The following is a 56,474-nucleotide window of genomic DNA, read 5'->3' as shown; positions in this document are numbered from 1 at the left end:
CATTCCCACAGCTGGGGAGCAGCCTGTGGCCAGCTCTGACAGGGGTGAAGGCAGTGAAGTAGGGTGGGTGATGCTGAGGCTCAAACTGGGGTGCTGGGCTGATTTCTGCCCATTTTGCTCCCTCCTGCTTATCCTGAGATGCTACCGGGGGACAAGGGTCCCGTTAGTGGGATTGGGCTCTTCCTGGTAAGGGTGATGGTGTCACTGATGAGGAACAACCAGGCTGAGCAGAGGCACTGGCTGCTCCACTAGTGCCCAGGGTGGTGTCCTGGGGGCTGCTGGGGGTGGCTGGTTAATGCTTCTCCGTGGAGCTAGGAGTCCTGGCTCACTGCCTCTCGGCATCCAAAGCAAAGCGGGAAAAGAAAAGTGGCATGTACCTCGTGTGTGCCAGGCCGTCCCCTGCTCCCCGCATGGCAAGCAGGGCTCTGCACCGGCCGGCAGCTTTCCTGAGCCACAGCGGGGACGGTCCCTGCACCGGTGGCACACAAGTCCTGGTGGCCCCTGAGCCCCCAGCTGCAGGTCCTGCTGGGGACGAGGGGAGCAAGGACAGATAGGGGGCTTGCAGCCCCTGCGGCAAACTCTGCGCCTACCTCAGCTCCCAGCAATCAACTGCAGGCTCTTGCAATGGAGACGTTTTTAATTTTTAACAACAGCAGAACCGCAGAAATCCACCTGCATGTCTGTGGGCAGTGCCAGGGAACGCGCTGCCACACTGTGGGGGACAACGGGCGCCCCCACACCTCCCCAGGACCCCCCGGGCTTTGCCCCGGCTCCCGCTGCTGCCTGCGCCTGGGGCTCTGCAGCACACCTATCGCAGTTTAAATAGAATAAATACAGTGAAGAAAACAGTAAAATCTTCAATAAAGAGGCAAAAGGAAAGACAACAGCAGGTCCAGGGGTCCAACCAAACTCCACGTGGTCTCTGGATTAGTTACTGAGGAAGTTCTATGAGAGCACATTAAGGTCACAGCCGGAGACTCTCTTACCAATGTCCTTATATCGAAACTTCATATTCTCTTGTTTCCTGAGAGCAAGAAAAAAACAGTTGAGGGCAGCAGCTGCATTTCAGGATAATCTCCCCATTCCCAGCTGGTAAGAGAGGCCCCAGGAGTTGTTTTGCTCCCAGGGAAATGGTGCTGACCCTGCCCAGACCCTGCAACCCCCTCTGTCCCCTCCTGTCTGCCAGAGGAAGACAGAGCCCCCGACAGGGATGGAGCTATCCCCTCGTCACTTCCCCATGGGGACAGTCCCCAGGGAGGGATGGCTGCAGCAAGACTCACCCCTGTCTCATAGATCGGGTTGTCAAACTCCGTTTCTACCGTGATCTGGCTGTAGGGGTGGGAGTACATGAGGGGCAGGCGGAGGCTGGAGTAGTACCGACACCTGTGGAGGGGGACATGGGAGTCATTGTTCTGCATAGCAGGACCCCAGAGCAAAGCACAGCCAGCCCTGTCCTCTCATGTCCCCGCATCCTGGCTCCCCCTGCCTCCCAGGGACCCTGGAGCAGACCTTGGTGCTGGGTCCCCAGACCCATTCCTGGGGTATGCGGCCAGCGAGAGCACAGCGATGCTGAGCCAGCCCTGGCCATGTCCCTATGGGGCTCTCCCAGACCGGCTGAATGTCCCACCTTGTGAGATAGATGTACGCTCCTCCCAGCAGCAGGGAAATGATCAGCACTGGGATGAATATGGCCAAGGCCATATTGCCCCCCTCGAGAGACGTCTCTGCAGCGGCTTCTGCTACTGAAAGGACAGGATCCATTATGTTGGCATTTTCAAGAACCTTGTGATCCCCCCTCTGCCTCTGCCCTCCCTCCTGCCCAGCTTCTCACAGGCTCTGGCCGAGGGCCCCACATGGGCCCCACCCAGCAGATCATCCCACTCACCTTCCAGAGCATGTTCAAAGCTGTCTTGGTTCACTGGAAGAGAAATGGAGAGTTACTGGTACGTAACGGGGTTTGACTGGGTGTTGGCAGCTGTTGGCTACACAGGAAGCCTGGGCTCAGGGTCTCCCTGCCCCATCTGGTCCCAGCCACGCTGCAGACTTTCAGATTTTAATAAGCTCTCTGTAAGCTCACGCTCAGGACTGGGCAAGTGAGACACCATCAGGACAGCTCTGCCTGGAGCCGTGGTACCCTCCAGAGAGCCTCGCTGCCCCAGAGACGAGGTCTCCATGGATTCCCACTAAGCAATAATTAAGGACAATCCATTCTTGCAGCTTAGTGGCAACAGGAAGGTCCTCCTGTGTCCAAAAAGCACAATAAACCCAGAAAAACACCCAGGTCTCAGGTGAGTTTAACTCCTGACTAGAAAATCACTGGGAGTTTGCAGCCAGATGAAGGTCCCCAGGCTGCCCCAGGTCAGGGACTGTGGCTGTCCCTGTGTACCCCAGGTCCCCCGTTACCTTTGCAGATGGGCAGGGGTCCACTCCAGTGGGATGGCTGGCCCAGGATGCATTTGATGGTGACCTCCCCCATGAGCTCAAAGCCTTCATAGCACATGAAGGTCAGGGACTCTCCTGGCAAGTAGAGGCGCTTATAAAGTATTTGGTAGCCGTTTTCTGGCAGTCCTGGGTTATCGCAGGCCAGTGACTCCTCGGCTGAAAGGGAACACATCCTGGCATGAGCCCCAGAGCTTGGGCTGCCAAGGGAGAGAAGGAGCTGAGGAAGCACCCAAGATCTCACCCCATCCCGCTTTCAAGTAGCTCAAAGCTCTGCACCACCCTGCATGGCTGGGGAAGGTCTCAGCTGCAGGGGAGAGCTTCCCAGAGCCCCCGAGAAGAGCAGCTGAGCTGCAGGAGAGCAAGAGAAACCCCCCGAACTTACAGACGCAGTGCGGGAGCCGTGAGGTCCAGATGGGTGTCCCCGTCTCGCGGCTGTAGCAGGTCAGCAGCGAGCTGCCCTCCAGCACAAAGCCGGGGTTGCACGTGTACTGGATGGTGGTCCCCACCAGCAGCACCGGGTCGGAGATGAGGCGGGTCGAGTGCTCCACCTCCCCCGGGTCTGTGCAGTACATAACTGGGGAGAAGAGGCCGCGTGAGTGGGGACCCCTGACACGGTGGCCAGGGACTGGCAGTGGTCACGAAGCTGTGTGGTCACAGGGATGCCAGGGGGACAGCAGCACGTTGCTCAGGGCACAGATGCTGCTTCCGCACTTACTCTTTTCACAGAAGGGGGGGTCGCTGCTCCAGCTGAGGTCCCACTGGCAGGTGAGGGTGTCGCTCCCCACAATGTCATAGCCCGGGTCGCACTGGTAGGTGATCTTGGCCCCTCTCACCAGCTCCGTGTGCGACGTGGTCTTCCAGCCATTCTGGATCTCAGGCAGGTCAGAGCAGGAGTCGTTGCGGGACACCTCTGCAGCCAGGACAGACGCTGGCTGTCACCCGCCGAGCGGGACCCCGCAACGCAGCCCTCCTCGGAGCCGCTGCATGGGGACATGCGGCTCTTTGCCATGCTTCTGTCCCTCCCCAACAGCTCTCTGATCCCAGGCACCACAGACAGTGGGGCCTGGTCTCCGGGTGGCATCGCCTGGGCAGAGGAAAGGGGCAGCAGCAGGTAATGGGGGCTCTTTGAAGCCTCCCCAGCCCTGACAATAAAAGCAGGTATAGTGCTGTACTGATCAGGGCAGTGTCTGTGCTGGGCTCAGGACAAAAAGAGCAGCCTGGGAGCACAAGGCTCAGTGCTGACTGCAGACGAGGAGCAGCGCAGATGCTGTGGTCACGGCACAGCAGGTTTGCTCTGGTGAGGGGTTTGTGCCCTGCTGTCTCCAACCCTGTGTGCTGCAGTGCACTGAGGAGGGGACCAGGTGATCTGCATTGCAGCTTGTTCTCTGTTTGCCATAACCAGGGCTGTCAGCAGTGGAAAGAAAGCATGCTTGGAAGAAGTCTGCCAAGGGAAGACAGGCAGGGGGAGAGGCAGGCAGCGAGACTGCAAGCAGCCGTGGGGAAGGAGCGTCCTTTCTAGTCCTTGTCCCTTCCTTGGGCACCAGCCACTCTGGTCTGACGGACACGGCTGCACCAAAGGACATGTGAACAGCCGTCTCCAGGTGTAGTCTCAGCCCCTCCAGAGCAAGGAGTTGTGAACTAGGGATGCCCATCTCCGGAGCCAGCCCAGGGATGGGGTTTAGTGACCTCTCCTGGGAGGACATGTCACTGCAGCACCTCAGTGCCATCAACCCCGTGCCTGAGTGTGTGTGTTGGGGGGATTTCCCCCCGTTTCCAGACATTTCCTTCCCTGTTTTGCTCCACAGTTGCACTGGGCTAGATTAGGGCTAACAGGGACCAAAAATGCAGCTGTCCTCCTGCAGAACCACCCCAGAACTGACTAACCCAGAGACCTGCAGTGGGGCTAGGGGTCTCTGTAGAAAGTGGGTTGTGCAGAAAAGTGCTGGTGTCACAGCAACTCTCCCTGCTTCCACACCCAGTACCTGGACAACCTGGTCTGGCTGTGTGTCACAGTCCCCACCTGCACTGCAGTGACAGTGCCAGGGACGCGCCCAGCACCCTGCTCTCCCTACCTATGTAGTTCATGATGAATCCTTGCCCCTTCCCGAAGATGAGCCCGGCAGGGTCCGAGTGGAACTGGATGGTGAGGTCGGGACTGGAGGAGTAGAGCTTCTGGGGCCCGCTGCTGCCGATGTACTGCCCCAGGATGCGGGCGGTGAGCTCATCCCCATCGTAAATGGTAAGAATGTCGCTGTTGCTGAGGTTCAGGCTGGAAAGAAGAGCTCGGTTAGCGGCTGCAAAGGAGAGCTCGGCTAGCGAGCAGCTTGGGCGGGGAGTAACGTGACGGTGTCGGGCTCAAGTGGCAGCGAGGAGACCCCTGCCCCAGCACTGCGATGCAGCCAACCTGCCTTGTGACCTGTCCCCAGACCTGTGCCATCCCCAAGTAGACTGGGCAAGCGCTGTGGGATCGGCCTGCCCCCGGTGGGGTCGCAGAGCGGGTTTTCAAACGGCGAACCTGTAGCTTCTCCGGCGTCATCCTCCGGTCCGCGCTGTCCCCGCCTGTCCCCGCGGCCAGCAGAGAGCAGTGGCGGCCCGCGGATGGGCGGCTCGGCCGGGATGCAGCCGGGAATGACCGGGATCCAGGCGGGCAGGCAGCAAACGCTGCTGCAGGGCCAGGGCCAGCCCGGGCAGCAGCCCCATTCTCCCCGTTTGCTGCAGGGATGGGGCTGTGCCTTGGGCGCAAGCAAAGGGCTTCCAAGCAAAGAGCAGACGATGGATGCTCATCCCCGTGGAAACATGGCTCCATCACCTCCCATTCCTGCAGGGGAGCTGCCAGGCTTCCTCCTGCCTCTGCAGCCCCACCGCTGGCTGCCTGCTCAGTGCTGTTAGCAGTAGTATGAGCGAACCGATCAGGTCAACCCCAAGGATGGCACAGACGGTCCTGCGTGCCGGGATACGGCCAGCACCCAGTGTTCCGTTACGGGACAGTGCAGGAGGGTCTGGGACAGGGACACCATGTCTACCCCTTTCCCGTTGGGGAGAGAAACAGAATGCTCCTGGACCTGCAGGAGGAGTCTTCATCAGGTCTGAGGCTGAAGTAACTTCCCCAGCCAGGCCTGGACTCCTGCACCCGGGCAGGATCCGTCTGGCTGTGTGTGCAAACACCCGTGAACCCAGGACATGATCGCTCATAGCGGGACCCCTGCCCTGCACACTGGCCCATCTAATTCAGCCTTGTTTGGAGATGCCTGAGCCGATCCCCAAACATTTTATTAAGAATGTTCTTGGAAGGCGCCCAGCTAATCCCCACGGCAAGCTGACATTTGTAGTAAATCTCTGCTTTCTGTCAAACATGATTTTCTCAGTGACATTTATGTTTGATGACTTCGAATCACTTGGCCTCCAGTTCTGCTCAGCCCAAGCACCCACAAAGCTGAGAGAGGTGCACTGGGAGCTCCAACTTGTGAGTTTTACAGAAAGCTTTAAAACCTTTATGACTCTAAGCCCCTACTTGAAACACACTCTCCACTTGAAAACCCAAAATAGCATTGAAGATTCCCTTTGCACTGGCAGCATTATCATGCCAAGGGTTCCCAGCCTGGCATTGGATCCCACACCCTTCTGACCCCCCTGCAGCAAGTGCTGCCGTGTCTGCCTGTGCCTGGACAGGGCAGCTGGGGCCTTGCTGGGCCTCTCTGCTCCACAGCCCCACAGCTTTCTGAGCTGTGTCACTGAATGGCAAAGCAGTGGGCTGGCGGGCAGGAGGGGAACTGGTGTGTTTTATGGTCCCAGAAGAGGCAGAAGGCAGGGCACAGGATGCAGGGCTGGGCACAGCCCCTTGTCCTCCCTCTATCACACTCAGCCCAAAGACTAAGCTGAGGTTTCCAGCTCAGGGATGTCCCCAGGCATTTCTGGCCCTGAATGAACCAGCTTGTGACAGTGCTGCTGTCACCCTGGGATGCACATGGCCACGTGCTGCTATGGCACCACTCCCTGTGGCTTTGCTCCAGAGGAGTCCAGCAGCTGTCTCAGAAGAAATTACCTACTGCAATGGATGGTTTAACAGTGCTTTGAGCTTGGGGAGCAGCACTGGTACTGCCCTGGACCTCCACCTGGGTGCTGAGGGCATCATAGAGGATTAGGAAAGCTCCAACAGGGAGAAGAAGGAAAAGACATGGGTCTGTGGCTCGGGGGGAGCAGTGACAATGCAGCCAAGTGGGCTGAGCACTGGCAGGGCAGAGACACGTGCCAAGGTCTGGACTACTTACAGCTGGATGTCCAGGAAGAGCCGCTTCTCCTCGCCAACGTGGACCCGCCAGATGCAATCCTCCCCCTCCGCATAGGGCTCCGGCCAGTTGGGGGACAGGATCACCCCAGCCACGGCAGTCAGCTCCCCCCCGCACATTGCTGTGGGAGCGAGAGGCAGGTGCAGCTCAGACAGGGCTCTGGGGGTGCTCACACCCCCCTAGCATCGCCTTGTGCGTGGGGACCGACCTCGGCACAGCGGCTCCGTGTCGTTCCAGTACGGGTCCCGCATGTTGACGCACTCGATGACAGCAGGGCCCTGCTCCAGGGAGTGCCCAGGGTCGCACGTGAACTCCACGGTGGTGCCCAGGTTGTAGGTGGGGTCGGAGGTGGTGAAGTTCCCATTCTGGATGTAGGGCTCATAGCAGTGGCCCCGCTCGAAGGCTGGAAGACAAACCTCCCATTAGCCACAGAGACACAGCACTGGGTTGGGGACGCACTGCCCACCCCCTGCTCCTCACACCTCAGCTCTGGGGCTTTGATGCAATGCCTAGCTGGAAACACATTCCTTCATTCCTGCCCTGCACGGCTGTCCTCTTCCATGGCATATTTTACAGGCAATTTGGATTAACAACAGTTTATCTGTCCTGAGCCACACAGGCTTAACCAAACTTTATTTCCATTGTGTCTCAGCATCAGTCACACACTTGCTGTGTTGCCAGTTGCTGTATTTGCTGAGCAATCTCCCCTGGGATTACCGCACCTTACTGAGCTTGCTCAAAGGCAGGAGGCTCCCACAGGAATGATCCCACCAGCAGGATGCACTTGAATGACAAGAAGAGCAAACCTGTGTGAGCTGCCCGGGGCTTGCCCAGTGCCCCGTCCCCAAAGGAGCCACTGATGGGGCTGGGGAAGGCAGAAGCCAGGACAGCCCTATCCGCACGGCTGATGTGGGCTCGGTGTCCAGCAGTGCTATGCTATGGGGACTGAGGGGACAGACTGGGTGGTGGCGGTCACCGCAGACTGTATAATTCCAATGGCACCGATGGCCTTTTCAGCCTGTGTTCAGAGGAGCCCCATCCTGGACACGGCACCTGCTGCCCCAGGGCTGCCCCACAGCAGGCACAGGAGACACATCCTGTGGACATTCAGCTCACCAACAGCATTTCGCTATTTCTTTTCTCACTTATTGCCAGGCAAATGCATTCCTCAAAGCTACACCAGCTCCAGATGAGGTTTGGGTTGCCCTGTGTGGCTGCAGTGACATGGGGACTGTGGCACAGCGGAGCACGGGCTCTGCTGGTGTCAAGGCAGCCAAGACCCTTCTGACAGATTTCTCTGTAAATTGCTCGAATGTCCCAAGGCCTGGGGGTGCTTCCTGAGGCTGGCCTGGGGTTCTCAGGGGTGCCAAAATGAGAGCACATCACCTTCAAAGCGTATGTTGAAAGCCGTGGCGGACGCCGGCTCCTCTGCTAGGAAGTCAATCCTGATGGAGGAGCCGTCGCTGATCACCCCCTCGAAGGGGACGCTGTCGGCACGCAGCGAGTCATAGAGGACGGCAGACTGGTTTGTGTCCCCGCTGTACACCACCATCCTGCAAGGGAGGACACGGCACATTACATGGGAGAAGCATTCATGTGTCCCCCCAGAGCATTGCCTAGCCCCCCCTCCCTGGTGCTCATGCTCATGGCATTTTAAAGAAATTGTGCAAACAAAAATTCACCAACCAGATAAGTCTCTTTTATGGTGTCATAAACAGGGGCTTTATTCTTCGATTTTACTACAGGTCATAAAGCTGCTTTACTGCCTGTTACCAGCCTGAATGTTAATGCTGTTTAAACACAAGCGTCAGTACCACTAGTGTGTGCTTTGTGTTATGGGTGCTGATCACGGGCGACTCGCAGCTCCCTGCACCACAGTGGTGCGTGGTGCTGGGCACTGGATATTTGGGGGAGGAGGGGACATGTGTGACACAGCCCATGCATTGCCCCACAGCTGGTGGGATCTGGAGACCTGCAGGAACCCTGACACGAAGCGCAGGGCCTCGGGACAGCAGGGGCTGGGGCTCTGCACTTTCCTCTCGCAGATCTTTTTGCTCAAAGACCCGTCGTGCCTCCTGAGTGCTTGGACACCTAAATCAGGATCCTTCTCCTTGTGCCAGGACCCTTCTCTGCCCTCATCCCCACCATCCTTTGGCTGGCAGCCTCCTCCGTGCTGCACCCCAAGCTTGGGTTGGTGCTGTCCCCTGGGACACCCGCAGCCTGGGCACCAGGAGAGGTGAGTGGAGGAGCTGAGACCAGGTGGGAGCTCCCAAGCTTTGGTCTATGTATCACCCAGCAAAGCTCCTGGCTCTGCACTTTGGGCAGAGCAAAGCTCTCTGCAGTCCTGGGGTGCAGGGAGGGGGCTCAGCGCAGACCTCACCTGTCCTTCTCGGTCAGCAGCAGCTTCTCGAAGTGCAGGTGCAGCTTCTGGCCTGGGGGAGCCCCGATTGCCCACACACAGTACATGCTGCTCGACTGGTTGCCCGCATAGCTGGGCGAGAGGACGCGGCCGATGGTGGCATTGTGGATTGTCCCGCCGCAGGGAGCTGAGACACAGAGCACAGCCACTGAGACACAGGGCAGGAACACAGGACAGGACAAAGAGCATGGGGAGGCATTTGCACCTGGAGCTTCTGCACAGCAAAGGGTTTGAAGCACTCTACTCCACTAGATGGAGAGCTCATGCCCACCCAGCTTTCCTCACCAATCTTTAGTTCATAAACCTCTTGCCCGGCTTGGCTTTGCTTTGTTTTACGTATACAGACATATACTCACACACTCCATAAAATCTGCAATTTCCTTTCCCTTACCTGCCTAATTAGGCAGATTCTGCTGCCACTGGTGTGAAAACCTGAAGTACCTCTGGCTGGAATTGCTCTCGCTCACTCCCAGGACCGTGTTCAATTCACAGTGCAAAGAAAGCAACTCTAATTCTTTTTTTCTTTGGGGATCCCAATCTTTCTTAGCCCTGAGGCTGAACACCGAGGCGCCTACCTGAGCAGATGGGCTCTGGGCTGCTCCAGTGTGGCCTGGAGGCGTTGATGCACGTGAGCACTCGGGGCCCCTGCAGCTCGTAGCCCAGGTGACAATGAAAATGAGCAATTCCACCCGAGTGCAAATCCATCACGGTGACGTCTCCGAAGTCAGGTCTCCGTGGAAAGTTGCAGCTCAGCATAAACACTGGAACAAACACACTCATTTCAGAGCATAGGGCTTGTCTTCTCCCAGCCACCCAGCAGCTGAGGGGGGACACAAGGGACGTGCTGGATGTGCTCATGCTGCCACAGACAGACCCTGTGGCTAAGGGCCAGCACCAGAGCACCGATGAACCAGCAAGTCTCTGCTTTTCTAACTGTTACTGCTTTTGCCCAGACCCAGTTTCTATTTTAAAAAATAATTTGCTTGAACTCATCTATTTTTTATAGCTCTGCAAGGGAAAAAATAGACTTGCAGGCTGGGTCTGTGCAGGAAGAGCTGCTGCATGGGGACAGAAATGGGGCAAGGTGGGTGTGAGGAGCACAGCAAACACTGGGGTCTGGGATATCAGTGCATCTTGAACCCTCTTTCCATGCCATGACAAGAGCTGATGCCTTGAGCATGGACATCCAGCGAAACAAGAGCCCAGCGCCCTTACACCCTGCAGCCTGGTGAGACTGACACCCATCCCACCCGTCCTCGTGTGCCCGCAGCGGAGAGGCACCCACCCTGGTAGTGGAGTTGGAAGGTCCCCACCACCTCGTCCTGGAAGGTGCGGAAGTAGACAGAGATGGTGTTGGTGGGGCTGCGGATCACCTGGCCCTCCACCAGCAGGCTCTGGTTAGCCAGGACCACCAGCGCGTCGCCGTCCACCCCACGGATGGAGAGCACCTCCCCGTCGGACAGGTTCACGCTCTTCACCTGGGGGGAGCACAGACCTGTGAGCTGCGGACTGAAAGTGGGGGTCCCAGTGATAGTGAGACAGAAGGGAGATGGAGTGGTCCCACGAGTCACTGGTCAGGACACTGGTGGGTCCCCAGTTCCACTGTCATCAGCCCTGGGAGCAGCGCTGCATCTCAGGGCACCACGGCACTGAGCATGGTCATGGTCAAGGCTCACCGGCCTGAGCTGCGGCTGGGCTGTTCAGCACAGATCTGCCACCAAAACAGGGCATTTTTGCTCACCATCCACCCTGTGCACCAGGGATCCTTCCCAGAATCCCTCATCCACACCAGAGAGTGATGGGGAGTCACTGCAAATGAGTAGTCCCAAAAGCCTTTAATTACTATTTGGAAATAGCTGAAAAGTAACCCCACATTTGCATTTCAGCTTAATAAATGGGCTCATATTTCAGCAGAAAGATGCTCATCAGATCATTTGTTTCCTTAAGTGGGTGAGGACCAGGGCTCTATATTTAGCACACACCACAGCCTCAGTCCGTAATTGTGAGCGCTCCCAACAGCGTTGTGACTAGAAGGATTTGTTGGTGTTGTCACAACTGTGCCTGTCCCCGGGGGCTGCTGGTACCGCACACAGAGCCACCCGCAGTGCCTGGCATCCTCTCACCTTCTGCTGGAAAAAGCGAGATTTCATCTGGATAAACAACCCCATCCTGCCTGTCCTGAAGGTCCATCAGCCCTGAACAGTGCCTGGCAAAGCCTGGTCGCCACTTTGAACTCAGGAGGAGCTGATTTTGCCTTATTTTGCAGCAGTGTGCTGGGTCCCTGCAGAGTCCTGGTCTGCACCGCAGGGAACAGCAGTCCTCGGTCCTCATGGGTGTCACACAGCATGTTGGAAACATAGGACAAGTGTGTGCCCTGGACCCTAACCTGCCCTGGGTCATTTCTTCTCCAGGTTTTGTCCTGAAAATGTGCCACCCTGACACAGTGTACACACCCACTGCAGCTGGTGGGCCAGCTCAGATCTAATTATTAATAAACAGAATGAGTTAAATGTTATTTGGGATGAATTATCTGGAGTGCGGGATCCAGGAAAGCTAAACAGTCTATGTACAATGTTAACAACTCACCCCCAGCTCCCACTGGAGAGGAGTTTTTATTGCTGAGCCAGGTCTGAATCACTGCAAAGATGCTTCCAGGGTGTTTCTAATGCATTTTGTTCTGAAGTCACTCAAAGATAAACCTTCTCCACAGCTAGCTTCCTCTGGTGATGACTAGCACCAAGCACACTATCTAGCACTGTGTCGCTCTGGCAAGAGAAACATCCAGGGGTGCTGTCCGAGTAGTTGAGCGGCCCTGCTCCCCAAAGCTCTTCCACTGGGCAGGAATTTGGAGGAGTAGCTGGAGCAGGCAGAGCCCTGCAGAGGAGCTGATGGATGCTGCAGCCCCCGGCCCCTGGCAGGTTGGGGGCACCACTCAGCCTTCCCCTCCCTCAAACCCAGCCCAGAGGAGCCTGAAGCAAGAATGTCACCGCCAAGGACCTCATGGCAGTGGGATCCTCAGGGAACTCCATCCACTGAGGTGACATTGGCGGGTACAGATGCAGTGACCTGGTGCCAGGAACCATCAGTCACCGTGAGAGGGACCATATGTGCGAGTTCCTGCTGAGGCTGGGGAGGACAAGTTCTTACTTTAATCAGACTGCACCAATGTCAGCTCCAAAAGGGTTGGGAAGCCAGAAGGGATCCTTCATTGAAGCTGCCAGCCCCACTCACCCACTAGAAAATCTCTTTAGGGAAATTCTATTTCCTGCCAAGAAGATTCAAGAATTTTAAAAATAAATATAATTTAACTAAACATTTGGAGAGCTGGCTGCTCCATGGCTCTCAGGGCTGCGATAGTGCAACCTGGCTGGTGTGGGGGCAGGCAGGCTGTGGCACAGCTCCCCCCAGGATGCTGTGGGGATGTAGGGGGCAGACCCCAGCCACAGGCAGTTTGCTGGCAGCCCTTCCTGAGATGGTGCCTGTCAGCCAGGCTTTGTGCCCGAGACCTTCCCCCGTGCTCTCCAGCACATCTTTCCTCATGTTCAGGCTCCAGTGGGACCTGCTGAGACCATACACCACTCGTGACAAGGGGAGGGCACCATCCAGGCTCCTCATAGAGCTCGGTCACCCTGGCTCCCCATGTCACAGAGCAGCACAGCACACACATAGCTCTGCTGCTCAGCCTGGCTCCCCCCAAACCAGCATCCCCCAAACCAGCATCCCCCAAACCAGCATCCCCCAAACCAGCATCTCCAGCAGGTCTGGCCCACAGAGCTCCTAGCTCAGCCCCAGCAAACCCACACAGAAAAAGGGAACCCCCGTGGGTTGCCACTGCATCACGCCATCCTGAGAGGTGAGCTCAGCCCTATTCCTCCTCCCCCAGCAAGAATCCCCCTGTTCACCTCCAGTACAGGAGCTGTGAATTAACTCCAAAACACTTAAATATTCACCAATTATCCACAGGAAGGTGAGGCAGCTGAGGAGGTTGCACCGCATTACTCCAGCACCTGCCCCATGTCGTTAGCCTTGCAGCCACCAAAGCCTGCAGAGCTTGTATGCGTGAAACAATTAAAAAGGGATGGAAGAGAGTCCGTCAGCATGAAGCACAACATGGGGAGCAGTGGGAAGGTGACGGCACACAGGGCAGTGGTACCCGCAGTGGCTGTACTCGCAGCTCTGCGCTCCTGTGTGTGCCAGCTTACAGCATTCACAGACACCTGCACGCAGAGCAGCCCTGCTCTCTGCACAGCTGGGGTTTGCTGTCAAATACCTGCTTGTCTCTGGGATTTTAACCCTTCCATTCTCAGGGATGTGGCCCTGCTTCGGTGTAGGAGCTGTCTGTCAAAACCCATCCAAAGCAAGTGCTGGTTGGAGAGGTGACTTGGGCTGCCTACCCAAACCCTTCGAGGCTGCCCACCCCCTGGCAGGCAGCGGGCAGAGGGCTGCGCTTGGCCCTGCTGCAGACACTGCTGCTGCTTCGCCCCTTCCCACAAAGGCTGAGCGCCTATTTTGCAAATTGCCTGCCAGCGTCTCGTTGTTAAATTAATTGCATGGCATTTTAATGCTTTGATCATCGCTGACATTCAGGATGTACCAGTTCCCTCGTATAGTTTATTTATTACATACCTTAAGAAAAATCTGTGTTTTGTGTTTTGTTTTTGTTTGGTTGTTTTGTTGTTGTTGTTTTTGGGGGGAGGTTTTTTGGTTGGTTTGTTTGTTCATTCGTTTGTTTTTCCCTAGGAAGGGGCATTTTTAGCAATCACTGGTACTCGAGGCAGCGATGGCCAAAATGCAGAGGCTTTGCATCCTTTGCTGTCACAGCTCGGGGGGTGGACCATGGTGATCCCCCTACTGACGCGCTTCTCACCTGGAGCTCGACGCCGTAGCCAGTGTAGACAGTGACGTTGTAGGTGCACTCCAGGTAGCTGTGCAGGGGCAGTGGGGGATAGTCCGTGGAGTCGATATAGCCCTCGGGGTCGTGGAAGCTCACGCTGCAGAGGACTGGGGAAACTTGTGTCAGCGATTGTCCTGAGGAACCAGCTCACCCAGCAGCTCCCTCCTGCACCCGGGTGCTCCCGCAGCCCTAAATCTCAGCACCCCGGTCCGTGCTCCAGCAGCCAACCCCACCAACGTGCAGAAGGTTTTGGGCAGCCTCCCAAACCCAGTGCACAGAGCTGGTCCCTGTCACCTGCTGTATCCCCCTCCCATGCCCCCCACCCTGTGCAGGCAGTGCAGCTTACCCGGGCTGGGCTCTGTGGTGGTGACGGTGGTGGTGATGATGGTGGACGTGGTGGTTTCTTGGCTCTCTTCTGACACAGAGCCATGCACCTCACTCTCTGTGCTGTTTGTCCAGTTAATGGCAGCGCTGGCAGGAGCCGTGGTGGGAGCCTCACCGGCATCGCCCGCGCCAGCGGGGAAGGGCCCAGGGACCCCCGGCGGCAGTGTGGACGGGGAGATCTGCAGCGCGGGGCGGCTGGTGGTGGCCTGTCCCCCCCAGGGCAGCTCAGGGGTGCTCTGCTCTGCTCTGGCTGCTGCCTCTGCCGGCACATGTGGCGCTTGGGAGGCACTGGGGAGCCCAGAACCCAGCGGGGTGGCCAGGGAGGGAGCCTGGGGGGGCCGTGGCAGGGTGGGCTTGGGTCTCGGGTGCTTCCTTGCCGTATTTACATGCTTTGGAGTAGGTGGCTTTTTCTTAACAGGGAAAGTTTGTTTTGCATCAGCGTTGGGGGTGGTGGTGGGTGTTGGCAAGACACGGCTCTGCACCAGCAGCATTGTCTCCTCTGCCGCCAGCTCAGTGCCACCCTCTGCCACCGGCAGGAGGTTGAGGGCAGTGGCATGCCCGAGCTCCTTGGTTCCACCAGCCAAGCCTGTGATGTGCCTGAGCTCCCCAGGTCCACCAGTCAAACCTGTGGTGTGCCCAAGCTCCCTGGCTCCACTGTTTGTGTTGTCCACCAGCTCTTCTGCAGTGAGGGGGTCCGGGCTGGCGGGAACCAGTGCTGCCCCTGATCCGCTCTCTGCAAAAAAAGGGAGAAAAGTGGGACTTGGACAATTCTGGGCATGAAATCGTAGCTGTGCCAGCGGCACGAAATCAGCCCCCTGGGGAGCTGTGGTTGATTGAATGCCTGCCGCTCTCCCAAACGGGCTCATTATGGGAAAGCGATAATGAGCCTGCACAGATTCCCTGAAAGTTGGTTTTTTGCTGAAAGTTGGTGGCCTTATCTCACCGTTTCAGAGCTGCTATTTGGTCTCTTTATCTAGAGGTCACTTGTTCAGGGAGGTTCACTCGCTCCTGATGAGTTTGTTGCTCTGGCTCGGTCTCTGTGAAAAGCCTTTATTTTTGCAATTGTCATCAGTGAATGTGGCTATTTCAAAACGCCTGATTAGGCCGTGGCTCTTTCCCATTGTCTTCCCCATGCTGCTGCCCGGCAGGGAACAGACACCGATTCACCGGCCTCCTCAGCCTCCCGCAGCAGAACAGCACCCGCTCAAAGCCTCTCCTTGGGCAGCCACAACCTTTTGTGTTGGGTGAAGCAATGCGCGGGAAAGGAAGAGTAATCAAAGCTGCACCACCACCGCTTCAGCCGAGGAGCTTAATTGCATGAAATACAGATTTAGTCACCATCTGATGGGGCTGCAGTCCACGGTGTGAAATAAGCTGTAAGCAGCACCACAGCTCTGAGAAATGCTGCAGAAAGCTCTGAGAGGCAGAGAGTCAACATTTTCCATGGAAACAGCAGTTGCCAGGGAAGGCATTTAGTGTGTGGTGCTTAAAGACGCTGATTCCAGCCCCCTCTGCTCCCCTGTGGGGGTTTAGAGCCCAGGTCCCCAAAACGTGGCACCTGGCTGGGCATGGTGGGTCTGTGAGCCCCCAGTCCTGCTGCTGGCCCAGGCACATGTTCTCCTCCAGCACTGCAAACCAAGGTACCAACCTGCTCTGAAAAGTGATTTGAGCTGCCGTGACATCCCTGTGGGGCAGTGGGGACATGTCCACCATAGCGTTGGGTCACTGGAGGATCAGAGTGGCAGCTGGGGGCTTTTCCTTCCCACACATACTCCAGCAAAGCACAATAAACCTCTGGTTCACCTTGGGCACGTCATTACAGTTAGTGTTACAGATGCTTTAAACAAAAGCACAATGCTTGCATCAAAATTAACTTGGGTTTCTTTGTGTGTTTCAAATTCTACTAATTAGGGTAGGACCAGAACAAAAAGGAAGAAAAGGAGCTTTTGGATGTGAAACCTGAAACACAGGGACTCTGCAGGGTAGTTGTTGCGGGGGAGTACCATCTCTCCGGCATCCAACCACCCTTTACACCACCCTGTGATTTTAGAGCCTTTCAACTTCTGCTGCTGATGCCTTACCATTAGTTTTGCACAGCCAGCACGGAGCTGGGCACACTATGGTACAGCCCAGCACAGCAGTGGGACAGTTCAGTGGGTTTACGCCAGCACCACTGGGTCACCTCCACATATGTTGGGGAGAAAAGGGACTCACAGTGGCAATGGGGTGTCAGGGTCCAGCCCTGAATGCCCCAGCGGTCCCTGCCAGCTCCTGTTGAAACCAAGCAGTGTTTCTTGCTGCAGCTCATGCAGGGATAAGCAATGGCCACTGCTCTGTATGGTCTGAAGCAAAAGCAGCCCACGGGAACCCTCGGGGAAGGGGACACTCCCATCTGGCAACAGCAGGGCAGAAGGGACGGGCACAGAGGGAAGCAAACAGCCTGCTGAAAGTTGAATTTGCTCCATCTTGGAAATCAAAGCAGTTTCTGACAAGAACTGAAGGGAACACAACAGGGAAAGGAAAAGGCTGGGAGAATTAGCCTGAAGGATGGAGTTCTCAAAATCTGCATGCCTGAGGCTTGAGATAATATATTTTTGCCCAGGTCTGTGCAGTGGGTGCAGTGCAGGAGCAAGGGAGCCTTCCCTCGCTGCTGGCCGGCTCCCCTCTCCTCTTGCTGAGCTGTGCCAGACCCACCCCCAAGCTGCTCTCGGACAGCCCTGGCACGGGCTGGTGGCACCAGGCTGGTCCCCAGCCCTGGCATGGGGCGGTGGCACTGCGCGAGTCCCCAGCCCCAGCTCCCCGGGACAGCCGGGGCTGTGCCCCTGCCTGCCCCATCATTGCCGCTGCTCTCAGCTGCCGAGCTGCAGACCCAGCGCAGGCAAACCAGTCCTGGGCTCCCTGGCCTCTCCTGTTGTGTCTCCCACAACTTAAAAAATTAATTCCTTAATTAGCAGTGGTTCAGCAAATTCATTAGCCGATTCCCTTAGCACATTAGGAGACATTTCACACACGTTGTCTGCAAACACCGACTTGTGTCAGCTCTGAATAATCTCCCTGGGAAGGGTGAGTGCCTTGATATCCCCATGTCTGCTACTGGTGGAGCAGCCGAGGAGCCCCCACAACCTCTGCTCATTGCTGAGCATCTCTGCCTCCCTCTGCATCCTGGCCCGGGCTGAGCCTGGCCTCCACAGGAATCACACCATGGGGCCATGGGCATCCTGCCATAGTGTGATGGGGGGAAATCAGTCCCCAAGGCAGTGACAGCACCAGCTCTCACCCCTGACAAGCTGTGTGGGGCTTTCACATGCTTTAGGCTTCCTCTCCCAGGCCAAGCCCAGGACAGACAGCTGATGGCTGCTCTCCTACTGCTGCTGGTCATCGATTTTAGTGCAAAACAGCTCCTCCATTACAGGAGAGGATGGGGCTGTCAGACAAGGAGGAGGTTTCATGGGCCCAGAAGACGAGGGGAGGGGGCTCGCTGGCTGGTGGGACGTGGTGGGACAGTGGCTCACAGTGAGATAGTCAGAGTGTTCCCACAGGAACCTGAGTCCTTACAGCTGGTGTGTTACCCAAAACAGCTAAACAGCGTCCTTGGGTTATTTGTCATGTGAACTTTAATTCTTAACGGATGTTGTCATTAAACCATATTTTATGCTTTCAGAAAGCTGACTAATTTCTTATTAGATCCTTTGCCAGGATGCATTTAAATGATTCTGTCCTTAACAAAGCATGAAATAAAACACTTGGTATAGCGGCTCCATAATGAGATACTTAACATGCTTTAGTTTGTAAAGGGCAAATGTGTATTTCAGGGAAGCATATGCAACCAGGTTGGAGTGGGGAGATGGAGGCACAGGGGGGCCCTGGCAGCCGTGATTAATAAGGGCATATTCCACGTTATCAGAAAGAGAAGTGATTAATGATCTTAACTCCAGATTGCATCGCCACCCCCAAACCGGAGCTGTGCTCCAGCATGTTCCCAAGCCGTGGCTGCCAGCCCTGCCTGCCTAGTGCTGCCAGACCCGCCGTATCTTTGGTAAGATACTTTCCATATGATCTGAATGCAAACAGTCATTCTCTCACCTCCAAGGATAATCACGGTGAGAGATGAGCTTTGCAATTGCCCAAGCATCTTTGGAGCATTGCTGCCCAGGAACCAGCCTGGGACCACGGTGGGGGTGGCAGCTGGCAGCTCTGCAGCCCCTGTCCCCTCCTAGGAGCACAGTGATACCACCTAATGCCACTAGAGTGCTAAATAAACCACCAGAGATTTATAATCAATACTGAGGATTTACTCTGAGTTGCAGTAGCAAAAATATTCTGGTAATGGCAGGAAATGTGAGCACAGAAGGGTTGCTTGCAGTGCTCTCATAGCCAGGCTCTCACTCTGCTGCCCACTCCCAGCATGGGACAAGGCTGTTTAACGTCACCCAGCGTTGCAGGATACCCATGTCCCCGCCACTGTCCCCGCCCCAAGGGATGATCAGCTGGGGTGGGGACAGGTAGAGCAGGACCCTCCCCAGTTGCCAAAATCCATCCTGCTCTGCACAAGCCATCAATCCAGAGACACTGAGCTAGTGAAAGAGAAATGATCACGTTTGACCTTGATCTAATCTGCTAAACCATCTCCAGAGGAGGTAAATGCTATCAAGAGGTACAAGGGGTTTATCTGCTGTCTTGATCAGGAGCACTCTGCAGGCGGTTCAGGGCTGGAAGGGTTTCTCTAAATCCACAAAAGCTTCTGCAAGAGCCCCCTGCAGCCCTTGCACCCACAGCACCACGCTCTGCACAGCGGTATCGGCATGGGCGACTGCTCCTGAAAGATGGGACAGAAAAGTCCGGGACAGTTTGGAGCACAAGTGGCCTTAATGCAAAACGACAACTCGTCTTCAGGTCTATTCTGGGCTCTGCCTAGATACCAGCATGTAAACACCACGGAAGGAAGCTGAGCTCCAGGGAGGACGTCTCCAACCAGCTTGCACTCCCCCGCGGTTTATACTTAGCCGCTGTCGGAAGCATTCACTCCTCGGCAGGGCACGGGTGCCCAGCGCTGTGCTGTGCGGCTGCCAGGGATGGGGGTGACAGCACTGGGGGCTAGAGAGGCAGCGGGACAGGCAGGGCAGGGGATGGGGCAGGGGCTGCCAAGGCATCTCCCCTCACTCTGAGCCAGCACCGAGCCAGGTGCTTGCGAAGAACCAGCCACCTGCCCGCCTGGGCAGCACCGTCACCTGCTCGCAGAGAGCCCCAAGCACCAAAAATGTCCTTAAATACACATAAATGAGCACAAGTGCCTCTTTGAAACTTGCCTTCAGAGCAAGAAAAATTCACCACCTCAAAGAACACCATACCCGTGGTCTGTGCTCCGTCACTCACACAATCCTGCCCAAAGAACAACTAATTTGTTCTTAATATTTTGTCAGGTGCAAACAGCCTTTTTTCTTTTTTTTTCACCATTTAGGATAATTTTCTCTTGCTCTTTTGAAGAATTTTGTTTTCCTGGTACTCAGAAATAAATCTGCTTATTGCCCCGGATTTGTGAGGATACAGCAACAGATTTGGGGTTGTGGCCTGGAATTTGCCGTGAGAGCCCAGGCGCATTAACTGAGCAAACCGTAATGGATTAAGCAAAAGAGTGAATGAGATTGCAAGGCCAGGCGAAAGCAAGAATACTAATTAAACGTGAGCTCAAGCTCTCCCCTTTGCCACAATTTCATACACTATAAGCTCTTGTTCTCCATAATAGCAAACCAGGCTTTTCACGGCTCCTTTGCAAAAAGCAGCTGCCCGTGTTTTGCACAGGGCAGGGACACAGTGTGTTCTGGCAGTTTTCTGCTGCCTGGTGGCCACAGTCCCAAAGTTTCACCCTCATAAGAGTAGGTCCCCAGGCCACCTCCCCACCCCAAGCAGGGGGACAGGACCGTGGCCGGTGATGGCAAATGTGCATGTGCTGCTCCAGAGGTGCTGTGGCTGGAGAGAGCCGGGCAAATCTGATTGCTGCCCATATCTCAGCCAGAGGGCCTTACGGGAATTAGGGAACTGCAAGTGCTTGATAAAAGGATGCTGAAATAATCATAAAGCACTCATTTTGCTGCTGTGCTCCTGAAAGAGTGAAAGTGTGAGTAGCTGTATCGCTGGGTTCCCATTACTAATGCCGATGCTATCACTGCCTGGCTGCCAGCGCATTCTTGGGCTGCTGCAGAACGGTGGCTTGATTGCTGGAGTTCAGTAGTTACCATCCTGGAGGTTCGGGTGATCTGATTATCCCCAAAACCCTGAGAAGCTTATGTGGATGCTATTAATGGTGGCGTTCAGCCCCCGTGCTCTGCTGTGTGACAGGCTTAGACAGATTGTCAGCATGCTGGGACTGGCTGATCCTGCCCAGAGCTGCTCCTGCTGTAGGCATCTCACCTGAGCCCACCGAGAGCTGGGTCTGATCCTGCACCCCCCAGAGCCTCTGCATGCCACTGGCCTTGCACCAGCTCTGGGGGTGCCCTGCTCTGGGGAACAAGCCCCCCTTTAAGGGTCCATGGCAGCAGCTGGCCCTGCTCTGCAATAAAGCCAGGCCCAGGTGAATAGGCTTGGCTTGAGTGTAGGGCTTCCTTGGGGCAGGACTGCAGGCTCAGCCTGCTCTGCAGGGAGCTGTGGATATTTCTCTGAGTCAGGAGATGCTGCTGAGATACGTGGGGCCCATGGCACTGCCCTGGTACGGAGAACCTGCGCTCAGGGATGCTTAGTGCCGGTAGAACTACTCCTCAAACCAGCTGGAGCCATGCAATAAGCTTTCCTTCAAAAAGATGCTGCCTTGATTTATTTGCAGAGTATAGTTCAATTTTTTATTGTGTTCCCTGCCTTGAATGAGGTCCTCTGAAGGGTGAGATGGATGGCGCAGCAGGGACCACGGTAGCGAGGAGAGGGGACTGCGCAGAGCATTGAACCCCAGCAGATGGTTCATCTCAGCCTTGTCTCAGGCTCCATCGGCAGGTGAAACGGGGCAATCGATGGCTGTAATGAGCAGAACCGCCGGCACCACTTGCACAGTGTGACGGATGTGCTGGGAGCACACGCTGCCTCAACTCCCAGGCTTGGGTAAGCAGGATGCTGAGATGGGTGGCTCGGGCAGGTCTCCGGAGCTGTGTCCTCTGTCGGCATCACACTGGCTGAGCCAGGGCTGCCCCGGCTGGGCTCATCTCCCCCCTGCCCCAGGGCTCCCACGTTGCAGCCGCCCACCCAAGTCGCTCCTGTTGACGAAGGAGCCTGGCAGCCTCTGCTGCAGCCACTTTGATCAGACCAAATCTGCCTTCCCAAAGACAGAGGCTCCTTCCCTTATCTCCCGGCAGCCTGCAGTGAGTGCAGGCAGAGACGTGATGGAGCAGATGAAGGAACAGGCTGAACCCACAGAATTGCCAATTACTGCCAGGAGGATGAAGGAGAACCCGCAGGTGCTGCCATTCACTGCAACAGAAGAAGCTGGATGCTCTCCCGGGACCTCCGTCCCACGCCGCTCTCCAGCATGTGCCGTATGGATTTCACCGTCAGGGAGAAAAACATAGAGGGTTTGACTGTGAACCAAGGATCTGAAAAAAAGCAGGTTGCATCCGTCAAAATACTCCGGTGTGACGGATTGGAAATGCTTTGGTTTCATTTCAGATTTTAAAAGATTTTTGCCTTGAATCCTGAAGAGCAGAAAAACCTGAATCAAAACAGTCTTTCACTTTAAAAATGTCAAAACAGACCAATAGAGCCCAGATAGCCACGTCTCCAAACAGATTTGAAACCTGCTCTTTCCTGCGGTTACAATTTCAGCAAATTAAGTTTTTTTCCGATGGAAAAGAAAAAAAAGTTTCCCTCAAGAGCATCCTGACAGTTCAACCTATAAGCAAATAAAATAGTAGCAATCTGATCATCGGTGAGTCATCCACGTGGGAGCACAGATAAACACAGCCAGAGCACTTTCGGGCGTTTCTGAGCCATTCTCCTGCGTAAAGGCTATTTTGTGCCACCTGGTGAGGCAGGAGCGGGAAGGCTTGGGGATGGCTTTCATCCAAATGTTCGTGTTGCAGTTGGAGAAAATAGAGAATATTTTTCCTGTGGTTTGGTGCCCAGCAAGGATGCAGGAGTGGTGCTTGTCCCCAGGTCCTTCTGCTCCATGGGGTGCAGGGAGCCCCAGGACTCCGGTGCTTGATCCCACTTGCCAGCAAGATGTGGACATGGTGCCTTCAAGGGCAGCGAGAGCACCCTGCAGTGATCCCATGGTTTGTGCAAATTGGGGAGCTCTTGGCAATAAGCACCGGGGTGCAGGGGGGTGTATGGGGCTCCATAGTTGCCTGCAGCAGATGGAGCCACCAGCCTGTCTTCACCACGGCTGTCCCAAAGAGCAATTAACAGGCAGATAATTCAGAAGCAGGGAGATGCCAAGGCTCTGCTCTGGAGGAGACGGCAGCAGAGGTCAAGGAGCTTCGGGACCTCTCTGCCTCCCGTTCCTGATGTCCCTCTGTTTTTATGAATTTCCTAATTCTACAGAGATTCTCGGGGCCCTGGGGAATTTCCGAACTGCTTTAAAATGCTGTTAAATTGGCCATGTGCAGGGGTTTATTTATGCTCATAGGACTGTGGTCTGAATATTTCATTTTTAAAATTTACATCTGTGTCACTAGCAACGCTCAGATAAGGTTGCCATGGAAACCCCTCATTACGGGTGAGGATGCTGGCAGCGGTGCCCAGCCCAAGGAGCCGTGGCCGAAGGACCGCGCTCTCTTCCTCACTGCCCATGGCTCCTGTGCCCAGTAGCAAACCCGCCTTTGTTGACAGAGACAAACAAGAGGAGAAGGGTTTCACCAGCACCTGCTGCCTGTGGTCAGAGCGGGGCTCGGTGCGATGCTCAGGGACCTGTTGTGTTGGCAGGAGACACTGGGCTGGAACACAGTGCAGCCATCTGTGCCCATGCTTGGTGCCAGCTCTGGGCTGGGACAGCTGGAAAGGTCCCATGGACTGGTCGTGGGCAAGGGGGTTTCTGGTCACAGATGGGAGCAGTGGATCCAGCTCTGTGGCAGGGGCTACTTGCAGGCAGGGCTGGTATTCTGACAAAGAAATGCTCTTTCAAAACCCCACTTTTTTGGCAAATCTACACTGCCTGTGCCTGACTCACTTCGCTCGGGAGCAAGGACACACCAGGAGTACGGAGCTAAACTCACAAACCTCTCCCCGCCGTGCTCTGGAGAAGCTCGTAACTGCTTTAACGATCCACAGCAGCCTGACAGATGCCTGGAAATTACACACTTCTCCTAGCTATGAGGAAAATGGATTTTCCTCCCCAGTGCTGCTTCGCAGAGCTGGAATCAATGCGACTTTGACTCTCAGGCATTTGTTCTGTCCATGCTGGCTCTGCCTGAGCACCTGCAGCTGCTGTGGCTGCAGGGAACCTGCCAATAGATGCTCCCCCTCATTCCAGGTGCCACTGCCTGTGCGTCCCCATGTCCCCATGATGCCCAAGCCCTGCTGTGCCCACAGCACCAGCATCCCTGGCAAGGAGCAGCCCTGGCAGAGGCCCCCGTCCCCAGGGATGCACCCAAAAGGGATGTGACACCCCCAGCCAGGTTGCTGCTTGGCTGCAGCAGCTAAAGAGGAAGAGGAATTAAAGAGGCTCATCTAATTATGGAGGAATCAAGAGATTTGCAGTGTGGAAGTGATACAACCTGTTGCCTGCTGACTTGTCCTGGCTGGGTTCTGCTGTCACAGCCTCCCCAGCTGATGGGTGTGATTAATTATCCCGGTATCTCCGCAGAGACAGACAAGCTGGTGAGGACCACAGAGCAGAGGACAAAAGCCATTAGAAATAGCAGCACTTTCATGCAGATGTTAATTTGAGTTCACTGTAGTTTTTTATCGTTTCCAATGTAAGAAAAAACAGTCTCTGCCTTGTTACAGGCAGATAGGCCTGTCTGAAATGAACTAGCGGGGTGGTTTCAAGCAGTAATTCCTTTTTTTGAAAGCTGAGCCTCACTAGGTGCAAATAGAAAGTTTCCTATGGAGTTTTCTAGTCTTCTTGGTAAACCCACGGTGCCAAACCTCTGATCTCAGCCAGATGCACCCCAAGATGGGTGCACCCCATCTACCACCAAGCACAGACACCCCTGGAGGACCTGCCATGGACCTGCTCCCTCCTGTCCTTGCTGCCATGTCCCCCAGGTGTCCCTGCTCTGGAGGGGGTTCATCATGAGAATGAAGGAGCAAAGGCAAACCCAACCTGTGGCTCTCCTGGGATCCGCAGATGGGGTGTTCATTCCTTGGGTCTGCCCGGAGAGAGGAAATGGAGTATTTTGGCGGCTTTTCAGGGTACAAATTTTAATGGGCGAAGAGAAGCTCCTTCTATCTCAACCAATCATCCAGCCTAGTCGTCTATATCAGGGTATAAAATTAAATGGATTCCTAAAGAGAGAGTATATTTAGACATAAAAAGCCCATTCTAGTCAGCTATCTGAGACTAAAATAATTAATCTCCCATCACTGTTAAGATGCAGTGGAGCAGATCTTGAGAAGCGAGTGCTGTGATTAACTCTTTGGGAGCAGGTCAGCCCTCTGAAACACAGTTCGTACCTCGCTTTCTGCCGTGATCATGGAATCATAGAATGGTTTGGGTTGGGAGGGACTTTCAAAGCTCATCCAGTCCAACCCCCTGCCATGAACAGGGACATCTTCACCCAGATCGGTGCAGATGGGGGGCCAGCCTGGGTTTCTCACCAGCCACACCAGAACTGCACAAGCCATCATCCACTGGGTTTAGTTAAAACTCCCAGTGTCTGGGGATGGTTGGGAAACAATTACAAGATATACAGCTATAAAACATCTGGCGAGACAAAGTTTAGTCTAATTATAATAGATGACTGTTTCTCTGCCTGGCTATAAATCATTCATGCTCTCACTTTCAGGCAGTCACATCCATGGATTATCTGAATATTCAACACCTCCTTGATGTTTTTCTACCTGTCTGGAGTGTGTTCAGAGCTTTGTTTGGTTTGATTTCCACTCCAGAATGGGAAACATGACATGACAATATCACGGTCAAAGTCCAGGTGAGCAGCCCAGGCCCATGCTCATGCTGCAGCATCACTGCCCTGCGCTCCTGGGCTGGGGCAGCCGGAGCATTTGGCTTCTGCCAGAGCCCAGGCACAGCCTCTACATTGACTGTGAGTCACGGGGCAGAGCTGAGCTGCCTTTTGCCAGATCTGTTTGCCAACGCTTTATTTTTCTTTCACAAGGTGTAGCAGGAATCCCAGTGTGGCTCTAGTCCAGAATCCCCAGAGCAGAGCAGACACAGCAGCTCCTCAGGGTCAGGTCGCTGCCTCCCCATAGCAGCACAGAGGACGCAGCACGTTCTGCTGCTGCCTGTGGCTGCTGCCCTCCCCTGGGTTCTGTCAGGGTACCCCAAAAGCATGTCTTTTTCTTATTTTGGAGTACTGCAAAAGATGCCCTGGGGCATCTCAGGGTGGAATGTGAAGCCCACCAAGTCCTGGTCATCTTCCCTGGTGCACAGGTGTCTCACTCAGGACAGTGAGGGTGGCACAGGAGAAGCCTGGCGTGGCGGTACACAGCATTTTCTGCTCTCCCTGCTGAATGAGCCGGGCTTTTCCCACCACAGCGATTCTGCACCTGGCGATTGCATGGTGCGCTGGGTAGAGGCAGGCAGAGCTGGCAGAGCTGGAGATGCTCAGGGCGAGAGAAGTGGGACCAGGCTGGAGTCGCCTTGTACCCCAGGCTCTGCCTTCATCCCCTGCATCCCCTGCATGGCCGGTTTCTCCATCCCCAGGGACACAGCAGGGTTTCAGCTCTGCCTGCTCGGTCGGTTTGTCTGGCCAGTCATGAGGGTCTGTGTGTCCCACGGATGGTCGCAGCCCACATCTCACTGAAGGGGAGAAATGTTTTTCCAGGCAACACTTTTCTTAGCATTTTCTCCCCTCATGCAGGCTGTGCAGAAACGTGTCTGCCCACTGCCTGCAACTGCATTGTGCCCTTGAAAAGACCCCTGTTGCACTGCTCTGAAATGATGTAGCTCTGGCATCTAATGATTTCTGACAGATTGTGAATAGTCCCGCTGCTAGCAATCAGGAAGGCAGGAGAAGTGTTGGGCTGCTGATGTTTGTGGTTATTACAGTTATTGGGCTCCATCGATTGCGGGGCCGGCCTGTGCCGCGGAGGTTGTCGGTAACTAGGGCAAAGCCCGGCGCTGCCCATCCTCTCGCCAGGCATACCCCAGCGAAGCAGTGCGATTGCGGCTCTAAACCGCACGTGGCCAAGGGACAGGATATGCTCTGCTCCCAAACGCCGTGTAGCAGCCCTGAACACCACCAGGAAGACGTGATGCAGGTTGTCAGCCAGTCACCTCCTCCCTCACTTAGTATTTTCCCTCCAAAGAAAGTAATAAACTGCACTTCAGCTGCCAGATCCTCATTATGTCAAAACAATTTTGGGTTTGGCAGCACGGCAGCTCCCCGTGGCAGCCAGCACAGCCGCCGCTCAGCTCCGCGCAGCAGCCGCAGCACCCGGCACGTCCTGCGCACCCAGCCTTGCCATGCCGCAGGATGCGCCGGCACACCGTGCTGGCTTGTTCTTCTAGAAATGAGCCTCTTTTTAGATAAGATTTGGCTGAAGAAATACGAAATGCGATTTTTTTTTATTATTATTTATTTTTTTCTCAGTAAAGGCAGAGTCGTTCTGCTGGGGGCAGAGCAGCAGCTCGGGGCTGGCACAAGCTTCACCACCTTGCCCTGTCCCAGCCCTCCCTAGTTTCACCACTGCAGGGCAGCCAGGCTGCTGCTGCTACTCCTCTCAGTCCTCCCTTTCATTTTTCAGTGACACTGTTTTTTGCATAATTAATTGTCAGCTCTATCAGTCATCAGTGATTTGTGTTTTAAAGATGGCCTGGCAGAACTAATTCCATTTCTGCACTATGTCGTGCTGGATGATGATAACCTACGTATGGCTTCTCCCACAGAGCCTAATGATGAGCCGCCACACTTTATTTTAATTAATACAGATAGCAAATATATTTTCATTAGCCATCAGGATGGCAGGAGAGAAGCACGGTCCTCCTGCATGGTGAGCAGCAGCAGTACCCTTGCTCCCGGTGCAACCCCGAGCCCTGCCCGGTCCCCTGCCGGGACCCAGCCACCTCCACATCCTTCTGCATCCCTCTGAATTCCTCCACACCCGTGTTCACCCACACCACACCAGCTGGGCAGGCAGGGGGCAGGGAGTTTCCTGCTAGCCCAGGATTGGTGACGTGACCCATCAGACCCTGGAAAAAGGTAATTTAGCCACGCTGTTCAGTGGCAGCAGCCCCGGAGGCTGTGGGGCCAGAGCTTGCTGTGGGGCCTGGCAATGTATGTGCTCCAGACAAAGCCTCTCTCGGGGTCCCTCCTCCCCCCATCACAGGAGGACATGCAATTAGAAGGCACGTTTGTAATTTCTGAAATTCAGAACAATTAAGCTGGCTTACTGGTATTTCTGATGAAAGCAGCCCCTTGTTCCCCAAGGAAGTAACAGCCTGCCCTGACCTCTGCTCTATTATTCCATTTGATTGATCTTAATTATATCAGAAAGGATAATGATAGTCTTTGTGGGGGCGCAAGTACATTGGGAACAAAGATGACAGGCTCTTTGTTGAGCGCACATGAGGACTGCACGGCCGCTGCGCCCAGCTAACGAGCCTGACGAGGTGCTGGGTTCTCTGTTCCCAGCGCCACTGCCCGGCCACCACCAATGCCCAGGAAACGCCCATGCTCCCCCAAAACACACGTAAAAGCACATCGTAACCAAGCAAAGAGGACTTGGTCCCCTGGCTGGACCATGTCACTGTCCCGCTGTGCCTCGCAGCGGATGCCCACTGGCAGCTGCTCCCCTGTGCCTACCCACCTCACGGCACCCTGCACTGCCTGGAGATGCCCCCACTGCCCCCACCTTCCCCCTCATCCCAGGTGAGATGTGCTGTGTCCCTCTGGGAGCTTTGCTGCCCCTCGGCCATGGGCGCAGGGACAGGGATGCTGATGAGGGGAATGGATAAACATCTCCCTGTTAGGGACTTGGCAATATCTCTGTCCTGCTCCCCCAAGAATTCCTTAAATAAAAAAAAAAAATCAGAAAGCACAGATATGTGAAAGATTGCCTGTTGTGCTCATTAAACACAGGTGGATTGAGTTAAATGAGAAAGCCCTTAAATGCCAGCGCTGAGGCTCATTTCCCCAAACAAGCCCTATCTGGCTGTTTTGGGGAGTGGGACTGGATCTGGTTGTGCTAGACCATCAGGCTCTCCTGGGGACAGCTCTTCAGTTTGCAGCTTTTCTGCTCCCATCAGAGCAGCTCTGGCAGCGTGCGACATCACAGCGGCTGGATGGCTCCGGGATCGGTGGCACTTGATGAGCCTTGATATTTGAATCAGCGTGAGTAGAGGGGGCTCTGTCAGATGTTCCTCATATTTTCTTGTAAAACATGCATGTCATATTGCTGGGTTCTGGGCGTATTTCCTAGAGATATTATTATTTTTGACACACCCTGCTGACTGTGAAATGTAGTGAGAAAGTGCCCAACTCTGTTCTTCCCAGCAGGTAACGAATCGGCAAATTATAAAAAACAGTGTGTTGTCCAGCTTGGATAAGTTTTTTTCTACTGCTGCTATTGTTTATGTTCCTACAGGGTAATCATAATTCTTAATGTACTTTTGATAGCAGTGTAGTATGATTAAAATAGGCACATCTGAGAAATAAATCCGTTTTTAAGGATTGCCTTTCTGACATGCAATATTAAACACTCAGAGAAGGACTCTGCCTGGTGCAGCGTAGCCCGGAGCAGCGTTTCTGGAGCAGCAGCTGGAGGCAGGAGCCTGTGGGTTGTGAGAAACTCAACAGCCAAGTTCATGGGAGTGGGAAGAGCAGCAGCAGGTTCAACATAAACTTGTAACATGAATTTTCCATCAGTGAATGTTCCAGACTGTAGGCAAGAATGGTGCTGGGGGTATTGCGAAGGAATTTTTCAGAGCTGAATGCCTTTTCCAGAACTGACTTGGACTCTGGGCTCATAGTCCTGGATCTAAGCAGGCTGTTGCCTTTGCTATTTGTTCAGGCTGCTTGTTTTGATCAAAGATGTAGTGCTCTGTAATTTAAGAAAGACTTTGCTTGTGAGGCCACTTTGATGCATGTGGAGCAGAAATGTGGAAAAATACAGCCCTTGCCCATGGAAGCCAGTGCAGATAATCTGAGTCACTGGAGGAGATGTTATTTGCCGTGACTCAATTCAATTTGTGCGGTTGGGTGACAATGTACCAACGAGCAATAATGAGTCGCAATCGCCCTGTGCTGCATCCGCCAGCAGAGCTGGGTGGTTGGCACTGCGGAGCATCTCCCAGTGTGTTTCAGCATGAGCTGCCCCCCCAGCAGTGCCTGGCTGACCAGAGCTGCTGCACCCCAGCATTGCCTCTTCTCATCCGTGTGCCTGTGGTTCTGCTGTCTTAGTTTTATCTCTTTAATTTGCAAGAGCTGGCTCCTCACAGACTGGATGGCCAATGTGGCGATGCTGGGGCTGCAAACAGGTGATTTTGCTGATTCCTGAGGCTGGAGGGTTTTTTCTTTTTTGTTTTTCAGATCCAGGTGTAATGCTTGAGCCTGCAGGAAACTGCTGGGCTACTGGTGAGCAGAGTGAGCTGTTGGTTGTGCTGTAGCTTGGCTCCCAGAAGCTCACTGCTGCTGAGGCCATTGGTGCAGCTGCAATGCTGTCAGTGCAGCCATCCCACCAGCTCCCAGCTCTGCCACGGTGTTGAGCTGGTGCCCTCAGCCCCTCGCCATGCTGCAACACCCTGAAATGTCTCTGCCCCTGCTCTGCTAGCAGTGCAGGATGGTGGGCATATGGAGCCTCAGAACTCTTGCACAGGGCCTGGGCACATGCCAGGGCAACAGGAGGCTGTGGAAGGTGGGTGCAGGTGGTGCCACCCAGCAGAGCCCTTGGGGCTCTGCCAGACAGGTCCCAGCCAGGACCTATGGTGGCTTATGCCCAGGGCTGGGGAGCAGAATGCTGGGTGACTGCAGTGCAGTTGTCTTTCGCTGCAGAGACTCTAGATAAACCCCAGCTAGAGGAATGGAAAATGGTTTTGAATTTAGATGCTGTAAAGGATGTTTTGTAGTGGAAAAACTAAAGATTTGCCTCTGGGGGAGCAGGCTGATCCTCCCCTGTGTCACTGTCAGGAGAGCATTAGGCTGCAGCTGCAGTTTTGCTGCACCCTTCCCTCCCACCTTTCCTCACCAGTTCCAAGAAAGGCTCAATGCATTCCTGGGTGGGAATGCAGCCGTGTCCTTCAGACTCATCTACACAATAAAGAGCCATTTCACCGCTGCCAGGCACGGGCTCCTCTGTATACCAAAAGCTGAAGAGAAGCCTTTTTTTATTATTATTATTATTAGATGGCTTGAAAAGTTTGCTCCTAATTGAAATTGCCTCACTGATTTCATCTCTGTGTCAGTGCTGAAGCCCTGACAGAGCAACTCCAGCTCCTCTGAGGCCAGGGCTGCCTGGATCCTGTGTATCTTCTCCTGGCAGATGCAGATCACAGGCCCAGGAGAAGCAGGAATTGGTGCCTTGAGGATGCTGCACTGGCTGGGAGACCAAACCCCATTTTCTCTCCTTGTGCAAGCAGTGGTGCCATTGTCCAGCAAACACCGGGAAGCTCAGCTCCCTCAAGGCAGCTGCTGCTACTGGTCTGGGGACTGTAGCCCATGGAGCATGCCTTGAGCCCTGGGAAAGCCCTCACCCTCATCCCTATCAATGTAGAAATATCCCCATACAGTGCCAGTTACTATCCCAAAGCCACAGTCACCCCCCAACACCATTCAGCCCTGGGGCACTGGCAGATGCCTCATGTCCCCCATCACACACTGGTTCTGCTCTGAGTGGTGGAGGTGTGTAAAGAAACCACACTTAATTGTGGTTTTTTCCTCATTTATGCTTTAAAAAAAAAGATTTTTGGGGGGAAATTCTGGCACAAAGACAAATTGAAGTATTTCAATGCAGGCTGGGGATGGAGCCTTGGATAAAAATAAAGCGGGAGGCGGCTGCACCTTCCCGATGACATTAGCTCCATTCATCTCCCTGATGATGCTGCAGTCGTTTTGCTGGCAGCGTACAAAGGCATTAGAAGTTACATTTTCCTTCACTATTTCTCAAATATATTTATATTGGGATATATTTGTGGAGGTACATTGTGTGCCTCGGGCAGAGGATTAATTCCAAACTGTCACCTCGCTTTTTGATGGGTTTGTAAATTCTGCTCTGTTGATTTGTACTCTCAGTAAATTGATAAAATCCTCTTTCCAAAACCTAATGCACCATTTAGAGCTCACCAAGGTTTTAGACCTCATTGGCTCACATATTTATGTAAATATAGTGTCCAACAGCAATTTAAAAACTGCTGCATGAATAATCTGGATGGATGGTAAGGGGCAAGGAGAACTGTTGTCTGACGGTGGCTGTGTGCTCTATGTGTTCTAGGAAGCAAGTTTTCCACATCTCAGGGTGCTGGGTTTGGGGGCTACTTTTTTTTTAAACATCTGAAATAGCATTTAAATCCTTATCAGAAAATGCAAGCCCAGTTCCTGCAGGTTGTCCTGCAGCCCCATGGTTGGGGGAAGAGCTGCTGAGCTGCAGGAGGGCAGCGAAGGGGACATCAGGAGTGATTCCTCTGGTATTGTCCCCCAGCCACCCATCTACCTGAGATGAAAGGCTCTCATCCACTAAATGTTGACATGCTCCATTAATCCACCCTAAAATGTCAGATGGAGATTCTCTCTTGAATTTTAAATATTTTCAGCCCTTCTGACTAGCTCTGAAAGCACCCCAAATTGACCAGTTTCTAGAATATTCCCTCACTCCTGCCTGTTCTGTGCAGCTCCCCACAGCAATTCCCTCTTTGATGGGCTGCAGCACATCACCCAAAGTCCCCTGGCAGCCCTGGGGAGCACATTTGCTGTCCCTTCTCTGGGGTGATCCCTGCTGAGCTGCCTCTCCTAGCACAGCTCCCACAGGTCCTTGCTTCAGCACATCATGCACAAGTGTGCGAGACGGTGAGATGGACACAGACATGAAAATCCTTTTTGCCAAGCAGATCACACTGCTCCGGGATCAGTCCCACAGATATTCCTTCTGTTGCACTTGAATTTTTGGATGCATTTGCATTTGGCACCAAATTTCCTCTCCAGACTAACACTTTGCATTTGGAATCGCACCTCCAGAGCTGGGTTTAGTGGCCAGGCTGTTCCCACATTCCCTCCCTGCTGCTCCTGGGAGCTTGGCTTTGAGCTTGGCTTTCAGTCGCATGAGGTTTCCTTGTATCTTCCCACTGCAGCCATCTGTCCTGGGGTGCTAATACAGTTTTCCTTTCTGTGCCCCTTGGCCCTCCCTGAGGGGATTCGAAGCCAAGCCCCTCAGCTCTCCAAGGCTGAACACCTTCTGCTGCAGGTGATGGGATCCTGGGGACAGAAAAGGGAGACGGATCTGGATAAATCTCTGCTTGTCCCTGCACAATGCAGACCTGGGGAATCCAGGCAGCACTTCCTTGCTTCGCATCTGGAAAGCTCTGGGTTCAGCCAGCACACAAGGTCCTTCTTGGTCAGTTGTTTTTATGGCTTCTCCCCAGGGAAAGAAAAAGAAGGAAAAGAAAATGTAAAAAGCTGGCTAAGTCGAGACTGTGCTGTCTGCCTGCATCAGGTGTACTTCAGCCTCAGCTGCACTATGGCCATGGATTTCAGCAAGTGAAACAAGGAACAGAGGGGAAGCAGCTTCTCAGTACCCTGGGAACACAAGCCCACCTGATCTAGGGGGACTCTGTGATGAAAAATGAGCCATTCTCCAGGAGTTTCCCAGTGTTCCCTCCTCCTCTCCAGGCTCCAGTCAGCTCCTCCAGCTGCCCAGCTCCGTGGATCTCCTCTGATTTATGAAATCCTTACAGATGAAGCCTGAGAGATAGAGCTGAGTGACAAAGGGGTTGCTGCAAGTATCAGAAGTTAATATATTCCACTTTTTTCATCTTCATGGGGTACAGTTGCTGCAGCAATTGCTGTGGGGATGGCAGTGGGTGACCAGCCTGTCCTGCCTGAGCAGCTCAGCTTTTTCTGGGGCAGAAGCTGAAAGCCTGGGCTCAGGCTCGGGTGCAGGGCAAGCATCCTTCTGTCTGGGGATTTCCTCTCCCACTGGGGCAGGGCTGCAGCGAGTGGATCTTCACCAAAGGATACAGATCAGAGCAGACCAGCCCCACTGATCTGTGCAAGAACATCTGTAAAAACTGATCTGTTAACAAGCTGTGAAACAAGACAGGGAGCTGGCAGCCTGTCCTCTGAAAGGAAGGACACCTTCCCTCACCAGAAAAGTGCTGCTTTCTGCAAAGCATTTCTCCTTATTTCATCCAGGCTCATGCAGGTAGAGTTACCCAGGTGCTGAGTTGGACTCAGGACTGCGGAGCAGCTGAGGCACTCGGATCACGCAGGTCCCCTTCATGTATCCCATCTAGCATCTCTCACGTGCAGGTCAGCATGAAAAATGATCTTGTGAAGCAGGTCCTTTTGGGAGGGGCTCAGGAATCTTATGGAAGACAGTTAATGAGCATCAGAGTGATGCCAGCCCCTCCTCATGCCACTGCAGCCCCCCAGAGCCCTCCTGTCTCTGGGCTTTGCTCTCTGTCTCCAAGGCAGCAGCATGTGGCACAGATGTGTGTCCAGGGACATTGGTCCTGTCCCAGCACAGCCAACATAAGAACTTTGAAGATATTTTTTTATTTGCAGCTCTGCCACCCTTGGCGGACCTAACCACCCCATCCAGGGACATACACATGCCCCGAGGCTGTGGCTGAAGGGGTGACAGGTCCCTGTCCCCACTGCTATGGGTGTTGGCGCTGGCTGCACACCAGGGTTTCTGTTCCCAAGTCATACTCTGCTAGGAACATGCCTTTGTCCCCACATGTGGCTCTGCTGAGCAAGGGGAACGGCTGGTTATTGCCCCGTGCACTGTGTTCCATACCAGCATTGTCCATCCTGGTGCTGGCTCTGCTGAAGCTCTAAGGGGTGGGGGCCATGTGCTTGTTGCCACCCTGCCCATCTGGCAGGTGACCCCCCCCCCCCCCCAGAGCTGCTGGGACCCTTGGGCCGAAGCAGGGACGCATTTGTGCCTCAACCAGCACCCTGTGCCTGGCAAGTCAAGCGGTTAAATACACAGAGCTCCCTCAGCCCTGTGTTCAGCAATTTCATAGCCCTGACAGGAGTGTAAATCCATCCTGATGGACTGGAAAATTGGAAAGCCAGTGCTCACACTGTATTTTCTATAGACATCTATCTGAACTCCCGAAAGATACATTTATTGGCAGGCTCCAGTTCCAGCCATGTAACTGCATGTTATGCTAATTAAAATATAGCCTGTGTTTTGTAACAGGATTTCCTTGGAGCGTATTTTACTGTTCAGTAACTGCTTTCAAATATTTGAAAAATAAAATCGCATCAAGTAAATAACTTTCGGATTGCTCGCGGAAGGTTAGTCTTTTTTTTCCCTCGAAGCCCACTGGAACTGGCTGTACTCATTGCAATGACAGAGGATGTAAAATACACATTTCTGAGGCTGCTTGTAGTCAAGATCAAAAGCTGCATGTTATTTAATCACAGAGAGCCCATTTCATTTTAAAAAGAATCTGTTTGTACAAAATGCAATAATGAAGTATCATGACCTGGAATACCCGCGAAACCACCTGCACTCTGGCAGGATGGACCATTCACCACTGGGTGTTTTTAACCCCTGCATGAGCCACCAGCAGTGCCCACTGAACCTCTGTGTGCTGCCTCATCCATGACTTACTATCTATCAATTTCTGAACCCGGCAGAAGCTGATGTACAGCTACAAGGGATGGATTATTCACCAGTATGTTCTGCACTTTTTACATGATTTGCTTTTATATGACCTCTGGGTAGCATTCTGTATGCCAAACGAGCACGTTCAGGTTCATTGGTCTACAGCTGCCTCTTCAGCCCCAAATACTTGTATCAAATTCCTCACTGAAAAAGAGGTTAAAAATGTGTAGAAGGAAACATTTGTGACACTGTAATATCCACAAAATGTGTGCTTTAAATAGCATCTTTATATATTCATAATGGCAATACTGCAGGAGAAGTAGAGAGCTAAGAGATATTAATTTCATTTTATTGCTACTGATCCAGACTTTCCTCATTCTTCCTGCCAAGAAGGAGAGAAGGAAGAGGAGACATTTCTTGTGGCCTTTGACAACTCCTCATCAGACAAGTTCCACTCCCCGTTATCTCTGGATGTGCAGCCCGCGGCAGCCTGGCTGCTGTCACCTCATCCCTCGGGGTGACACCGCTTGGCCACTGCCATCACAGCAGCACAGCCCTGCGCGCTTGTTGCAGCCCTGGCTGAGTTCTCTTTCCTGTTGGACACATCTAATTTTCTGGAACAATTCTCCCGTGGTGCTGCACTCACCACAAAGCCAGGTGAATCTGTGCGGCTTGTCATTCCGCGGTGACAACTAGTCTGGCAGTGTCCAAAGGCCTTGAAGAAAAGAATTGGGAGCACAGACGATGGGGCTCTGGTGGAGCCTGATGCTCAGCACCCCTCAGGTTGCATTTCTGCTCCCACACCACAGCCTCAGGAAGGATTTGCTGGTCCCATCACCACCTCTAGTCAGCGCAGGCAGCACCGCTGCCCTTTTCCGCCTGCAGCTGCCAGACTGGACCCAGCCTGCCTGCACCCTCGTTGTTCACATGCTGCATTCACACAGTGCTAAATAAATCTCTGCCCATGGCCATGCTCCTTGCAGGCAGCTGCCCGGAGCCTCCTGGCACCAGTCCTGGCGGAGGGACGTGCCTCTGCTGCCGGCTCTGCTGCCGTGCACTGTGCTGGTGGGTGGGTGCACGCGGATGCCGAGAGGAGAGGCTTTCACACCTCCTCCCTGTTGATCTAAATGGCTCCACAAGTGCAAAACACCGAAGAGCCACCAGCCGAGCAACTGATCGGTGCAAGTCATGTGAAATTGGTTGTTTCCTGAAAGAACAAACCAAAAGAGCAGGCAGATGGAGCACAGCAAACAATCTCTCTGCAGGGTCTGATCCTGCTCCCCCTCGCAGTTTGGGAAGAGCAGGGTTTACAGATTGGGGCAGCAGCTGTGACCTTCTGCAAACAGAACCACAAGCCTTCCCCCGGGCAGGGGTAGAGCTGCCACGTTACTACCAGCTCCTGGGCTGTGTGTGCGGGAGTTGGGGATTTTACAGCAATAATTCACTGAACCTTGTACAGGGCCAACTATTTATCAGCTCCCTCGCTGCCAAGGAAAGAGGAGTTCAGTACGCTGTGTTCTCCTACCCTGAGATTTATGACAGATCACACTTGCCATAAGGGCCAGTCCTGTTCTGAGGAGCTGCGCTCTCAGTGGGTGCTCCCAACAGCAGCAGAGCTGTGAGCCCCGTACGGGGCCCTGCACTCACTCGGTTTGTTTGCCCAGCTCCCCCAGAGCCCCCACAGTGGCACGGGGACTATCGCTGTACACATACATCTCCTTCAGCAGCTCACCCATTACTTGGACAAGAGCGTTTGTGTAACATGACAGAGAGAAGGATCATTCTGTTTGTTCCAATGCTGAAACAGGATGTGATAGTGGACAGAGACTTCAAATCTGATTCCTCCACATGTACATGCATGTCTATACACCAAAAACAACACATGCAAGTGAGAGAGAAAGTGCCATATTCTACACCCATTTCTGTTTTGTTACCCTGACAGAAGGATGGATTCTGTCATATAAACTCTCTATGGAGAGCCAGGTTTAAGACCAAAAAGCCCAAGTCTTTTAATGCAATCTGGACACAAGTAGAGAAACTGAAGCCAGTCAGGTAGCATTGCACAGCACTCCTGACACGGGGAGCTGTTACTCTTTGCTAAAAACACACGATTGGCCCCAGAGGTCAGCCTGCCAGGCCCTGCACAGCCACTGCAGCACAGGCAGACACTGGCGTCTCCTGTTCTCCCTCTGACCAATCTGCAGCGGTAACCACAGCAAAACCCATCTGCCCCGTCCCCGCAGCCTGCCAGTTACAAGACACCAGGGACAGGCACCGGCTTAGCGATCCTTAAGCACCAAGCTAGTTTGCAATGACTTCGTCAAGTCACCCACAAATGGGTCCCAAAGCCTATTCTTAGGTCTGTCATCGCAGCAGCAGGAAAGGGAGAGGGAGTGGGTTTGGTTGGAAACGTGAAACACGTGGAATGAACATGCAGCCCCTGGGAAAACACTCACGGCCATCCCCTGCATGCCAGAGCCGGTGGGACGGGAAGACGGGCAGGAACCTGGCACCGGAGGCTGGAGGCACCGGAGGCTGGGGACAGCAGGGGCTGGGGAGACTGGGCTGCTCTCCCCGCGGGAGTGCGGCGGAGGGTGTGGCACGGCCCCCGTCAGCACACGGGTCCCCGTCGGGACGCGGCTGCCCGGAGCGACCCCGGCAGAGCCGGCCCCGGCGGCGGGAGCTGTCCCCGCTCCGCGGTGCTGAGCGGCCGCCGGCCCCGCTGCCGCTCCTGATGCCGCTGCCGCTCCCGGTGCCGCTGCAGCTCCCGATGCCCGTGTCGCTCCCGCTGGCGGTGCCGCTCCCGGTGCCGCTGCCACTGCCGGCGCTACGCGCTCCCAGCAACGCCCGAAGTTTCAGCCCAGCCCGACGAGCCGCAGAAGCGGGAGATTCCCGGTCGAGGGTGTCACAGCCGGTTCCAGTAGCCCCTTCCGTGCTGGTTGCCCCCTCCCCGCTCCGACTCACCCCTCAGCGCCCACGGCAGCATTCCCCCCGCCCGGCCCCGACCAGTGCACCCTCCCCGGCAGCGCTCGCATCCCCCGGCCGAGATCCGCAGGGCCCCGGCGGTGGCGGCGGCCGTGCCCGGGGAGCCCCGCTCCGCTCCGCGACGCGCCGCAGCCCCAGCCCGCTCCGCCCCGCTCCGCCCTGCTTACCTGGGCGCGGGGCCGCGGGGCTGCCCAGCAGCAGAGCGAGCAGGCAGAGCCCACGGGGCCCCGGCATGGTGAGGCGGCGGCGGGCGCGGCGGAGCCTCCGCGCTGCTGCCAGCCGAGCCGAGCCGAGCGGAGCGGGGCCGGGCCGGGGGCGGGGGCTGGGGCTGCCGCCGGAGCAGGAGCCGGCGCGGCGGAGGGCGGAGAGGAGCGGAGCGGCGCGGAAAGGAGCGGAACGATCGGCGGGGGAGGGCGCCGGCGGCCGCCCCGGCCCCGCCCGCGGCTCCCCCGGCCCCCCCGGCTGGGCCCAGCCTCACGGATCCGCTGCTTTTCCCCGGCCCGGGGCTCTCCGCAGCCCCCCACGACTCCCTGCAGCCTCACTGCTCCCATGGTTTCATATGGTTCCCCCCGGCTCTCGGAGCCCCAGTGCCCCCCAGCATGGTTAGCGCTCTACGCTGTGGGCCACCATCTCTGCCTGTGCCCAGTCTCTTGTATTGTCTCTCTGCTCCTTGTCCCCAAGTCACCCATGGCACCCCAAGTTCCTCTCACCATCCTAGACTCCCTCAGCACCAGAAGCCACTCTTAGTACCCCAAGCCTTTTCGCCTCCCTACTCGAGCCCAGCCTTTCCCTCCATCCCTCCCCTCAGGGTCCCCAAATGCAGGCTGTGAATAGGGCAGTGTTGTTACGGGGGTGCTGATACAGGCCCCATGTCCCCCTTGGCATAATGGGTGCAGCAGGGTCTGGTTCTGCTGCCGGTGCCAGCGAAGCCAGGCTGGGAGGGAGCTGTGCACTGAGGTGATGGGCTCTGGGCATGAGAATTCACAGTTTGTGGAAGCTGTGAAGGGCCCCCTCTGCAATTTGGGGCTGGCGCTGTGGCCACGTGGGAGCCCTGGAGTGTCCTCAGCCCTACAGCAGAAGAAGCAAGGCATAGACAGTCCCCGCTCAGCACCCCAGCCTCAGCCCTGGAGATCCTCAACCTTCTTGCTTACGAGTAGGACCACGGGCCTGACAGCCCCCAGAACTCCCTGCCCAGTTTGGTCCTGCTTGTTCCCCCTGTCTGGGCCACCAGCAGCTACAGTTAGCTGAGAGCTTCCAGCAAACTCCTCCTGAGTCCATCAGAGCACACTCTGTAATTACAATGGCTTTGATAAGAACAGGAACGGAGGCTTCATTCTCTTGAAATCCGGAGTCCTCTCCTGAAGTATTTAGTGTAAACCACCTCATGGTGAAAGCTGCCTGGTCCTCCTGGCCATTCTGCCTGTCAAGTTGAACTGCCAGAACAATGTCATGAAGCATGGCATGAGTGTCAAACAGCACAAGCTCAGGGCCAGCCTTTCCCCCAGATAGCCAGTTTGTTGATGCTGCCATCTGAGAAGCCCCTGCTACCTTTGAGAGAGCAATTACACTGATTTGGTTACCTCAGCAACAATAATCACATACTGGTATCACTACAAATTCCACCACGCAGAACACATCAAGTCAAGAAACTGTCCAAACACGGGGACTGATCCTGCTGCCTTTTTTGCTGTTGGGCTGTGCAGAGTGCAAGCAGGAGAAGCAGCAGCCCGGGACTGCGAGGAGCGTGCAGCAGGCTGTGCGGGCAGCCGAGCGATTTGCATTCCCTGTGTCACTCCTCGCTGCTGCCAGCTGGGAGCAGTTGGGCAGCAGGCGAGAGAAGGACAAAATAAGAAAGGGAGAGAAATCACTGAGAGGTTCAGTATATTATTTAACACTGTCATTTTCATATACAGAGTGGGATTCACTCGCTCAGAGGTTTAATTTGGTCTAACAAAGCTATCTGCAGCAGAGTGAGCTCAGCCTGCTCTGGTCCCCCCTCTGCTCCATCCCCAGCTTCCCTCCCAACCTGCCGTTATTAAAGATAAAAGTTGTTTCTCATTTAGCAGTTTTCCTTGAGTGATTTTTATTGTGTTCATCTGCATTGTAGTAAACTCCTAAGATAGCCAGATAATAACACCAGCGCCATGGTAACAGGCAGGAAAAAAGAACAAATGCTGTATTTGCAATGCAGAAATGCCCACTAAGTGGCAAAAACTGTTAGTGATGGAGAGGGAACGGTTAAGCTCAAGCCTCAGCTCATCAGCTGGGACAAGGGAGTGCAGTGGGGCCCTCTCCCCACCAGTGCAGCCCCCCACGGGCCCGGGACATTGCACCTGGCACCAGCTGGGGTTTGCTATTCGTCCTCCAAGAACCAGTGCAGCTCTTGGGGTGCATTTCTGGACTCCCCATAGCCCCTGCACCAGAGACGGGGGGCAGGGCTGCTGGGGATGGCACTGCTCAGAGTTCTCAGAGTGGTGCTGGATCCACCCTGCCCCTGCAGTGGCTTTTCTGGGGTCTTGGATGAGCTGGAAGGCTTTGGGTAGGAGGGAGGGAGTGCGGGGGACAGGCAGGATGCACCGCAGGATGCACTCCTCATAGCTGGTGTGTAACAGGGTGATTTGAATAATTTTCCTTCCACAGCCTCCCTGCACAGCCAGTGCTGAGGCCTAATGGCCTGTGAAATTTCAGTCTGAGAAACAACAGCGATGCGTGCGGCGGGGGAGCCGGCAGCTGCGGCGCTGCCCGGGTCAACACACGCCTGCTGCCCCTGTCAAAACAGCGGGACACTCCTACCTGTGTCTGGGGCCCACCACCCCAAGCCCCCTCCTGCTGGAACAGCTCCTCAGTACCGTGCATCACCGTGCATTGCTGCACATCACCGTGCATGGCCATGCATCACCATGCAGGCAGCCCGGCTGCGTACAGCGAGAGCTGTCATCCGGAGTGGGTGAGACAGCAGCCCTGCAAGCAGGCAGACCAGGCAGCCACGGGGGTGCACGTAAGAAAAGGAGGAATTGTTATTGCTCCTTCAGCACCGCTCAGGGCTGGAAAGGTTTGCGTGGTCAGAAAGCTGGGCTATTGGAAAGGAAATAAAGAGAAGCATCTCCTGAGGCCACTTTAGTGGGCATTGCTCTAATTAGCACCATGTTCATCGGCAGTTACCTTTGATTAACAGTGAAGAAAATCAATAAGCACAGTAAAAATTCAGATAAGTTTCACAGCTAATTTTAATTTCACATTTTAATCTTGTATTAATGTCAATCTTAATTACCATAATTAAGTCAGATGTGACTTAGCAAGAGGAGCTTGAAGATAAGACGTTACAAGAAAGATGGTGCCTTTCTGGTGAGTAGACAAGTGCTGCTCACCCTGGTCTGGAACGTGGCTGATGCTGGAAACCTGGGGGTGCTGTACTTCCCCATCCCTCCCCTTGCCTTGCCTGGCTCCCCGCCTGAGCTGTGTCCCAACAATGCCAGCGAGAATCTGAAGCCTCTCAGACCTGCTTTGTCCCTGTTTCAGGGTGCCCGAGTTTCCAGCCACCTCACAGCTGTCTTCCTCTCCCTGGCACCCAGGAGCACAGTGGGGTGTCAGCCCTGCCATACTGACCATGCCTGTGCTCTGCTTGTCACAGCTGGTGACATTCATGAGAACCAAACTGCCTGGAAAATCAATCTCTCATTTATTTTCCTGCTGGTGATGCAGCAGCCCAGTGCTGCTGCATTTGCTCTGCAGTTACACCTATCGATCCTTGGCCACTCTCGGCTCCCAGCACCTCGTGGGGCAGGAGCAGTGCTCCAGGTTGTGCATCGCTCAAGGAGTCCTTGGACACATCTGCCCTGCGGGAAGCACCCTGCAGCAGGCTCGGACGGACCCTACGGCCATGGGACCCCCAGAACCTCCCAGGGGATGATGCCATGTCAAGCTGTTTGCTGAGCTGGAACCTGCATGTGCAGGAGTGGAGATGGTGAAGAGACACGGTCCATGTGTCTGCATGACCCAGGGATGGCTGTCCCTGTCCGAGCAGGTGTCTTGTAGGGGTTTTTCCTGTGGTGGTGTCAGGTTTTCCTCTCCCTCAGACACACTGAACCACGCTGAGGGCCCAGCCTGCAGCAGCACTAACCCAACTGACTCCTGAGGCTGAAGCTCTCCAGCTCAGCTAAATCCAGGAACCCTTGGCTGCCTCTGGTGATTATACGGACAGTGACACCTCTCTGGGCCCTCGTTCCCAGCCCTGAGGGTGTCCCCTGCAAAGACAGCCCAGGCCAGAGCCTGTTGCCAGCTGTCAGGCAGCAGTGCTGGGCAGGCAGAGATGCAGCAGCTGCAGCTGAGCAGGGATGCAGAGAGCAAACCCGCAGCAACTGCCAGGAGCCAACAGCCATGGTGGCACTTCTGGTGCTCCAGGAAGGGACTTTCCCAAGCTGGGCACAGCTGTTTCTCTTGATGAGCTCAGACCTCCACCCTCAGATATCAGGAACCTCCCTGAAGAGCATTTCATGGCTTAAATGTGAGTTGGGTGCAGGTGCCTCTCCCCAGGGCCAGTGCACAGAGGGTGAGGACTCAGAGCAGGCATGCTGTCAGTCAGCAGCAAGGTGGGTTTTCCCTGGTGCTGGAGGGTACAGGGCAGCCCTGGGTGGCAGAGGGGACGGAGGTGTTGGGAGGACAGACCCCAAGCAGGAAACACCTGGGGCTCCTGGCTATATGCTGAGCTACCCCTAAGTGCTCTGGGTCTCTTGTCCAGGACCCCAGGTTGCCACAGCTGCTATATGGAGTGAAGGGGTTCCTGTGATGGGGCACAGGGCAGGTGTGGGGTGCCAGGTCCCCCCAGTCCTCTCAGTTCACATATGGGGCATGTCCTCCCCACAGCCTCCTTGGGAAGCTTCCAGACCCCCATCCATGGTGCCTTGAGGGGCTTAAATGGCAAGAGGAAGTGGAAAAATAACCTTGGCTTTAGAGTGGAAAGCTGAGGTCTCCTGTAGTGAAGCTGAATGGTGGCTCTGAGGAGCTGTGTCCACGCTCTGCTAGCTGGGGGGCACTGCTGGTGAGTGGCAATATTGTCCCAGGGCAGAAAAGAGCTTTGTCCTTCCGAGATGGCAGAGCCACTGTCGCCCTTGGCTGTCGGAGCAGGCTGCCTGCTGCTCTGCCTTACAAAGGCTGGCGCTGAATGGGGGGTTTGAGCCTGAGGCCAGGCTGGGTTCCAGCCCCTTTGAGTGAGTGCCTGTGAGCACAGCTGGGGGCCCTTTCAGGAGGGAAGTCCTTGTTCCTTGTCCACAGAAGAAGACTTTGCATGGCTCAAAAACAGGCTCTCTATTGCCCATTGGGGTTTGGAGGGGGCTGAGGGAAACAAACCTGCTGCAGGGGGAAGGGACCCCACAGGCAGCCTGGGGTGCAGGGTGCCCTGGCTTTGGGGCTGAGCACCTGGCCAGGGGGCTGTGACCCACAGTATCACCTCTGCACCCCCCTCAGCACCCCTCAGCGATGCAGTGTCACTGTGTGGGGCATCGGTCACAGCACAGCTTTGCATAGATGGGTCCCCATGATGCATCCCAGGTAGCCGTCCTGTTGTTGGAGCCAAGGGATGAAGCCTGGGAGCACCTAACTGACCCTGTGACACAGTCATTCCTCAGCCATAAAATAATGCATAATTCACAGCTTAATTAACTAAAGCCCCTCATGGCAGCACCTAGAGAGGCTCCCACCACCTCCTGGCACTGCAGCTCTTCTAGCCCACTCTGCTCCATGGTTCACAGGCTCTTTACCAAGGCAATAATGCTGCTCTGGTTGCTGGATACATAATTTAATGCTGCGTTGTGCTGTCTAAAAGTTTTTAAAGACTTTTTACCTGTGATTTTCAGTTTTTTGTTCTGGCAGGATTTGCACCAGGTAAAGCAGGAGCAGTCGGCATCTGAACTCCGTGTCTGAGTCCAGAAGCAAATATTTTTCGTCCAGCTGGCCCCTATGAATTCCCCACAGGAATCTTTAAAAGCACTCTCTGAGGAGCTGGTGAATCTGGCATCTCTCAGTGAGACTGATTGTGAAGAATGCCTGAGATGCCGGAGATGCTCATCAAGGCAGGTGAGCTCAGCTGCTGGTGATGGATGAAGTAAAAGGAACAACGAAAGAGGGAAAAGATGGAAAGAACATATTATAACTGGCAGCAGTAACCATGGCATTATGAAAACCAGGTTTTGTCAAACAGCTGATCGTAATCTTTGAAGAGATTATACATTTGATGGAGGAAGGTATCTGAATCGGTGTTATAGATTGTTGTAATGGATTTGATGTGGTATCAGGCAGTATTCTTGTGAAAAGCAGCATGATGCAGTATCAGTGCAGTGCATCTTAAGTGGTTAAGAACTGGCTCATTGACAGATCCCAGAGAATAGCAACAAGGAATTATCTTCAAATGGAAGAATTATTAATGAGTTAGTTAAGAACTGATGCTTAGCTGTGTCTCTGCTTCACATTCTCACTTGTGATCTGCAGGTAAATATAAAACCAGTAGTGATTAGATTTACAAGCAGGAGATTAGCAGGCTGGTTAACTCGTGCAGAGATGTGCAGTTACACAGCGCAGCCCTGATCACAGTACAGGATGAATTATTAAAGCTGATGCAGGCTGGCCAGTCAAATGCTGATTTCTGTGCCATGAAACAGAGGGTTTGTGGGGGGAGAGCTGTGTATGGGCAGCAGCGGGTGCTCCCCGGTGCCCTGGGGCTGGTTTTCTCTGCAGGGGCTGGCTGCTCTCTTTGTGGGGGAAAAGGGGATTTGCTCTAAAGCTCTTCTTGTGAAAGAAAAAAAAAATCCATACTGTGTTGCTTTGCTCTGACCTGTCTCCCAAGCTGTGATGCTTTAATTGATTAGCTTGTAAGAGCTTGGCAGCAGAGCCCGGGCTTTGTTGGGAGCATTTCCGCAGCTCCCGCAGGTGAAAAACCATTAACTGCCTCCAGACCTGGCCCTCTGCCTGCAGTGCCTTTGGGCGATGCTTTTCAGTTGTTTTAAGAGAAAAGCCCCTAAAACACACAGTCCTCACAACTCTGGCTGAGTCAGCTCTCTGCCTTGAGCTGGGGAGTCTGGGTGCATCTCAAGCATGTCGCCATCCCCAGCAACAGCATGGACACACTGCGGTCCTGCAGCACTGTGAGCCTGCACTGAAACTGGCCTGTTTATTCCCAGAGATCTTAGCAAAATAATAACATTTCACTTGTGCAGGGCTGTTATCAAGGCTTGCTCTAACTTCATGCTGCTGAGTGTGTCAGGATGATGAGGGGCTGGTAATAAACCCACCAGCAGTCTCTAAGTGCTGCAATATAAATGCCTTCTCTGAAATAACAATACTTTGGCTGCCAGGGTCTGCTCAGGGTCCTGACAACAAGGATTTGTTTGCGCTGCAAGGTCCACTGTTGATTCCTAGTACTTCATACAGCTGGCTATGGGATCCAACAGCTCTTCCCAGGGCAGCTTGTCCCTCCATGCCAGTCCCATGCTTCTGTGCTCCCAGCAGGATCCAGCTACGGCTCCATGCAGGGGTTTGCTCTGAGCAATTTGGAAAGGTGGGCGGTGAGCCTGGCTCCGCAGCGACTCTGGCACTGTGCCGTGGCAGGCGGTGTGTGCCAAGGCACCAGGGCCCCGTGGCCCTTCCCTGTTTGTGACATCGGCACCTGGGGGCTCCATGGGGATGCAGGCAGGATGGGGAAAAGCAGGACCAGGCAGCCCAGGAGCGACATGTGTGGGGCCCTGGCAGGGCTTCAGCAGCGCATGTGCGTGTGCATTCGCACGGCAGGAGATATAGCACAAGCTGACATGAGATTAGCTAACGTACTGCAAACACCAACCAGCCAGGAAGGGAATCTTGGTCTCCAAAAACTGCAAGTATCTCTGCCTAGTTTGCTGTGTAAAGTTGCCCGTTAACCCCTGCACCTGCCTGCTGGGGTGGAGGCAGCGGGCTTTTGGTAACTGTTTGTGTGGGGAAGGCTCCCTCGGCTGAAACACCTGGCATTTTCCTGCAGCACTGCAACACGCAAGCAGAGGCTGTGCCCATCCAAAAGGCCCTGCCTGTCACTGCCTCTGCACGGCACACACTGCACAGGCTCCAGGAGCTGCAGCCCTGCCCGTGCACTGCCTGCAGCCTGCACCTGTGCACAGGGGCACACACCATTCTGCAAGGCGGGAGGCAGACCCGAAGGGCCATGGGGCTGGTGTGCAGCTGCGATAAGCAGTTACATCCCCCGGTGCCTCCGTTAAAATTAGCACGAAGCCACGCGTTTTCAGATGACGCTCTTGGCCAGGCACTGAGCTACTTGGCAGAGAGCAGCAGTTGTCGTGGAAGGGGTTCTGTGGGCTGCAGCCTTGCTTTAAAGCTCAGTACGTACAAGCCCCCAAGCAAAAAGGTCTCTTCAAACATGTTTCTGCGCTTGTAATGATGATGGTGACAACTGCAAGAGCAGAGGCTACTTTTCCTTCTCTTCCTTACGTGTGCATGTCCCACAAGAGGACAAGCTCTTTGTAGAGCTTTGTTGTTGGGGAACAGAATCAGCTCTGCCCTGGGGCTGTGGATGTGTCTCTCGAATACCTCCAGGGATAACTGTCCCCTACACGGCACCATCACCTCTCCAATGCACAGTCCTCATTTTCAAAGTCACCCCTCAAGCGTTCCCTCTCTGTGCAGGTGTGTTTATCCACCCCTAAGCCCAGCATGGTCGCAGGGGGATGAGGGTCCAGCCCCACACATGTCATAGGAGGCAGAGCACAGAGGCTGGAGGGATGTGTCCACATGGCTCAGCTAAGTGCAACGAGTGGGGGATTTAAAATGGAAGAAGCCTCTCGACAGCCCACATGTAGGTCTAATAATTCACTGTAACTGCTTTTACAGCAGACCATAAAAATCTAAAATAAAGCCGGGAATTGTTGGGGAAACCCACATGGAGATGAATTTCTGCATAACCACTGTTTTTCAGGCTCCAGTGCCTTCCTCTGGAAAGCCTTGGTCCCTGAGCAAGCTGGGGACCAGCCCTACCAAGGGCTTCCCCAAGGGAAAGTCCTTTCGCTTGTGTGAGTGCAGTTTGACATTAGCACTGCTGCCCAGACCCCGAGGTGTGAAACAGGCTTCCTTAGTGCTGGTTGATTGATGGGATCACTGGTGGGGCTGGATCAGGGGATCTCAGGTGGTCCTGTGCCACCTGAATGATGATGTGATCTGCTGAGAAGCAGCTCCTCACCTCGCACCCTCTGGACTGTCCTCCCCCTGTTCCCAGCCTCTACCCGAGGACCAGCATCACAGGGGATGGAGAGAAATTTTGTTTCCCAGGCCCAAGCTCTTCAGACCACTCTCCACGGCACAAGCAGAATATCGTCTGTCCCTGGAGGGTGACCTTAAGCGTAGAGGTAATTTTACCTCTGAGAGCTAACCCCAGCGGTAGTTACTGCAATTACTCTGAGTGTCACTGGATAATACTCGGTAATTACGTGTCTCTTTCATATGGGGATCTCTGAGCACTTACTGATCAATTAATTAAACTTTGCAGCAGGCTTTTGCCACAGCTCAGGATGCCACCAGATCAATAATACCTCTCCTGAGACACAGCTGTCTCTGAACGGTGCGCCTGTGCCAGGGTGGGACTTGACTCCAGAGCCAGAGGGCAGGAGAGGGACGGGGAGACAAGGAGACTGGGGTGCTCAGGATCGCCAGGGAGGGCAGGGGATGAGGTCCTGAAAAGCTCATGGGTACCAGAGAGAGCAGTTCCAGTCCCTGACTTGTTTCCCAGGAAGGAAGGAAAAAGTTAGGAAGTTTGTCAGTTCTTTTGTTCATTTGCAGCAATTCCCCTTAGGGCAGGCAGGAATGGAAACCATGTTCTCCTGCCCAAAAAGACACCTTTGCATCAATTACTGCCAGGAGGTGGAAACTCCCTAAATTAAGCTAAATGACATGACAAGGAAGATACCTCTCTTTAAAAAGATTTTGGATTGCATTGCTGCAATGTCAGCTCTTCAGAAATGCAAGAGTACAACACAAGGTGAAATGGGTGCAGGGGCTGTCCTCCGTTGGGGTGTCAAAGTTATTTGGCAACTTGAATCTAAATTCAAGTGTTTGCAGCCTGTCCCTGCTAGAACAGCTGCAAGTTAGACCATTCCTATCCCAACTCATAGCTGAATGCTGACAGTTGCAGTTGAAGAAACGTGTCCCACCCCTCAGGAGTCCCCACACCTGAGCCAAGATACCCTCATTCTCTCCTGCTCTCGACAGAGGAGATGAACCACTTCTCAGCCTGATCCTTCTCCTGGCTCCCTGCGATGCCTGGAGAGCAGATCTGTTGTGTGGTGCCTGTCCACCAAGCCCCTGGCTCCCAGCCCCTCTTCCCGACACTGGCAGGGACAGTGGCAGCCGGTGTGGAGGGATGGGGAGCTGAGCTGTGCCGGGGGCTGGGCTGGAAGCGGGACAGGTTTCGCTCACCCTGGTCCAGTGCCCTGCGTACTTGGCTGTCCTTCCTTCCAGGCAACCTTTCAGCCCAGATGGAGACGCCATAAGGAGTTTTGTTTCCTTCCCCAAACACACGACACGTTCTCTGCCAGTCTAACAAGGTGTCTGCGCTAGGCGGTGCACGGCGCAGTTGGCTCTACAGGAATCAGTCACGCTCCTGCCCTGCAAACCTGCGGCAGGGAGCGATGGGGAGCTCTCTGCCCCTGCACACCCTGCACACCACATGCTGTGTCTGCTGCTCGGGGACACTTTGTGGACATGCAACATGCTGTGCCCAGCAGGGACCATGCACCTGCCCCACCACAGACATGGTGCCACGCTGCGCAGAGCTTGGCTGGACCAGCCTCACCCAGGGCTGGAGCAGAGGGACACAGCGAGGGGCTGTGTGGACACAACAGCAGGTCCAGGTGGTGGCAGCCCTGTTGGGGGGCCACCACCTGATCACCCCCCGTTGGCACCAGTGCAGCACAGAGGAGGTTTTGGAGCTGAGGGGCAGGTCTGGGCACAGCCCAGCTGGAGATACTCACTTCCACCTGGGGCTTGTTGCTGGGAGCCATTAAAAAGGGTGATCCCCCTCTTAGGCATATCTGCAAATGGTTTGTTATAAAACACAGCTGCTCAGAACCCTGCTCACAGCCCTGGGGATGTTCAGCTCTTACAGATCCCCTATTCTCCCTGTGGTGGTTGCAGCAGCAGCTGGAAGATCATTTGCTCCCAGTCCTAGTTGGTCCCCGTTGCTCTCACCAGCCTGGGGAAGATGAGGCAGCACCTTTCCAAGGTCAGATTCATCCCTTGGGAGAAGTGCTTGTTTTTGAAGGGAGGGTGGTTTCTGATCTAAATAACATGCCCATTGCATCCCTGTGCAAAAGGACTGATCTACAACTCAGTAAAAGGCTAGTGAAGGCTCAGGACAAAAGCAGCACTGTGCTGTTTAAGGTCCATTATCATGAAAGCAAAGTTTTGCACAGACAACTTCAATATATTTGTTCTTCTTGGTGTGCCAGAGCCCACGTGCTACCCTGGGCTTGTTTAGAGCTCAGCAATGATTGTGTGATGTTGGGGGTGAATGCAAAGCAAGTGTGCGGCTCCGATGTTGCCTGGAGTCGTTTGTCTTTCTGCTTGCGTACCAGGATCATACCCAGCTTGTCCCTGTGTGCCCTGGTGTGGGTGTTGTCTCAGCAGAAGCCTAAGGAGTTGGGATGGAGAAGCTCTGCTCACTGCTGCAGGGTTGGACCTGGCAGGGAGGGAGGTGGGGAGACTGGAGAGGGCTAGGCAAGATGTGCACTCAGGCTCAAATTTGGAATAAACATGTGGCCTTTTCAGCCCAAAGTATACTCAGTCTCTTATTTGGAAGACTCCAGCTCTGCTTGCCCTGGTTGTAATGATTTTGTGTTAATTACCATTGTCCCCTCAGCAGCTCTGGTGAGTCTCCTTGTCCCAGGCTGGAAGTTGACTCCATGTGAGCTCCTCGCAGGCTCTTGAGCTCTTATTTTGAGCAAGAAACGCATTACTGGTCAGCAGCTTAGGTCCTCAGATGAGTAGTATAGCTGCTGGGGGCTTTGCAGGGGCTGTGAGGGGCAGAGTCAGAGAAGCTGCTTCCAGCCCCATGGTATCGGGATTTCTGCCCTGGCTATGGCACATAGCCAGGGACAGTCACAAACTGATCCGGCTTCTGCTGACATCTGCCAGGAAGACTGTGGGTCTGGGGCTGAAGTCATTGCTGTTCCAAGAAAAGTGCTAATTCTGCAAGAGTTAGATGTAATCACCATTTCCATAATTACCTGGGGAGGGGGAAGCGTTAAGTCTGTGATGTAAAGCTCTGCAGAGAGGTGCAGGTCGGATGCATGTCAACGTAGAAGAGCTGAGCTTGCATGTGTACATGGATGGATGGATGTACATATACTCTGTGTGTGTATGCACAGAGACGCCCGCCAGCGTCCCCATTGTGTGTGAACCCCTGCGATGTGTCCTGATGGCTCACACAGCCTGGCCCTGGCAGGTTGTGTGTCTGGCCTGGGTGCATGTGAGGGGGTGATGGGGCGATCTCTGGACACAATGATGCAGCCCCGAGTCACAGAGACCTTCCCCAGCTGCGTGTGTGGTTCTGGGTCTGGGGGTGATGAGAGGATGAGCTGTACAAGCCCTTGTGCCTGGAACCAAGGGCTTGAGCATGTAACACCAATAACATAATGTCTGTAACCATGGACAGTAATTTTTCTTTCATGGGTCTCCAAAAATTAAGACTTTTTGTAAAGCCTTTGCATTTGCTTCCTTTTCTGTACATGTGGTGGCAGATTTGTGCAGTGTACATGCCCCTGCTTTGTGCCACCTCTGTTCTGGGCCTGCAAAGCCCTCTGTGATCATCCACAGCTCCCTGTGCCTAGGAGCCCATGGACGATGCTCTCCAACAGCCTCAAACAGCCTTTCTGCCAAAGGCAGGGATCGCTGAGTCTGCGCTTCAAGGGTGTTAGAAAGCGATGCTTGTGTGCTGTCACTAATTGCTGTTTATGGATGAACTTGCAATGGTGTGTGGTCCCTGTGGCTGTTTTCTCCAGGGTGCAGTGCCAGGATCCACACCACAGAACCGTGTTGCTACCGATACCGCTCTGTGTAAGCTTCCTCTTGGCTCCCAGCTGTGTCCCACACCTCCTTACAAACCAGTCATTCCTGGCATTCTCTCACTTTCATAAGCTCTTTTCCACTCTGAGAAAAAGGTCTCAATTTACTCATCATGGCTTTAATTCCATTTGCAAGCTGTGGGTGTTGATCAGTGATGGGTTAGCGAGATCCAGGAAGGATTCCCAGCGGAACGAGTGGTGGTTTCCAGCAGAGATGCCCGCGTGTGCTGGGTGGGACTGATTTCGTCGTGCAGAAGCCACCCGCCAGGCAGCCCCTGCCTGTCCTCCTGCAGTGTGCAGCACTGTGAAAAATGCATTTATTCGCATATTAGACCGATTCTCTGCAGTTCAAGCCTCCCAGGTATTTCTGGGCCCTCCCCACCTTACCATCTGCTTTCATCCCCCTGCCCTTGTGCATTCCCATTTCTGAGCTGCTCAGCTTTCCTTCCCTCAGTGTTTTTCAAGAGACAAGCCACAGGATGGCACAGGGCTGGGGGATCATTTATGGAGAGACTGCACTGTGTCAGCCTGACCTTTTCAGTATGCAGCCCGAAACAGCCCTGGCAGAGGCTGTTCCTCGCTGCACGCAGCCTTCCCTGCAGTGCTGGCATGGCCAGAGAGGGGACACAGCCACCAAGGTGGCCCATCCCGGGGTCTGGATGAAGGGTCAGCAAGCCTCAAGCAATGTGGCACAGCAGCAGACGCTGCTCTGGGACCAGCCATGCCGTTGGTGGGATGAGTCATGGTGCTGCAGCCCAAATGGCAGAAGTGGGGACTCAGTGTGACACTGCTCTGGGTCCTGGGAAGCAGCCAGTGCCACTGCCTTTGTGTTCAGATGCTGACGGGTCCCTGTGAGTGATGGCTGAGTCTTTTAACCTGAACCATGCTGATGGCTTAAACAAATCCTGGTGATGGGCGGTCTCATTAATGAGGGGTGCAATATGAGGGAGAGGAGCAAATTATTTCTTGCCTTGGCTATGGGCTTTGCTGGGAGCACCAGCGTGGTTCATTCCTCCTTCCCCAAAGCTGGGGAAACAGCAAGATCGTATGACACCTGCAACACAGCTTGCAGGCACTGCTGGCCTTGGTGCACGGGAGGTCCCTGGCGCACCAGGGGGCCGGCCTGGGGTGCAGCACAGGGCTTGCGGGTCCCTATTGCAGGCAGGTCGCTGCCTTGCTGCAGCTGACAGCAGATCTTCACCTCCCACTTTGTTGTCCAGCAGGAGCTGGTGAGATGATGCCCAATGGGATAGTGGCAGCTGATCCTTGACTGTGCTCACAAGGCAAGTGAAAGGACTTGACTAGGACAGTGGCAAGTTTGAAATACAAGCAAGTGCTGTCCTCCCAGCACCCCCACAGGGCAAAACAGGTTCAGTGTATGTAGGTGGCATCGGCATAAGGCTCGGTTGCTGTATATCCACTCGCCAGCCACATGCGCAATGTGTGCTGGCCATGGCTGCCACTGCAGCAGCTGGGCTGCACAGGAGATGTCACGAGGCTGGAAGTGTGACTGCGGCCAGGGATGACACCTCGTTGTGGTGCAGAGCCACCTCGGTGCTTGAACACTCATGGTTATTTCATACCCATGTGCTCTCAGAGTAGATATCTGACAAGGTGATGATCCAATACATGAGTGGGAGGTATTTTCATTTTTCTTTCTGGGATCATGTTTATTTTCTTGGCACACTTCAACAATTTCGGTTATGGGGTGTAGAGGATGAGCATGCTGTCCCCAGGAGGGTGGATGCAGGTTTTGGCAGAGGATTTGGGCTACAGAGTCTGCCCTTTGTCACTGCTGGGCTTTTGCCTGCCCATCTGGGATGCTCTGGGGCTCTTGGCTTTGGTGGACCTGAGGCACTATTTTGATTTATTCAAGTTTGCTTTGTCTTGAAATAAAAAGTTAAAGGGAAAGCAAGTGCTTGAGCAGGGGAGGATTCTTGGCTATGTTAGAAGGAAGATCTTCAGCCTCCAGCTGGCTGTGGGATTGAGGACTGCATTAGTATTGACCTCAGGTATGGCGAGCAGCAGAAATTTCCTAACTCAGCACAAGGCCATGCTGGACTCTAAATCTCACCTAACGCTGTGTGCATTGATAGCACCTGCCTTGCGGGAGTGTTTAGGGGCTTGATTAATCAACGTCTGCAAAAATGCATTTGTACCCAGAGATGAACGATGCTCCATCAGTACAAAGTGCTATTATGGTTGTTAATTGTGCATCATGCACAAACGTGGCATCTGTAAACATCTCGTGCAAAACAAATGTTGTGCTGAGCAGGATCCCAGTGCTGGTCTCAGGATGGGATCAAAGGGACCTGCTGCTGCACTGGGCTGAGAAAATAAAGCTTCCCAACCCCCCCAGCCTGGACAGGAGGCTTTGAGCAGGGGGAAAGCAGCAGCGAGGGAGCGCTGGGGGTGCCCTGGGCAGGGGTTGTTGCAGGTTAGAGCGTCCCTGACCGGCTCATTGCTGTGTCTTCTGGGTCTCTGCAGCCACGAGGTCCTTGCACTGCAGCTCAGCCCTGGTGCAGTGGCTCAGCTCCATGCTGGGCTTCAGCCAGAAAGAACAGGAGCTGGTTGTAAAGTCTCGTGCCACTTGCAAGAATGAATTATCCAGGCATAATGCGGGCTCTTCCCTGTGGACTCCCAAACTGCTTTGGCTTTGATATGCTTCTTCTGCAAGTGTGCAGAGACAAAGCGAACATGAAATCAGCACCATCTTCACCCAGGAGTTTGTCCTCTTTAGGCTTCACTTGGTGTTATAATGATTCAATCAGTCTTGGGAGGCTCCAAATACTTATTAATTAATGCAATGATTGGGTGACTTGGTCGTCATTGCAGCTGTCTTTCATAGGGAGAAAGAAAAGCATGTTCCTTTCTTATTTTTACTAATGCCTGGCTTTCTGATGGCATGCTGCTCCTCCACCGCAGAACACAATGTAAAAGCAGGGTGACTCACAGTCAAGGATTTGTATTCAATATCAGTTCAGATTACATTAGCTTTGCCTAATGCCTTAGCAATAAAGTGCCTCTTCATTGTATAGCTGCAATTTATTTCAGCTCCTGGGTTGGTACAGAACAAACATCAGTCATGCTGCAACATGTGTGCCCTGTGCCAGGAGCAAACGGTGGCTGTTTGCTGGGCTCAGGAGCGGTGGAGGACACAGGGAACAAGGGCTTTTGCTGGGGTTTGAAGCCACCTGAGAGAGTGGCTCGGCTGCGTGGGCTGTGCCAGAGAGTGACAGGTCCCCAGGATGATGGTGTTCAGGTCACTTCCCTGCTGCAAATGCTGTTTTCTCGGCTCAGGGTGCTTTTCCCGCTAGTGCTTCTCCCCCATGTGCATGTGTCTTTGCAGAATAAAAGACATGCAGAATAAAGCAGCAAAGGCTGCTGAAAGCACAGTTAATTCTGTGTTTCTGCTCTGCCTGCAGATGCTTGGCAAAGGTTCTTTGTGCTGGGGCTTTGGCAGCTCAGCACCACCGGCAAAGCTGAGAGCAAAGGCGAGCAGACAGCCAGGGTTTCTTTTTTTAGTGAGGATACAAAGGGCTGGGGAAATGGAGTGCTTTCCTTTGATGCCCTTGTGGGACCCAATGATGATTCACATGGGCAGCAGTGAGTAGGAGTCTTATCTTTTTTTTTACCTGTTGACTTCTTGGAGCTGGTGTGGAACAGCTCTGAGAAGGAGCAGGTCCACAAAGACCCTCCTGGAGCACTTCCACAAGGACCTGGCTCTGGTGAGAGGAGGGCTGAACAAGTCATAAATCAATAAATGATTTATGAACTACCCCTGTGCAGGGCAGAGCTCTCTAGCCCACCTTGTGCAGAGGCACCAGCCGTGTCCAAGGAAGAAACTGGCCTCTGTCTTGCCCAAAGACACTGCCAGAAACTTCCATATTGCTGAAGGAACACCCCCCCATGCATCCTCCTGTGTTGTGGTAGGTGTTGTGTGCTCTCATCTTGTCTGTTTGTCACCAGCTGGGAAGCAGGAGGGATGCTGTGTCTGTACACAGCCATGAGTAATCCCAGCTGCGCTCTCTGTGGGCATCCCCCGACCTGGAAATCATCTGTGGCTGCTGCCTTGTGAACACCCACAAATGTCAAACCCAGCCCGACGGGCAGCCCCATGCTGCGTGGGTCACCGGGTGGTGACACAAAATCCTGCACGATATGGGAATGGAGAGCAGGACCTCAGGGCTCTGCTGGCCCTGGTTAAGGCCGGCACTAGCTGAGTGATGCAGTCTCTGTTAATTAGCCTGTGCTTTGCTGACGGTGTCCCTGGGGGCTGGTCCCTGCTGGTGTCAGCAGGCGAGAGCAGAGCTGTCCTGCTTGCACGCCGCGCTGAGCTGGCAAGGACACTGCAGCCCACTGGGGACATCGTTAGGGGTGACACAGAATTGCTGACAACACCTCCGCCTTGCAATGCCGTGATCGCAAGCAAGGCTGGAGTAGTGCCAGCGCTGGGCACTGCAGCGGCAGCTGGTCGTGCTCAGACTGGGATGGGGATGCTCCTCACTGGTCTGTGCTCGTTGCCAAGCTGGAGCCCTGGGGATGCACTGTTACCCCCAGGCACCCCTGCCTGCCCTCAGAGGGTGTCCAAGCCACCCCTTGCATGACAGCAGTGCAGCTGTGGGCAGAGCCACAAGAATTAAGCAGAGCAGAGCATTCCCCTGATGCTTCCCAGGCTGTGACTGGGGATCCCCAAGCAGCAAGGCTGCCCCAATCTCCCTGCAAATGCAGCATTGCTCCCGCTGAGGAGATTAAGCTCTGTGGCCTGATGCTAAACCTATTAGCACTGACAGTGGTGTCCGGAGCCGAGCGGCTCAATGGCGAAGGTGCCAAGGGCACTTCTGCGGGATTTAGAAATGGCTTGAGCTCCAGGATATGGCTGCATCCTGCAGGGCTTGGAGGACACTGGAAAGCAGCTCAACAGCCATGCTTGCTGGGACCAGTGGTGTCCCACAAGAACAGGGGGATCTGGGTTACTTGGTAATTGAACTGCCATCCAAGAAAAAATACATTTTAATACAATTCCAGGTGACGTTGCAGTGTAGAGGCAGAAAATATGGGCCGTGCTCACAAACTGGGAGGCTGCGTCCCAGAAAACATCACGTGTG

General features: G+C 54.4%; 1 protein-coding gene across 1 annotated transcript; it reads right to left on the bottom strand.

Annotated features, from left to right (window-relative positions):
* Positions 1-994: 994 nt before the first annotated feature.
* On the bottom strand, positions 995-38,509 carry SEZ6L (seizure related 6 homolog like; the record flags this gene model as incomplete). The annotated part of the gene is made up of 17 exons (XM_080355334.1): positions 995-1,024; positions 1,281-1,383; positions 1,628-1,742; positions 1,886-1,918; positions 2,404-2,598; positions 2,825-3,016; positions 3,158-3,352; positions 4,515-4,711; positions 6,711-6,849; positions 6,937-7,131; positions 8,115-8,281; positions 9,109-9,274; positions 9,723-9,908; positions 10,433-10,625; positions 14,015-14,148; positions 14,388-15,158; positions 38,443-38,509. The coding sequence occupies 17 exons, from the start codon at positions 38,507-38,509 to the stop codon at positions 995-997; spliced, it is 3,078 nt and encodes a 1,025-aa protein (XP_080211460.1).
* Positions 38,510-56,474: the final 17,965 nt, after the last annotated feature.

This window comes from Nesoenas mayeri (genome assembly GCF_963082525.1).
Source record: "Nesoenas mayeri genome assembly, chromosome: 17".
Taxonomy (NCBI): Eukaryota; Metazoa; Chordata; class Aves; order Columbiformes; family Columbidae; genus Nesoenas; species Nesoenas mayeri.
The sequence above is the reverse complement of the archived record's forward strand: the minus strand, read 5'-3'. Positions and strand labels throughout refer to the sequence as shown.